The sequence below is a fragment of the Dendropsophus ebraccatus genome, chromosome 4 (assembly GCF_027789765.1).
Source record: "Dendropsophus ebraccatus isolate aDenEbr1 chromosome 4, aDenEbr1.pat, whole genome shotgun sequence".
Lineage (NCBI taxonomy): Eukaryota > Metazoa > Chordata > Amphibia > Anura > Hylidae > Dendropsophus > Dendropsophus ebraccatus.
The window spans coordinates 101,775,051-101,847,139 of NC_091457.1; the positions used below are offsets into that span (position 1 = coordinate 101,775,051).

Below are 72,089 nucleotides of genomic sequence, written 5' to 3' on the forward strand. Positions count from 1 at the left end.
AGCAAATCTGTGATCAACACCAAGATGTTACAGCTCTAGTCCTGCACCTGCTAATGAACTTGTTGTACTAGGATCTAGGAGAGTTTTGTTGGGCTAGGATACCTGTTACTGGTGTGTTTGGAGCAAGAACCAAAGAAAATTCTGTAGAAAAAGTTCCGAGCATATTTGCAGACATTGTTCTGATCTTTCTTTCTTGGAGATAGCGACATAAGCCCAGAAGCCAAGACCAAGGACCATATTTGTAACTGAAGTCTGTTTGCAATTGATCAGGTCTTGTGCTTCCCTGTGGGAAAGATTTTCTACTGTTATATATTCTCATCTAGATTTGTTGCAGATTGCTAAGTAAAAGCTTTGAGTTACTGTGTGTGTACTCATGTTCTCTGCTAACCCCACTTTTTGCCAGTGGGTCATCTGACCACCATAAAAGAACCTGTGACCCTGCCACCTGTTGGAAAAGGAAGCTTCCATACTAAGGGTCCATTTACACAGAAAGATTATCTGACAGATTATCTTCCAAAGATTTGAAGCCAAAGCCAGGAATGGATTATTATTATTTTTTTAAAGAGAGAAATTTCTGTTTTTCCTTTATGACCTGATCTCTGTTTATAGTCTGTTCCTGGCTTTGGCTTCAAATCTTTGGCAGATAATCTGTCATATAATCTTTCTGTGTAAATGGACCCTTACATAACCATGTGGACGCTAAAGATGTCAGCTGTTAAGTGGCGGGTGTGCGGTTTGGCAGGCAGTACAGCCGTCATGTAACATAAACCATATATATAAGTCTATGGTAGCAGCATATTATGGTCATGCTGAGCACAACAGCAGGTTGCAGGTTCTGAGTTCTCACATATGTCATTAGTTACAGATGACATTATTAGACTAATCCCTGCCAAGCCTGTCCTCACTGGGGTCACACGGGATGCTCCTTATCCTGCTCAGGATTGTATGAGGAGATGCCACCAAATGACAGAGCAGATCCTTTATAGATCCCTCAAGATTCCATGAGCCACAGCTACACACTGGTCCAGATTTACTAAACAGAAAGCCAACACTTTTTGTTGTTTATGTTGGTAGTTTTTTTTTTTATTTTGCACTGACAAAGCAGATCAGAAACTGAAAAAGAGGAGATGTCCTTTGTTTTTGTTTTCCAGATTTCCGGACATATCTACTAAGAGTTTCCCCACAGTCTGTTCACTGTGCACATAGGACACCATCACTCTCACTAATCCTAGGTCAGATGTGGGGCGAGGAGTCCCGATGACTTCATGATGCATACTAGTACTTTAACATTCTGCTGAACCGTGAACATTTCTGATTTTGATCTTGTTGTTTGTACTCAATGGTTTGTATGTTTCTGTAAGGGCAGGAGCAGACAAGTAGCATGATTCTGGAAATGATCCGATAACTGGTGCCCCCCTTCATATTTCTGCTGTCAGCCTCCTTACTGTCAGCTCAGAGAGGCAGCTGTGTTGCTGGGAGACCTGTGAGTGGCAGCCGCAGCCTAGGAGGCTGATCATATCAGGCTGATGATTCCTGCTGCATCCAGCTGCTGTTCTGTATGGTGCAACAAGCAGGGGATGCCGCCTGTATGTGCCAGTTGGGCAGATGTTCCTATATCCTCTGTCCTGGAGGGGTTGGCTGAGCGTTCCAGTATCCCCCCTCCTAGAGGTGTTGGACAGATGTTCCTGCACCCTCAGTTCTGGAAATGTTGGGCTGGTGTTCCTGTATCCTGTGTCCTAGAAGCATTGGTCCAGTGTTTGTATCCTCAGTCAAGGTGTTAAACGGGTTGTCCAAGCAGCATGTTTTTTTTTAATGAAAAAATTCACCTACCTTATCGCCGTGTCACCACCGCTATTGGTCCCTGCTTAGCTATCCTTCCAGTTTTGGGATCGTGACGTCACAGGCCCACTTGGCCACTCAGTGGTGACATTTTTAGAGTTTTTTATTATTATTTTTGCTTATCAGCCATATTGTTGGAAATTTATTTCACTGTTTGAGGCAGTACATGAAATCCCTTCCAGAACAGCTCCAGTGCCACCTCCCTTGCAGTATGATGTTGGTCTATGACTGTGAAGCCTCAGCCTGTGTCTCTTGAGTAGTCGGATGCCTCACTGCTGCCTCACTTTTTTCAGGATTGACCTTTCATCCTGGGATTTTTCTCCCCTTGTCTGGTCACAGGTAAAGAGTGACCACGAGAAAAGGGGGCAGCGGCCTCTGGTGCGTGTGGCCGTGGATAGCACAAGAGTTATTGGGATCTCCACCAAAAGAGGAGCATCACCCCTCTTAATTTAGATGTCAGAGTTCTAGTCTCGTTCTAGGCACTCTTGGCAGGACAAAGCCTGCACTTATTATTATGTCTGGACTATGATTGCATTACTGTGGATTACAGCATGTCTCTTCACAGGGGGATTACAAGTATAAGTGCAAATACCACCAGTCTGAGTCAAGAAACATCTAAGTGGTTAATCTGTCCTAGGGGGCAATGAATTGTATTCATCTTTTTGCAGTCAGCTTCTTACAAGCCTGGAATGGGTGATAACAGATATCAGTGGATTGCCGGTGTCACATTCTATAATTATCCGATCTCTGTGTGGAATTGGATAGTGACCCCATTGATCGGTGACAATAGGCGCACCTGTCACACATTGTGGGTAAAGCCTGGAGTCTGCAGTTTATACCTATGTATTAGGAGTGGTCATAGTACTAATGTGACAAGGGAAATGAATGACTTGCTCATTATGGGTCAGTAAATGGCTGCAGAGTATGTACTTATGCCTGGATTCTGGTGCCTAAAGGGCCTTTTACACTGGCCGATTATCGGCCAGGAGCGTTGCTAGAAACATTCCTGCGGCCGATAATCAGCCCATGTAAAAGTGACAGTGATCAGCTGGGTACCAAGAAAATGCCTGATCCTCTGCTGATTGTCTGTTTAGAGTAAGCTGTAAAATTTATAGTTGTCGGCCACACATCTTCCTGTGTGAACAAGGTTATGTTTGGCCCGATAACGATAGAGACTGAAAGTTTCCAGATGACAAGCAGTCTGTATTTACCACACTGCTTTTGATCCGGCATCTGGTTTCTCCAGTCCCTGGCCGTCAGCGGTGTCTTCAGGCCACTGCCTCCTCCGGAGTGATAGACAGCTGGCGGCCAGAGGACTGAAGAAGCTAGATGCTGGATCACAAGCAGTGTGGTAAGTATAGACTGATTGTGATCTGGAAACTGACAACACAATACAGTGATCAGTCGTACAGCCTGGGCGCTTGATTTCTAATACCATGTAGTGAGATCAGCGCTCGTTTGCGGCCACCTGTGGCAGAGAAATTGTCAGGCACTGTGAATGCCACATGATAAATGAGGTCCTGCTGCTGATTTTCTATTTGCCTCCAGGAACTTCATGTTATATGATGAAGAGAGCATCTTGGGGGTCGACACTGAGTTTCGGTAATTATTGTTTCAGAACTATCCTTGCAAACAATTTTCTGTGACAAGCTTACACCCGATTAATGGGTAATTTGGAACCCTTGTTGTATATGTAGTGTGAATCATTGCAACATCTTCTGGCTCTACTCTTGGCAATGTCTTATTTAGTAGTCCCCTAATCCAATGTATAGTAAGTGCACATGGCTAACTTGCTGGGGCTCACTTCTCCTTCCTTCCAGTAAAATAACCATGCACACAAATTGCTTTGGCAAAAATTATGGCTTCTGCCATTTCATTTATCACCACCAGAAGATAGGGCAGCAAGGAAGAGCAAGCCTATCTGCCCTTTCCTCTGAAACTCAAATTTTTACCCCAACCTGTTATTAAAAATATCCAAGCTCACATTTGATGCATGGACCCCATCTTGCCAGTATAAGGGACCTATTACATGGGATGATTATCAAGCGATTTATCATTTATCATTCAAATTTAAACAATAAACTTTTCGTATAAATGCAGGCAACGATCAAACAAACCAATGAGAAATCATTCATCGCCCGTTTGGTGCTGACAACAAAATGTTCGTTAATCGTTCACTAATCGTTTGCTGTAATTCTGCATTTGTTTGCTTTAATTCCATATTCATTCACTAATCATTCAATGTAATTCCATATTGTTTCTTCTTTTCCTGGGATCACTAACAATCGTATCTAACGACTATCGTTCTGTGGCACTATTACACGGCCCGATATAAGGAGCAAGCGAGCGCAGACCTGTCAGGTGCGCGCTTACTTCTGCCATGTTCCTCGCTTGTTGCCTGGGCTGCAAACACACACTGACTGCAAGTGGGTAACAGCGGGGAGGGGGGTTAATGGGGAGTTGCGGGATAGGCTAAAGATCATCTGCGTGGCCCAAAGAAGATAGCGGTGGTCTGCTGTCGCCGTTCCTATTACACGGAGCGACAGGCAGAAAACCATTGCTAGAAGGATCGTTTTCTTTCAATATGTTGAAATACAACGATCAGCCTACATGATGCATGTCAGCTGATCATTGCCTTTTAACATTAACTATTACACCAATAGATTATCTGGCGTAACCTCCATTAATCGACCAAATACAGCTGATAATCGATTGGTGTAATAGGGCCTTAATATGGTGAACAATTTCACGTTAATGATAAATCATCTCATTTGCAAACGTTTATCGTTAAAAATCGCTTTGTCTAAGAGGACCCTAACCCTTGGCATCCAATGTTTTTTTTGGATGAGGTCGGACCACAGCATTTTTACCCCCAGTCTCTTTGATCTGCTTCATAGGAAAGTCGAAAGTCTGATAGGAAACTGTAAATGTGGCTGCTCATAGCATTTCCTGGCTCAGCTCCACCTTGCCAATGTCATACCTCTAATACAGTTCAGTGGAGCAGCTGTACCTACAGGACATTGCTGAACCCACCATCTGTGTGCAAAGGATGGCCATGTGTCTCATGTTACCCCCACATAATGCTACAGGTGTACTTGGGTGTTACAGGACACCTGGATTAATTGTACCCTCGGTGAAGGATCCTCCTGATTATAGGAATGTGAGACCCAGTCAGGGGGAGGGTATGTGACTAGTCCCAGACTAAACCTCTGGAAGCTACAAGTCCCTGCAGGCAAAGAATGTCACATCTAAGGAAAGTGGTAATCCAGCCGAGTCCTGACGGTGCCACCTGATAAAGGGATTAAATCTGGTTCTGGTATGTCCCTTTGGTCCGCTCCTAGTCTGGTACCTTTGTTTCCTGTACAGGCCGCTTACTCTATATTATATATAGTATACACACCCACCGGTCCTTCTCCCACTACTGGAGTAACATACAACCCTCGCAGATATGTATAAAACTACTTTACTAACAACATAAAGATGACAAGGACATTATACATTATATACAAATACAATACATTACATAGAGATCACAACCACACACAGCTGCCTCCTTTCCTACCCCCCTGGATACCAAGCACCATGTGACCAATGCTGTGTATGTATATACAGTATAACATATATCCAGATCCCACACCGTATCCTGGATCTATACTTACTAACAAAGCCACATCCAGCAGCCGACCACTAGTACATGTACATATAGAAACTCATGCATAAACAGCATATATATCTATAGCAACACACACTTATACCTAGAATATCTATATGTACACGTATACAGTCTACTGTGATGCTATTATACTTATATTGCTATATACACACACAGAAGGCCCACATATATTATACCTGTTCCTAAGTGCTTGTTGGTCCAGGGCCGCAGGAAAGAGAGCGAGACCTAGAGGGTTACATGGTTTATATCCCTTAGGATTTGTCCCAACCCATCTATGGACTCCACCCTAAGACCACTCATATACCTTACAGTGGGGGAATGGAGAATGTTGACCAACTGGTTAAATTAGCTTCTTAAATGCTAATGTCCAAATGGTCTTTAGATACAGTGAGAGCTCAGTGACTGCCTGCTATCAGCATATACTATATACCTGTACCAGGTATATAGTATATGTGGTCACAGCTCCTGTAACATATCCCCCTGTTGTCGGTATACCGACACACTATGTAGGAGGCCTGATCTTCTGTGTGTGGCGGAGCTTACATTTAACATAAGCTAAATACAAAAACAAATAGAAAAATAATAAAAACATGAAAACGAGATTGTCCTTCAGAAGAGGCGTATTGGGCTCAGTCCATATGCAAACACAGAATAAACAAGTTCATTTATTCATCTCGGGTCAGTCTTTGGGCATGGATGGTTCTGGTTATCTCTTTGTCTTGGAAGGGATATCCTCTGGTGCCTTCACGATGTATCTGGGCAGATGATCGGTCAGTTTCTTTGGTTAGGGCTTTCTTTATTTGCTCTGTGCATCTGTTTGCCTGAAATATCAAAAGAACACTACGCTCCTAGGTGGAGTGCGAGGTTAACACATCTCCTCTCTGCATACAGTTCATTGTCCTCCCAGGTAATATGCCAGTTATGTTAGTCCATCAGGAGATTTGATGGTCTCCCCCTGTGGACAGTATCTGTACATTAGCAGTTTAGCATACCACTCTATCACCTGGCACCCCCAGTGTATACGGTATAAACCAAGGCTGGGGACCTCATGGACCGGCTGCGCCAAAGATCCGTGTCCGACCGGACGGTCGTTGTTCCTTCAAAGCGCCTCTGCGGTTCACTGTGGTATTACCCACTCCCTCGCAGAATCCTCAATAGGGAGAGCTATGCCCCACGGCCTATTGGCTGCGCCACGGACTTTATAGGTTTGCGCCATAAGTGCACCGTATGTGCCCATGGGTCACTGCTACCCATTGTGGGATCAGACATGTCATTTTGACCTGACCAGCTGCCTACATGTCAGTGCTCACACATAGAGAAGTCTAGTACACTCAGTAGGCAGCCAAACTCCATCTCATCCACCCCTCTACCGTATTAGATTACTAGGGTGCCATAAACTGGGAACAGTGGCATAACAGACAGTTGGGAGAGTATTAGAGCTTTGACAATTAACAGGCTACACAGATGCACAAAAAGAATATCTTCACTTGATGTGCAGGAACTAATACACAGGAATAAGTGTCCTACTGATCAGCAGTTCCAGGTCACTCTTGGCCGGCTATGCAGCCTGCAGTAAGTTAGCTGGCTTACAGACACTGACCCACCAATATTATTGCAAGCCCAAATCTTGAACTGTCCAATATTACAAGGCTACAATGATTTTAGAACCATCACATTACCTCAATGTATTGTTTACTACTAACAAGCCCAATAGCCATTGTCTTCACATATGCAGATTGCCAGTGATAAAACAAGAGTCACCATGTCTGTGTGACTGGCCTGGCCCCTGAGGGGCAACACTTGTGAATTGCACCACTACATCTAGCCAGGACATGGGCCATAAATACCTGAGCATTTGTTGGATAGACCGGCCTTATCTGAAGAACATAACAAATAGACTGTACACAACAAAGAGTCCTAAAACAGTAATCCCAATCCGATCCCTCCCCCATTGGTGACTATCTCCTCTCACCACACATGGAGGAATCATGTTTACCACACAATATCACACTTTCTGGCCATTATAAGAGGTATCCCTGACATTAAATCTTAGGACCAGATCTTTAGGGATCCCCACTCAAAAATCTGCTATAACAGATCCCCATTGGGGGTATCTGTTGTACCAGTGTCCATGTCTGGTGTTATTTCATGCATTGCCTGCGCATTCACAAGGGAAATATGTCTCATTGTCTGTCCTTGGAATTGCTTGTAAGGTTGTGAGACTGCCCGCCTTACAGACTTGTAAACCCTTTGTAGACAGACCCGTTTTATATGGCCATATTGCAGACAATGGAAGCAGCGAACATTCCCCCATTTCCGCAGCTGGGGTACATTGGGATGCCCAGGTATATGGCTATGAGCTCTACCCTTTGCCGCATGGCCATCTTGCAATTTGCGGGCGACTGCTACCTCTTTACTCATAGGAATGGACTCACCACTATTTAGCAAATCCTTTCTAAACTCCTCAATGACCATTGCTGCTTCAATGAGTGATGGCTCTTTCATTGCATTTACACGTATTGCAGCATGAAGATATGGAAACTTCTCTACAAACATGCGGATCATGCCTTGTGGGCTTCCTACATTATGATCCTTTGTCACCCTCCTATACATAGCTTCAAACCTCCCACACAGAGACAAGGGCTCATCATGGATGGTCGGCCTGAAGTTACTTAGGATATCTGGGGTGACATCTGAATGCCCTGTTGCCAGTCTTATGAGGATGGAAAGTCTGTCTTCCTCATCATAAAACTGCCCATTTCTAGGGTCACTTCTCCCTATGGCCTCATATCTTTGATGAAGATGTGTAGGTAACCATAGTCTGAACAGTTCCATGCGATGTTCAGGAGGGACAGAAAATTTTGCACAGTGTCCCTCAAAAATATCACAGGAAGTGAACGGATTTATCTTTGGATCATATTGAGGAATCCGTTTACATATCTTCATGAGGAATTGTATCCTCTCCATATTATGCAAAGAATACAATTCTGCTGCGTTACTCTGATGCATTTGGGAGTTGGAAGTGGTCTCTAAATTCTCCAAACCACTTCCTAATTCACCGACTGCATCACCAATCGTCCCTGCGGCACCATCACAGTCACCAGCTGTAGCTGTGACACTACCACAAGCAGTCCCGTTTGAGTCAGGCCTTGTGGAGGTACGACCTGAAGGGATCACAGGTATAGACTCATTCATCCCCCTGTTTGCACTCAAAACACAAATTTGTTTTGAGGGCAAGTCAGTCTGTAATGAATCTTCTTTGGTCTTTCGCATATTACTGATTGTCTCATTCCTTTTTTCTATCTCGCTTTTTAAGTTAGCAATTGTTGCATCAGTAGATGCCAATCTTTCTTTATAGCCAGTAATGTCCATATACAGCTGTATAAACACCTTATCCACATCTGTATAGTATCTTTCCTTATCAGCCATGTGAGCCTGTAGCACGCTGATCTGGCTATCTTTCTCTACAATTTGCTCATTTCTTTCTTTCAGCTGTGTCTCTAAATAACAAACCCGTTTATCCTGTTCCTTACAACACTTACAATGTACCGTCTCAGAGACATTAGTGTCTGCCATCTCCATCTTACACAGGGCATCCTCATAGATGCACACCAGCTTAGCCAGCATGTGTAACCGCTTAGAGGACTGGTTCATCACACTGCGCTTAGCAATATGAAGTTTATCATAGGAATGAGCCTGCTCTAACAGGGATTCCCATAAACTCTTAGCAGATCCACAAGTGCTCAACATTACAGGGTTAAATGTACTACATTTACTTAACTTATCAAAAGTTACACATCCTGCCTTGTCACTCATTGTTATCCCTGCGATCTGTGCTACTCCTATACAGTAAGTGGTGAAGCCTTTGATCCTTTCCCCAACCAGCAGGATATTACTGAAGGACAATACAAAGCACACAACAATACAGCCAGAAAACAAAGCAACCACCAGTATCCTAGGAGCCTCACTACATAGGTTCTCTGTTATTAATGACACTCACACTAGGCCTCAGATGGAACTGTGCTACCTGTCCGAACCTCACCAGTCTACAAACCTAGGCTCACAGTATAACAACAATTTCAGCACTATAACCTAATAGAGATTCATTAAAACAGTTGGGCCGGGCTCGCCATTGATAAAGGGATTAAATCTGGTTCTGGTATGTCCCTTTGGTCCGCTCCTAGTCTGGTACCTTTGTTTCCTGTACAGGCCGCTTACTCTATATTATATATAGTATACACACCCACCGGTCCTTCTCCCACTACTGGAGTAACATACAACCCTCGCAGATATGTATAAAACTACTTTACTAACAACATAAAGATGACAAGGACATTATACATTATATACAAATACAATACATTACATAGAGATCACAACCACACACAGCTGCCTCCTTTCCTACCCCCCTGGATACCAAGCACCATGTGACCAATGCTGTGTATGTATATACAGTATAACATATATCCAGATCCCACACCGTATCCTGGATCTATACTTACTAACAAAGCCACATCCAGCAGCCGACCACTAGTACATGTACATATAGAAACTCATGCATAAACAGCATATATATCTATAGCAACACACACTTATACCTAGAATATCTATATGTACACGTATACAGTCTACTGTGATGCTATTATACTTATATTGCTATATACACACACAGAAGGCCCACATATATTATACCTGTTCCTAAGTGCTTGTTGGTCCAGGGCCGCAGGAAAGAGAGCGAGACCTAGAGGGTTACATGGTTTATATCCCTTAGGATTTGTCCCAACCCATCTATGGACTCCACCCTAAGACCACTCATATACCTTACAGTGGGGGAATGGAGAATGTTGACCAACTGGTTAAATTAGCTTCTTAAATGCTAATGTCCAAATGGTCTTTAGATACAGTGAGAGCTCAGTGACTGCCTGCTATCAGCATATACTATATACCTGTACCAGGTATATAGTATATGTGGTCACAGCTCCTGTAACACCACCCATGTTATCATATTCATTCTACAGACATGTAGTGATGGTATCTGCATGACCTGCGCCTGACCGTATGCCTGTGATGTCACCATGTATATGATGACATCACACTGACTGATGACATCCAATGGCCACTACTACCTGTGCTCTATTAGTGCGCTTATCTTAATGACTTGTGGTAGTACCAGAAATGCCAGCATGCTATGCAGTACCACAGAAACCAACATGCTGTTTAGTACCACAAATCCCAGACTCAGTGCAGTACCACAAACACCAGCATATCTTGTGGTACCACTAATCCAAGTGTGCCATCCTGAGTCAGTTAATTGGAAGCTTGAATTAGGGTAGTATTATACGGGCCGATGGGGGCCCGATAATAACTGTAAACGAGCGCCGATCTGCTAGATCAGCGCTCATTTACTGGGCCTATTACACGGCCCGATAATCGTTTAACAAGGGCTGCAGAGACATTGTTACAGATGTTCTTGCAACCCTTGTTTAAACTGTATACATTACCTATCTATGCTGCAGGGCTCCTCTTGCACTCTGCTTCTCCCCAGGTCCTGCGCGCTCCAGCTTCGGAGCAGCCTGTCTCAGCTGACAGGCCGCTCAGCCAATCACTGGCCGCGGCGGTCCCGACCTGTGATTGGCTGAGTGGCCTGTCAGCTCAGACAGGCCGTTGTGAAGCTGGAGCGCTCGGAACCCGGGGAGAAGCAAAGCGCAAGAGGAGCCCTGCAGCATAGATAGGTAATGTTTGCACTGTGCATATCATCAGCCGCCGGCTGCGCACCACTATTACACATAGCGATGCACGGTCGGCGTCCGACAACTATAGGTCAAAATTTATATCAATGATCAGCCGATGACAACGATCATCAGCTGATCGTTGTGTTTATTACACGGAACAATAATCGTCCGGATAGGGCCGATTCAGCCAATTATTATTCCGTGTAATAGTACCCTAAGAGTGAGAGCAAGAATATAATCACATAATGCAGTCAAACCGCAGTTTATTGCCATAATTGCCATGAATTTCATAAAACACAATGGCCCAGATTTACTAAAACTATTTCTAAAGCCCTATTAAACGGGGCGATTCAGAGGAGCAAACGAGCACCGAACTGTTCCCCGCTCACTATGGGGGGGGGGGTGCTTTGAGCTGCGGGAGGGCTGCCCGAGTGATCGCTAGATAGCAGCGGTCTGCTGCCACCACTCCTATTACACGGAGCGATGGTAGCATATCATTTCAATCCTCACCGTTGAACATGTTAAAGGACAACGATTAGCTGACATTGTGGATGTCGGCTGATCGTTGTCTTCTATTACACTAGACGATTATCGCCGGTAACGGCCGATATCGACCGAATGCGGCCGATAATTGCTTCCTGTAATAGGGCCTTAAAGGGCCATTTACACATGCACTTACCAAGCGAATGAGCAACCAGTCGTGCCAGAATCTTGAAACAGAATTCCAGCGTATGCTGGGGAAGGATGTCTAATAAGTGTCTAAAACTCATAATAAATGTGGAACCAGTCATATTTTGCCACATATGCAATATTAAATTTGCCCTAATGTGTTTTGCTTTAAATATACCCTTCTCTTATACATTATTATGTTACTGGATCTCTGTGTTATTACCTTTGGTTATTACTTTCAATATCTAAATCAACAGGGGATGTGAGATCCAGGTCTACTCTCCTGAATGTACTGGTTGAAAAAAAAGAGACTAAACACTTCAAGTCCTGGCCAGTATAGAGGGTCTGTCACATGACAGTCTTCTCTGGGAGCCTGCAGATGACCGCACTGTGTTTAGTCTCTTTTTTTAAACCAGCACAAGACTAAAGGCCCTATTACATGGAGCGATAATCTGCCGAATCAGGCTGATTCAGCAAAACTTCGCTCCTTGTAATAAAGACAACGATCAGTGGATGACAATGATCATGGAGTGATTGTGCCTTTAGGTCCTGATCTAAAATCATTGACCACCAAGCAGATGTAATACCAATGCGCAGACGATAACCAGGGCCGTTTCCAGGTAATTTTGACTACAGGGCGAGTCCTGCTAAAAGTGCCCCCCCCCCCCCCCAAAAAAAAAAAAGCAGTTCAGTGACTCACAGGCGATGTCTTCTTTAATCTGAGGCATCACTTTCCCTTTTCCTCTCCATCTGGCCCAGTCCACCATGATGATTTCTTGCAGCAACAATTCATCTCTTGTGAACCTGCCAGACAAACATCTTAGGTTCCGCACTTTTACAGCTTCCACTTCTTTTGTGTCTTGTGCAGTAAAGTCAGTAGGTACGTGAGTTGCCCCCTGTATGTAGGATCCCCTGCTGTGCCTCGATATAGTAATAATCCCCCTGTGCCCCCCCCCCTCATAGTATTAATCCTCCCTGTGCTCCCCCCATAGTAATAATCCCCCCATGGTTTGTTCACATATAGTAATAAACCCACCTGTGCAGTCCCCATAGTAATCCCCCCCCCGTGCTCTTCCCCCATAGTAATAATCCCCCCCTGTGCTCTTCCCCCATAATAATAAGCCGCCCTGTGCTCCCCCCCATAGTAATAACCCCCTGTGCTCCCCCCCATAGTAATAAGCCCCCCTGTGCTCCCCCACCCATAGTAATAAGCCCCCCTGTGCTCCCCCACCAATAGTAATAAGCCCCCCTGTACTACCCACCCACAATAATAGGCCCCCGTGCTCCCCCACCCATAGTAATAAGCCTCCCTGTGCTCCCCCACCCATAGTAATAAGCCTCCCCTGTACTCCCCCACCCATAGTAATAAGCCCCCCGTGCTCCCCCACCCATAGTAATAAGCCCCCCGTGCTCCCCCACCCATAGTAATAAGCCCCCCGTGCTCCCCCACTCATAGTAATAAGCCCCCCTGTGCTCCCCCACCCATAGTAATAAGCTCCCCTGTGCTCCCCCATAGTAATAAGCCCCCCTGTGCTCCCCCACCCATAGTAATAAGCCCCCCTGTGCTCCACCACCCATAGTAGTAAGCCCCCCTGTGCTCCCCCACCCATAATAGTAAGCCCCCCTGTGCTCCCCCACCCATAGTAATAAGCCCCCCTCTGCTCCCCCACCCATAGTAATAAGCCCACCTGTGCTCACCCATAGTAATAAGCCCCCCCTGTGCTCCCCCACCCATAGTAATAAGCCCCCCTGTGCTCCCCCACCCATAGTAATAAGCCCCCCCTGTGCTCCCCCACCCATAGTAATAAGCCCCCCTGTACTCCACCACCCATAGTAATAAGCCCCCCCTGTGCTCCCCCACCCATAGTAATAAGCCCCCCTGTACTCCACCACCCATAGTAATAAGCCCCCCTCTGCTCCCCCACCCATAGTAATAAGCCCCCCTGTGCTCCCCCACCCATAGTAATAAGCCCCCCCTGTGCTCCCCCACCCATAGTAATAAGCCCCCCTGTACTCCACCACCCATAGTAATAAGCCCCCCCTGTGCTCCCCCACCCATAGTAATAAGCCCCCCTGTGCTCCCCCACCCATAGTAATAAGCCCCCCTCTGCTCCCCCACCCATAGTAATAAGCCCACCTGTGCTCACCCATAGTAATAAGCCCCCCCTGTGCTCCCCCACCCATAGTAATAAGCCCCCCTGTGCTCCCCCACCCATAGTAATAAGCCCCCCCTGTGCTCCCCCACCCATAGTAATAAGCCCCCCTGTACTCCACCACCCATAGTAATAAGCCCCCCTGTACTCCCCCACCCATAGTAATAAGCCCCCCGTGCTCCCCCACCCATAGTAATAAGCCCCCTGTGCTCCCCCACCCATAGTAATAAGCCCCCCTGTGCTCCCCCACCCATAGTAATAAGCCTCCCTGTGCTCCCCCATAGTAATAAGCCCCCCCTGTGCTCCCCCACCCATAGTTATAAGCCCCCCTGTGCTCCCCCACCCATAGTAATAAGCCCCCCTGTGCTCCCCCACCCATAGTAATAAGTCCCCCCTGTGCTCCCCCACCCATAAGCCTCCTCTTCTTCAGCCTGCGAGGAGCAGGCCGCCGTCACTCCTGCACACATCTTCTCTCTTCAGCAGGCGCAGTGATATGACGTAATTGCGCCTGCTCGTTCAGCTGTCAGCCAGTGTCTCTGATTGCAGATCAGTCCTCTGTCTTCTTTTTTCTCATTATTGTATCATTTTAAGGCTATGTTCACACACAGTATTTGTGCTCAGAATTTTGAGTGGATTGAAAACACAGAAAGGCTATGTTCACAAATTGTTGAAATTTAGTGGATGGCCATCATTTAATGGCAAATAATTGGCGTTATTTTAAAACATCTGCCGCTGTTAGGCAATAGCGGACATTATTTGTCATAACAAATAAAAACCTCATTACCATCAGGGGATTTGAACCAAAGAATGAACTGCTGGCAGGTCTCTAGACAGGTGATTTACCCCTAAACAATATAAAATGTGGCTATTTGCACCATAAAATTGCCATTTTTCAGTTCAAATAAAAAAAAAGTGTAAGAATCAGTATCAGAACATATCAGTGTAGAATCCAGACTATTTACCTTACAAAGGACTGTTTTGGGTTAATAAAGTTGCAGTTTTTTGACCCACAGTCAGTTGTAGATTCTCCTGGAAGAAGTGACAGTCTCTCATTGTTTCTATTCACTGACAACAACATCTTGTTAAGGGTTATAAAGTAGAAAAGTGGAACGCAGAGGCTAACATGTTTTCCAGGACTTTTTAGCTGATGGTCTGTCCTCAGTATCTGATTGGTGGGATGGTCACACCTCCACTAATCAGCTGTTTGGCAAAGCCACTGCGCCCAGATGTACAATGTGAATGGAGCCAGAGGCCTTGGCTCTATTCATTGTGCAGGGACCGTGCCAGGTTACTGCAGCACAGCTTCATCAGCTAAGGTGTTTCAGACACCTTTAAATCTGTGTCAAAAACAGTGATTATTATTAGTCGGTGGGCAGAGTTATGGCTGCCATGACTGCTCAGCAATTGATGACAGGATAGGTCAGATGCTAAAATCTTCATGCTGGTGATTGTAGTTCTGCTGCAGCACAGAGGTGACATTTGTGAGGTACACATTAAGTAACATGTCTGTCTTCGAGTGACACTGTAGAGGGGAAAGTGACTGGAGGGGGGTCTCATGTAAATGGCCTTGGTGCGGCAGACAACACTCTACAGATTCCAGCATCATGAAAAATGCTTTTGTGAAGTTTCCATGGGAACAGGAATCTTGTGAGACAATGTAAGACTCAGTTCACATCTCTTTTTTTTCGCACATGTTTGCCATGTGTGCCGGGAAAGCTCCCAGTGCACATGGTAAATGTATCTATAGGCACCCAGCATATGCCAAAAGGGTTTCTTTTTGGCAAAGGCTGAACCATTATGATTCCACGTGCCTGTTTCTTCACTGTATAATAAAACATAGTGTACTACACTTGCAAATGTACTATGCAAATGTACAAAGCAAAAAAACTATGCAGTAACAGTGATATAGGTGAACATGATATCAAAGGTATATGCTGGGCTATACCAAGTGGTACACAAGGACTTGCTAACACACACAGGGCCCTGGTCTGAACCTTGACCATGCATGGGGCCTCAATACTACTGACACACAGGATCCCGGACTGACTGACACACTTACACAGGGTCCTATACTGAGTCAAACACACAGTCTCCTGTTTTGATGTGCACACAGGGACATCGACTGACTCACACACAAATGACCCCAGAATGACTGGTATAGAGGGCCCCCAACTAACGTCACACACAGGGCCCCGGACTAAAAGGCCCATATAGAGGGCCCATAGCACACACAGGCCCTTGGACTGAAGACACCCTGGGGCAGGGATGGGGGGACTGAGGGGCCTGTCCAGTCATAGCCACTACTTTGTCTCTTCTATTCTTAGATATCTGCCTGGTGAGGAGCTAAATAGAATAAGGCAAAGATTTCTGAAATGGCACTTATAGTCTGGGCTGTCCTCTGGCTGCAGCCAGTGCTGCTAGTTCTCTTCTCTCTTCCTAGAGGAGATGCAGACTCCATACAAGTGTCACTGATACCAAGTCAGACTGTGGGTGGAGCAGTATAAAAGAAAACTATATATACGGAGGGGGGCGGGGGGGGGGAAGGATACTGTAACTCAGCTGATATGATCACTGTCACCCTTCTACTAGACTGGCACCCCTCACCTAGCTCCAATCATCAAGAGGGGAGGGTTATAGACACTGAGCCACAGCACTGACTAAATAAAGACACAGCGACTCCTGATATCTGCAGCTTAAAATAACACCCGAGGGGGGACCAACCCTGTTAATCTGGGCCTACTGTAGCCAATACTGCACAGGGCCACAAAAGCACATAGGAGATTGACAGCCCAACCCAAATACAGGAGCATGGAATCTGGGCCTGTGGGGCGTGAAGTGTGCATCCTATGACCTATCAACATAAGGCCCCTTACACACATCAGTATTGATTTTTCTGTCTGTATTCAGCAAAAGATCATCCACAATGCATCCATATCGTATCCACAAAAAGGGAAAAGGTACCTAAAAAGGAGGGGAAGGGCAGAAAATGGATTCGTAAATTGTGGATGCTTACAGACATCAATCCATGAGCGGATCTGTATTTGCGGACAGGATTACGCTATGCTCAGTCTATCCTGTAGTATTTGGGAGAGCTGCCGCTCTGAGGGCCGTGGGGGAGGGCTCACATACACTACCCCCTACACACTAGGATTCATGAAGCCCAAATGGTTTTTGCTATTAAGCCCCATGAATCATAGCTACGCCCCATACCAAAACATGGCGGATGATTGATATGCTCTTTATTTAGAGACACAGTCTATGTTACCCTTATAGAGAAACTTGATAGACTGTGTCTCTGAATAAAGAGCATATCAATGTTCACCTTGTACAAGAAACAAAAAATCCCGCACTGCACGGATCTCATGTTTCCCTCTTTTCCTGGAGTCTAGATTCACATTTTGTTCAGAAATTACTTTTCTTTGTGCATATTAAACCTCCAATGCTTCTAATGAAATAAATGGGAGCACTAAAACATTTTCCTAATACACATCAAATAACACACATAAATACACAAGAAAATAGGCTTATAACAAACCAAAAAGAATGAAAAGAAATCATAAAGAAAAGTCTTCCAAAATATATGCTTATAAAGCAGTGTGTATTTCAAAAGCATTCCTACCTTAAAATTCATGTGTAATTTCCTGCTTCTATTTTATGACATGCGAACCGAGCCTCAATGACATTAATATCACCTCTCCTTATCTAATCAGGAAGAGAAGAAAAGCAGCAGCCCTTTAAGCTTGAGGCAGGTTGAAAGATTGTGAAGCAGAAAACCTGGAACTTCCTTCCTCTTTGTGCGGCTTCCAAATTCCCACTAATCAAATGCTCCTTAATTCATTGTTTGTCTTGTGCTGAGGCTGCACCAGCAGAAAATCCCTCAAAGTAACCAGCGCCAGACTCACTGTTACAAAAACCCATGTAACGGTTTAAATGAAGCCGCCTCACTGTAGAGTTTGTGTGTTTATTTCCTCGCTATTGTTAAGATCTCTGCTTGATGTCTGTGAATGAGAATGTCTATTAATTAGACAGAAAGGTTTAAAATGACACAAAATAAACCCCCTGAATTCTCGTCCTGGGAAGTTCCAATACAATGGATACAATCTATCAGTCTGGTATTATCTATTTAAGGCTGACTTTAGTGGCATCTTTACACAACACATTTAAAGCCATATCACATGTATCAATATGTCTCTGCATCAACTATAATGGCCTTATTACCCGGTTCCCATGCGCAGTGCAGGTCTATTACCGGGCACCGTCTGGGGCTGAAGCACTGGAGGCGGGCCAGCCCGCCCCCAGTGGCAGGAAACCCCCACCCCGCTATGATGGAGCCATGTCAAAGAGGGATGAGGGTTTCCTCCCACTGGGGGTGGGAGGAAAAAGACGGCCGTTATTAACCCTATCAAGACAGAGCCCTTTGATGCACAAAAGTCCAGGTCAAATTAATGCAATATTCCTCCTCGCCTTCTAAGAGCCATAGCACTTTTATTTTTCCCACCTACAGGGCTGGTTGGGGTGTCATTTTTGTGCCATGATCTCTAGCTTTTATTAATATCATATTGGTGTAACAGAAAAATTTTGATTGCTCTTTAATTTTTTGGTGATATATAATTTAAAAAAAATCAGCAATCCTGGTGGGTTTTTTTTTTTCCCGCTTACGCCGTTTACCGTGCGGGAACACTAATGTTATATTTTAATAGATCGGACAATTCCGCACGCTAGGATATGCAATATGTTTATTTATGTTTTTATTTTTATAATGGGCAAGGGGGTCTTTTAAACTTTTATTGGGAGGGGGTTTATAAGGGTTTTTTTAATACTTTTCAAAACTTTTTCATTACACTTTTTTTTTTAAACACTTTTATTTACTGTAAAATATGCATTCATTAGATTGCATATACTGGTCTATGTGATGCCATAGCATAGCATAGATCAGTGTTATCGGCGATCTATGCATAGAGCCTGCCTGAGAGAAGACTCTTCACATAGATCAACGATCCGACAGGACGGAGGTAAGGAGCTTTCCCCCACCTGTCGGCACACGGCTGCAGGGGTCCCGATCACTCAGTGACAGATGCTAGATCTGTCACTGAGCAACTTAAACGCCGCGATCGCATTTAAGGGGTTAATGAGAGTCGGCTGCGGGATCGCAGCTGACTCTCATTACCTCCGGCGCTGGACACAAATGAGAGCAGGATCGCACTCCCTGCAGCGATCTCACTCTCATCACAAAGCCCCGTCAGTGTAGGAACGTATATATACATTCCTACTGCACGGGGTATGTTGTGCAGTAGGAACGTATATGTACTGATTACTGATGCGAAAGGGTTAATCAACTTGAACATTAATACAATTTGTTTTGCAACAGTGGCTGTTATTTGCTCCTATTTTTACATTGTATGAACATAGCCTTAATAAGCATGTTGTATATACTAGTGTATATAGGTTATCATTATGTTATGGTTAGCATAAGTTTATATAAAGAAAATGTAAGTATCATAAGTTGTTGTTTGTGTTAAAGAGTCATTACAAGGATGGGAGGGTGTTTTAACCTTATGTTATTGTGTTTTATTAAGCTTTACTAATTTTTCTTCTTCTATTCTGGTAAAATATGGTATGTTTATTTCTGATAAGTACTTCTCCACCAGCAACAAACACCACATTGCACCAGTCCTGCAGCAGCAGCTCTTGCAGTGGCAGCATTTAGGGCCCTATTACAGGGCCCCATATTGAGGAGGAAGTGAGCGCCTGTCTGATCAGCACTTGCTTCTTCCTCGTTCTCCGCTTGCTGTCTATGCTATTACACGCAGATGCATTCAGCAGGGAGGAGCAGGGGGGCCACGGGGTGTGGCCCATAGAAGAGAGCGGCACATCACTACGTGTAATAGCGATACAAGGCCGGTGGCTGTTGTTAGGGTAAAAAAAAAATAACAAATAAAGATAATACTTACCTGTCCCAGGCACCAATGGTGACCTGCTGCCTTGTTCCTGTGTTCCCCACTCACTGTAGCCACTTCCGGCACTTCCGAACCCTTCTCTGACGTGACAGGCCACTCAGCCAATCACTGGCCACAGCGTTGTTCTGTCACGTCAGTGATGGGATCGGAAGTCTCTGAGGCAGCTTCGATGAGCGGGGAACACAGGAACAAGGCTGGAGGCCTTTTTATTATCTCTTTATTATTTTTACATCAAAGCAAGGGCTGCACAGTCATCGCTAACAATGTCCATGCAGCCCTTGCTGCACCATAAACATGTAATGTATGGGCTCCGTAAGCGAGCACCAATCTTGCAGATTGGCGCTCGCTTACAGCACGGGCTCAGGTAAGCACAGCGCAGCACTGGAGTCTAATACAGGATGTAACTCAGGATCAATAGAATTAGGCAGACAATATTATACATGACAGGCTTAGATACAGTTTATATTATAACAGCTCAGCAGAGAGTATCACATATAATAGACTTAAATACAGCAGCTTAGCATGCAATATCACACATGATAGGCTTTGTGTATGTTTATACAGCAGGGATGCAGGCATTCAAATCCAGCATTAATTGAATTACACTGTGAATCCACGTAAGAAGTTTTGATGCACATATTTGCCATGTGGACTTTGATGGGAGTTTGAACACGGTTTTGGATGCAAAATTTCATAGTACAACCCGGTGCTTAAAGTACCACACAAGACTACGAAAAATTCACCCATTCACATCCAGGCACCATTTTATATATGTGTTGCAAAAAAAAGGAATAATAAAAAGTGACTTTGCTGCGCAGATACAGGCTACAGTGCAGGAAAGAACTGTTCTGAAGCTTTTTCATCCATAATAGGTATGTATGGCTAAACAATTTTTTTAATATTTTTTGCTTATTAGTTTCAGTTGTGTAATATAATATATTTCCCCTCACAGGAGCTTGAGAGGCACCATCATTACTGGGGGAACCCTATAGACCAGGAGAGGCAAGACTATGGCCATACAGGACAACGGTACCAGAAGTGGTAATGGTCACAGTATAATTTGTTTGATAAACTCAATGTAATATGTGGGTATGTCCTCTGTTTTTTCAGTCTTTTAAAGAAACTCCTAGGCTATCTGATATCGGGGGTGGCACACCAGCGCAGATAGGATACTAATATGCAGAGGGCCATCATTCCAACTTAGTGGCTGCTCATCAGCTGTTTATCTGTAAGCAATATGTGTGTTTTTTTATTTCAGGGTTTGGCCCTCTTGAACATCTTTACAAATGTATGCATTATTTAGTGGGAATGGTCAGTTAAGGCTGTCAGTGGTCAGTAGAGGATGTCATATGTTACATTATGGATGTGCTAATTCTGTACTTATTTATTTCCCCTCCCTTTTCGATTGCTTGTGAGGAAAGCAATTCAGGCTACCATCTCTGGAATTGTGAGGGGCACCTACCTTCTGGCTGTTGTACAGCCCATTGCAATGCCCAGTCTTGCCCCACAGATTTGGCTGCGGCAGCAGGCTTTTAAGCTGTGGCAAATCTCTCCAATTATATGGATTTTGCCAATATACATGTGTAACTGCAACCGCATTCAGAATTCCTCCGATTCCGCTACAAGAAGTACTTTTCTCTGGTCATAATGCCACTTACACAAGTTGTCTTTAGTTGGTTCCTATGGAACCAGAGAGAATGCGCTTGTATCGGATTCTGCTTAAATGTTTTTCCTTTTGTGCACCTATGGTAGTATTGGGGACTCCTGGTAATACTGACATTGGAACCTGGGTCCTGAGTACTGCAAAAGTAGGTCACTCCCTCCCACATCCACTTCCTTTTGTCATAATATCGGAGGAAGCTTTTCCACTGGTACCCATACTGCTGTATCCACACCCAGAGAGGGGACTAAAATTCTGGAAGCGCGACTTAACAACATAAGGCAAGACTGGGCAAGACACTTCATGGAGTGTACCTCTGGAATCATGACTAGTGAAGCGTCTCCACCAGCACATAACATTGGATAAAGGCCCTATTCCACCAACAGATCTGACGACAGATTATCTGCCAAAGATTTGAAGCCAAACCCAGGAGTGGATTTGAAAAGAGGAGAAATCCAGTCTTTCCTTTATGACCTGTTGTCTGGTTATAGTCTGTTCCTGGGTTTGGCTTCAAATCTTTGGCAGATAATCTGTCGTCAGATCTGTTGGTGGAATAGGGCCTTAAGGCTACAGTTGATGTGGCCATTAAAGCTACCATTGTTTTCCACAACTATGTACATAACTATGACAGCTTTGACAATGAAGCGGTGTAACAGGTAACCTACCACTCATCTGTTCTCCAACAATACTGTACTGGTGAGACAACTTTCCCAAGCTACTTCACAATTCCCAAAGGTGCATTTTTTGGCAATATGGCCAACTGATGGGCTACCAGAATGGGACTGAAGCAGCTTTCATGTTTCAATGCAAAGCTGTCTTAGAAAGATCATTGAAATAAAGATCATTTTTTAGAAAGACGTGGGGTCACGTCTTAGTGGGTAACTGGAAACTGTAACAGTGTGATCCACCATGTTATTGGCTTGACTATGGACCTTTTTCCAGCACACTTCCTTCTCCATATTCAAAATTTCTGTTAAATCTTATGCAGACTCCATTCTTTGATTTCTGGTTATGGCTACACAAGCTTATATACCTTGTGCACTGAAAACAATCCATGACCCATCTGATTTCCCTCTGGGTTACTAAGGTAAATGACATTATGCATATGGAGGACTTCTCCTCTATGTTCTATAGAATGCTGAGACTCACCAACTCTTCCCTTGTTTTCTCAAGATCCAGACAGGCATCCTTGGGACAGGATGATGTCTTTCATCTGTTTATTTGTAATGACAATTATTTGCTTGACCTGTTTATATCGCTGATATTTCTTTATGATTTATTGTTTGTACTTTTAGAGCTTCAAGTCCCCCCTCACCTATTGGAAGGTTCCTTCTGTCTGCTCCGGTCCCATTGCCTGTATGGTCTCCTAGCTTATGTGAACTTGTGTATTTCAGACTTTTTCTCTATATGTCCTGAATGTAGTTTTGGGCTGTACAGTCATATAGCCTATTTGAACTCCAACACTGCTGGTCTGTGGTAACATACCACTGATTAATAAATGTGTTATTTGCACTGAAATTTGCGTATGGTTTTATTTATGCACCATATTCACCAAATAAACTTTATTGTTGAATAGATGGGAGTGTGTGCCTTAGAAACGTATGCCAGCTTAGAACTGGCGTATATTTAAGCTACAACTTATGCTTGTTTGCAGGCGTAAAGTGCAGTAAATTTGGCATGCACAAGAGCCCCCACTTTATGCTAAGCAACGCTACCTTTTGAAAGTTGCCACGGGTCACCTAAAATCCCCAAGTCACAATGTTTTGCACCAACCAGGTTAAAAAACATGATACATTCCTTCCTTTGTATTGTGGATTAAGTAAAGCATATTACTATGTTTCATTTTTGAACTGCCATTAACCTACATATGAAAGGCACCTTCATAAAACACAACATTACCACATAAATTACTTCACTATTACATAAATAACATTTTGTTCAAAATGGTGAAACAAAAACTAATTACAAAACTGTTATAAAAATAAATATTATCTAACGCCCCCTTTCCCATTATTTAACTCCCCAACTAGAAGTCCCACCCACCATATATAAATAAAAAAACTGTATTCATTATTCAAGATGTCTACCGCCACACAGACCTAAAAATGAAATCTAAATTCAGGGCCAGCTCCAGGTTTTTGCAGGCCTTCGGGCGACACCACCGGGCCCCTCATCCAAACATGGAGTGATTGTTTTCTGTAGGCTGTCAGTGCTCATTTGCTCCTCGTTCCCCACTCATTACACACGGCGGTAGCAAGCGAGTGAAAGCTGGGGGGCCACGGAGAGCTGCGGGGGGGCTGCCCGGGTGATGACTTGATCATCTGGGCAGCCCATAGCATATAGCAGCGATCTGTTGCCGCCGCAATGTTGAAAGACAAACGATTACAACGATCAGCCCACATCGTTCATGTCGGCTGATCGTTGCCTTCTATTACACAGAACGATTATTGGCCATAACGGCCGATAATTGTTCCATCTAATAGGGCCTTAATATCATAAAACGATATTTCACTGATAACCCCCTGCTCTTTTAGCCTGCACCAGTCCAGGTACAGTTCCTTTCCAGTGTTTGGCAGTATTGCTCACTGTAAGGGTCCTATCCCACAAAGCAATTTTTCGATGACTAACGATAAATGATCTCAAACGACCTGAAATCGTTCACCCAATTACACAGAACAATGATCGTTACTTATGATCGTTTTTGCGGTCGTCCTGTCATCACTACTGCGTTCGCTGCTACTGTGAATGACGTCTTATTACACCGAATGATGCACGAACAATTTGCAAACGATCAACGATACAAATAGGTCCAAATTCTATTAACGAACCAATGATTTCTTGTTGGTTATTTTATCGTTGTCTGCTATTACACAAAAAAATGATTGTTCAATTATGAACGATCTAACAATTTTTCGAATGATAATCGCAACGTGGAATAGGGCCCTAAGTCCAAAAGCCATTTACATACAACACAAAACTGCAGCAGGAAGATTATTCTCAATTATTTTGTATTTAATAAATTTCAACATGTCCGATATTCTCTTTGAAGAAACAAGGCAATGCCTGGCAAGGAATTTCTGCTCTCTTTCCATTTAGAATACAGGCCAACCCAGGCATGTCTGTGTATGTGGAGATCAGAGAGATAACTATTGGCTAAATGGACATTGGAACGAAAGCTACCTCAATTGTACGGCAGCTTGGCCTCCAGGCTGGGAGATTCCAGCTGTAAGGAATGTGGTGGTTCCATACAGGACAATCCTTGCTTCTCCTTCATAGATCTCAGCGCTCGTTTGCTCCTTGTTCCCCGCTCGCTGCCGCCACTATTACACAGAGTGGTGGCGAGTGGGTGAGTACGGGGGGGGGGATGGAGGGGCCGTGGGGAGCTGTCAGGGTGATTGCTAGATCATCCAGACAGCCCATAGAGGATAGCGGCGGTCTGCTGACACCGCTCCAGACAGCCCATAGAGGATAGCGGCGGTCTGCTGACACCGCTCCTATTCCACGGAGCGACGGCAGCAGATCACGACTGCAACGATCAGCCGACATCGTTAAAGGGGTTGTCCGGCGAAAAAAATTATTCACAGAATAACACACATTACAAAGTTATACAACTTTGTAATGTATGTTATGTCTGTGAATGGCCCCCTTCCCCGTGTCCCACCACCCCCACCCGTGTACCCGGAAGTGTGGTGCGCTATACATTACCTGTCACGTGCCGACCACGGTCTCCGATCTTCAGTAGTGACGTCTTCTTCGGGAGGCCAGCGGATCTTCCCGAGTGCTGGCCGCCCTCTGCAGCGTCATCCGAAGCTCAGCCGCGATTGGCTGAGCATAACTGTGCTCAGCCAATCGCGGCTGAGCAGCTGATGACGTGGCCGCGTCATCAGCCGCTCAGCCGCGATTGGCTGAGCATAACTGTGCTCAGCCAATCGCGGCTGAGCGGCTGATGACGCGGCCACGTCATCAGCTGCTCAGCCGCGATTGGCTGAGCACAGTTATGCTCAGCCAATCGCGGCTGAGCTTCGGATGACGCTGCAGAGGGCGGCCGGCACTCGGGAAGATCCGCCGAACTTACGAAGAAGACGTCACTGCTGACGATCGGAGACCGTGGACGACACGACATGCGGTGAGTATAATGCACCACACTTCCGGGTCTAGCGTGGGTGGGGGGAAACACGGGGAAGGGGGCCATTCACAGACATAACATACATTACAAAGTTGTATAACTTTTTAATGTGTGTTATTCTGTGAATAATTTTTTTCGCCGGACAACCCCTTTAATGCCGGCTGATTGTTGCCTTCTATACGGAACGAATATGGCCGATAATCGTTCTGTGTAATAGGGCCTTAAGGTTACTGCAACTTGGGATTTTGCACTGATTTCCGTACTACATCTCCCAGCATGCCTTGTGTCCAGGGAGTGACTGGCGCACCGTGGTCTTCTGTAGGGATATTAGTCTTAGGGTGCAAAAACTCAAAAATTGCATGTTTCATAATGTGGATAAAGCAGATGTGCAAAGTGCATATGTTATAGTGATATAGTTGATTTATTTTATTCCTTAAAGTGTCACTGTCGTGAAATTTTTTTTTGCAGAAATCAATAGTCCAGGCGATTTTAAGAAACTTTGTAATTGGGTTTATTATCCGAAAAATGCATTTTTATCATGAAAAAGCAGTTTGAAGCTCTCCCCCCTGTCTTCATTGTTCTCCTATGGAGAGAGCTAAAGAAAAGACCAAAACAGGACAACAAAGAGTTAATCTACAAATCCCTCACTCGTTATCTGTTCTGACCATCACCAGTGACCTGTCTGAGCTCAGATTACAGCTGTCACCCAGCTCCGTGCCTGTAATCCTCTGTTATCTGCTTTCTGCTGCCGGCTAACTCCCTCCTTCCTCCTCCCCCCTCCCCTCTCCCTAGAGCAGACAGGGGACGTCTCCTGCAACAAGTCACAATTTTCAGATTTTTCAGAGTGGATGAAAAAGAGGAAGGAGGGGGGGACCTGGGAAAAGGCTTTTTACATGCAGATAATGGCAGATTTGGCTAATAGACCCAATTACAAAGTTTCTTAAAATCGCCTGGACTATTGATTTCTGCAAAAAAAAAAAATACGACAGTGACTCTTTAAGACTTAAGGCTATGTTCACACCACGTAAAAGTACAGCCGTTGTTGCCATCGGCAACAATGGCCGTACTTTGTGCGGGGTGGAACAATGCCTCTACTTCAATGGGATGCCGGTCGCAGCGTATACACATTGTATACGCTCCGACCGGGATCCTGTGCGGCGCCACAAATAACTGACATGTCAGCTTTCTGCGGCCGCAATTCAATGAATAGCGGCCGTAGGAAACCCTGTCAGTTCACACAATGAAGTCAGCGGCTCCGGCTGCTTGCTTCATTGTGTGCTGTGGGAGGTTCTGATGCGAGCGCGCACTGATGCACCCGCATCAGAACCCTGCAGCCAGAAAGATCATCCGGCCGGTACTTAAGTACCGGCTGGGATGATCCGGGCAGAGATCGGCCGTTCCGTGACCCGACCAGGGTCATGGAACGGCCGGTCGTTCACAGCGTATGAACATGGCCTTAGGGTGCGTTTACATGTAGCGGATCCGCAGCAGATTTGATGCTGTGTTCAGTTATTTAGATCCAATCTGCTGCGGACCCGCACCATCAAATCCACTGCGATACGGTATGTGTGAAGCTACCTTATACAGCACTAACATTTTCTGCATCGCAGTACAGTAATAGTCAGTCCCTGTCCCTACTGGAGCTCACAATCTAAGTGACACTAATCAGTTTGTTGGGTTTTTTTTTGTGGGAAGAAACCAGAGTTCTTGGAGGGAAACACAGTGACAACATATAAACGCCATACAGATATTGTCACATGCAGGGATAATATACTGCTACATGGCGGTATACATTCTGAGGGCTAGGATAGTGTAGTCAATACAAATCAAACACATGCCATCATGAAGCAGACCAAACCTAGTCACAAATAGACTAATTGCATCCAGTCTGACCCTATGGGAACAACACAGTATATGACTGAACACTGGATTGAAAACTGGCTTAATAATCATACACAGAGAGTGGTGGTCAATGATTCCTACTCCGAATGGTCCCCGGTAATAAGTGGTGTACCCCAAGGGTCAGTACTGGGCCCTCTTCTGTTTAACTTGTTTATTAATGATATTGAGAATGGAATTAACAGCAATGTTTCTATCTTTGCAGATGACACCAAGCTTTGTAGTACAGTACAGTCTATGGAAGATGTGCAGAGGTTACAGGATGACTTAGACACACTGAGTGTTTGGGCGTCCACTTGGCAAATGAGGTTCAATGTGGATAAATGTAAAGTTATGCACCTGGGTACTAATAACCCGCATGCATCATATGTCCTAGGGGGAGTTACTCTGGGAGAGTCGCTGATGGAGAAGGATCTGGGTGTACTTGTAGATAATAGACTACAGAACAGCACACAATATCAGTCAGCTGCTTCTAAGGCCAGCAGGATATTGTCATGCATTAAAACAGGCCTGGACTCTCGGGACAGGGATATATTATTACCGCTCTATAAAGCCTTGGTGCGGCCTCATCTGGAGTATGCCGTCCAGTTTTGGAACCCGATTCATAAAAAGGATGTTCTAGAGCTGGAGAGGGTACAAAGACGGGCAACTAAACTAATAAGGGGAATGGAACATCTTAGTTATGAGGAGAGATTAAAAGAATTACATTTGTTTAGTCTGGAGAAGAGACGTTTAAGGGGAGATATGATTAACTTATTTAAATATATAAATGCCCCCTACAAGAAATATGGGGAAAAGATGTTCCAGGTAAAACCCCCTCAAAGGACAAGAGGGCACTGCCTCCGCCTGGAGAAAAAAAGGTTCAATCTCCGGAGGCGACAAGCCTTCTTTACCATCACAACAAAAACAGTAGAGGGCTTCAAATCAGGGCTAGACAAGTTCTTAGAGCAAAATAATATAAATGCATATGTATAGAACCTATCACCCCTCCCCCTTCCCTGTATCCATCCCCTCCTTGGTTGAACTTGATGGACATGTGTCTTTTTTCAACCGTATTAACTATGTAACTATGTAACATATTTTACAGTATCTTGATGTTTCCGGCAGCATAGGCATGAGACCATAGTGGTATTATATACAGAGTACCTGCAGTATTGTGGTATGCCATATATAAGACAATGGGTGTTATACACAATGTAGTATGTTATGGTATATACAGAGCATTGAGTGTTTTATGCAGTATAGTGAATAACAGTTTTGCATACAGTCTAATGATGTTATACACTGTATGATCAATGCTGTATACACTAAAATAAGTGTTGTATACAGTGTAATGTTATATACTGCATGATGTCTATCATATACAGTACAATATAATGGATGTTATATACAGGGGTGATGCATGTTATATTTATATACAGTATATTAATGTTACATACAGGATGATAGCAATATATGAAAGATAATGTGTTTAATGCAGTATAATGATACAGTTTGTGTTCTATACAGTACGGTGGCATTGCATAGTGTTATATACACAGGATAAGGATGTTATATGTAGTATGATAGTGTTATATACTAAAAAATGTGTTATACCCAGTTGTGATGGTACATAGAGGATCACAGGTGTTATACACAGCACAAGACTGGTATGTACAGGATAGTGGTGCTATATACTTTATGGTGGGTGTTATATACAGGGGAATGAGTGCTATACACGGGCTAATGGCCTTACATCGAGGATTATAGGAGTTATATACAGTCCAATGTGAGTGTTATATACAGGATGATACTGTGTGAAGGTTGTACATGATAATGTTACATACAGCATGAAGTATTCTGCTATGTACAATATGAAGGACGTTATATACCGGGTTCTATAGAACTTATAATACCACGGAGTTGTATGTAGTCTAACAATGTAAATATCTCTATAGATAATATGCATAGGATAGTGATACTGCCGGTTGTTACACGCTACAATGAGCGCTGGGACTGGAACCGTTGGTTGTAGTCAGCCCGGTGTGACCGCCAGCCCCCCAGCTTCCAGTCTCCAATCACGTCGGCGTAAATCGTTCGGCTGTCTCTGGGACCCTGTAAATAGGAAGCATCAGACCACGCCCTCTCAACTGCGCACTCGGATACGCTAATTGGTGGATTAGGTAGCTGGGCGGAGCAAACCAAGGAGACAGGGGAGGACTGGACGAGCGGATTCAGACTAGGGGGAGTAAGTGGCGAGTTTGTCTGTGGTGGAGGCCTGTGTGACAGCTGCGGCCTGAGAGGCCTCTCCGGGGACACAAACCGCAGACTGACGGGTGAGTGAGCTCCGGGGACACGGCGGCGGCTCTCATTGATGGAGGTGTGTGGGCTCCCTGCTCCCGGCCTGTGACATTGTTACCCGCGGCCAGTGTGTGCAGGCGACGGGCGGCCGCTGCTCTGTCAGCTTTCTCTCCGGTCATCTGCCGTGATGAAGAGAACGGTGGTGATACTGAGTATATAGAGGAGGACGGCGGTGTCCTGTGTGTATACCTTATGTATGGAGGAGGACGATGGTGTGTGTATCATGTATGGAGGAGGACGATGGTGTGTGTATCATGTATGGAGGAGGACGATGGTGTGTGTATCATGTATGGAGGAGGACGATGGTGTGTGTATCATGTATGGAGGAGGACGATGGTGTGTGTATCATGTATGGAGGAGGACGAAGGTGACGATACTGTGTGTGTGTGTATATATATCTCTCATGTATGGAGCAGGACGGCGTTTATGTGTATAGAGGCGGTGATGTGTGTGTGTACCTTATGTATGGGGGAGAACGGCGGGTGTGTGTATGGAGGAGGACAGCTGTGATGTGTGTGTATACATGGAGGACAGCAGTTAGAGGCCATGTTCACACACAGTATTTCAATCAATATTTTGATCCGTATTTTTTCAACCAAAACCAGGAGTTGAAAACACAGAAACTGCAAATCTTTTGGTTGCAAAAAAAACCTGATGGAAATACTGTGTGTGTGAACATAGCCATACTGTGTAGGTATATGGAGAAGGATGGCAGTGATCCTGTGTACAATAACCCTCTGTATATGGAGGGGGATGGGACTGATCCTGTGTATAAATCCATAGAGTAGCAAGGTGGTGATCCTGTGTGTGCATAAATGTTATACTGTGTATATAGTGGAAGATGACTGATATACTGTGTATAATACTCTGTATATGCAGTATGGGGGCCCTGATATTGTGTGTAGTACCTTGTATATGAAGGGTGTGAGGAGTAGTAGGGCAGTGATACTGTGTATAATACTCTGTGTATGGTGGCACTGATATTGTGTGTAGTACCTTGTATATGAAGGGTGTGTGGAGTAGTAGGGCAGTGATACTGTGTATAATACTCTGTATATGCTGTATGGTAGCACTGATACTGTGTGTAGTATCTTGTATGCGGAGTAGTAGGGCAGTGAGAATATGAGTGTGTATATGGAGAACAGACATGGTATTGTGTACAGTACGCTGTATATGGAGAAGAGAGACATGATATTGTGTACAGTACTCTGTATATGGAGAACAGAGACATGATATTGTGTACAGTACGCTGTATATGGAGAACAGAGACATGGTATTGTGTACAGTACGCTGTATATGGAGAAGAGAGACATGATATTGTGTACAGTACGCTGTATATGGAGAAGAGAGACATGATATTGTGTACAGTACTCTGTATATGGAGAACAGAGACATGGTATTGTGTACAGTACGCTGTATATGGAGGAGAGACATGGTATTGTGTACAGTACTCTGTATATGGAGAACAGAGACATGATACTGTGTACAGTACTCTGTATATGGAGAACAGAGACATGGTATTGTGTACAGTACTCTGATATTGTGTACAGTACGCTGTATATGGAGAACAGAGACATGATACTGTGTACAGTACTCTGTATATGGAGAACAGAGACATGGTATTGTGTACAGTACTCTGATATTGTGTACAGTACTCTGTATATGGAGAACAGAGACATGATACTGTGTACAGTACTCTGTATATGGAGAAGAGAGACATGATATTGTGTACAGTACTCTGTATATGGAGAAGAGAGACATGATATTGTGTACAGTACTCTGTATATGGAGAACAGAGACATGGTATTGTGTACAGTACTCTGATATTGTGTACAGTACTCTGTATATGGAGAACAGAGACATGATACTGTGTACAGTACTCTGTATATGGAGGAGAGACATGATATTGTGTACAGTACTCTGTATATGGAGAAGAGAGACATGATATTGTGTACAGTACTCTGTATATGGAGAACAGAGACATGGTATTGTGTACAGTACGCTGTATATGGAGAAGAGAGACATGGTATTGTACAGTACGCTGTATATGGAGAACAGAGACATGATATTGTGTACAGTACGCTGTATATGGAGAAGAGAGACATGATATTGTGTACAGTACGCTGTATATGGAGAAGAGAGACATGGTATTGTGGCTGGTTCTCTGTATATGATATATATTAAACACTTAGACAATATCGCTCTGTAATAGTGGGAGATGTGAGGGAAGAAATGAACAGACTTGTTACATCTTATCTTATTATATGTCTGTGCTAAAACTCCTCCAGTCCTCTGTCTATTCCCTTCCCCCCCCAGTACTGCCCCAGCATATACCATACCTCTAGGGAGTAAGCACAAGCTCACATGCACCACTTCTCCCATGTAAACAGATTCCAGGAGGAGGTGAAGTTGTACTGTACAATAATCGTGTGCTGCAGATCCTCTTGAGTCGTTGTTGCCCCCCCCTAACTTGCCCCTTGTGCATGCTCCCCACTCACTGTGGGCTCTGATGGACACACCGGCTTGGCCAGTTACTACGTCCATCCTGGGCTCAGCGGCTTGGCCCCCACTATAGCGCAGGCTGTAGGACAAGGCTTATGATTGGACATTTTCTGGATCCAGCCTCTCCCTTTGGATTTGTCCGGATCAGTGGAGCGGCTGATTCTCAATCTGATCCTGTTCACACGTACAACCGTGTTTCTGGGCGTTAGATGGAGTCGTCCCTGACCCTGTATAATGGATATAGACTGTACGTTATTATTACCACATTGGGGCAGGCTTTATTTTCCCGGTTTGTTACTCATTTCCTTTATTACTCTGAGCTCTGGCTGCCCTGCACCTGATTCAGAGAGGATCATGTGACTGCCGCTTGTAGTGTCCTGTCTATGTGGTTTGTTTGGGGGGGGGGGGGGTCACAGTGGTGGTCAGCAGTACAGAGCTGTGTGTGTGGTTATACATTGTCCAGAGGAATGTGACGCCGCATCTCATTACCCTTCCTGCTTACTGAACTTTCCCCTCTTCCTTGGATGCATTCTTTTGTATCATTTAGGAGCCTCCATAACCCTGTGCCTACTCCCCCTGCTCATTCTGTCCTGCTGGTGCCATGTCCTTGACTGGTGCCATTATTCCGCATGCCCACAGCACCACTGCCTCCACTCTATTTACATGTCCGGTCCATTGGAAAATCCCACAATATACACACACTATATGGACAGTATCAGGACACCTGTACATTACTCCTACTGGAGCTTTCAACACACCCAGTACTAAATCCATAGGCAGCAATATGGAGTTGGTCCCCCCTTAAAGGAGAAGTCCAGCGAAAATTTTTATTAAAGAGGATGTACCACCAGGTACATCCTCTTTAATCTGAACCCACAGAACCCTTTGACTGAATGGAGCCGCATCATCCCCCCCACTGGGAGCGTACCGGTCGGCCTCCAGTGCTTGATCACCGTCCGGTTCCGGTGCATAGCATGGCGCCGTGCACGGGAACCGGGCCGTGGTCCGAAAATTGGACCGCGGCACTGGCTTCCCCGTGACGGCGCCGTTCGATTTGAGGGTTCAGATTAAAGAGGGTGTACCTGGTGGTACATCCTTTTTAATGTATTGTATTGCCCACCAAATACGGGAAATGCTTATAAAGTGCTCTTTTCCCTGCACTTACTACTGCATCAAGGCTTCACTTCCTGGATGAAATGGTGATGTCACGACCCGACTCCCAGAGCTGTGCGGGCTGTGGCTGCTGCAGAGGATGATGGCAGGGGGACACTGAGGGACACGGGGCACTGGAGGGACACTGAGCCAGACTTCTCCTTTAAAGTTGTTACAGCACTTTCTACACCATTTTGCAGGTGTCTGTGGGAACATATGCCCATACATCCAGAAGAGGATCCGTGAGGTCACACTGATGTTGGATGAGAAGACTGGGCTCACAGTCCTGTCTAGCTCATCCCAGAGGTTTTTAATGGGGTTGAGGTCAGGGCTCTGTTCTTCCACACCAGACTCTCCCTCCATGCCTTAATGGACCCTATTTTGTACATGGGGGCACAGCCACAATGGAACAGAAGAGGGCTGAACCTAAACCGTCCCCACAAAGATGGAAGAATACAACTGTCTAAGGCTATGTTTTTCCTATCCGTTTTTTTTTTTTTTTTTTTTTTTTTTTTTTTTCATCCGTTTTTGCAAAAAAACTGATGGGAAAATGTATGTATTTGTGTGCATCCGTTTTGATCCATTTTTCTATTGATTTTCAAAACAAAAAAAAAAAAGATCAAAACTGTTCCCTTTTTTTTGTACACTAAAATGTAGTTGGCCTAATTTTTGTGTCCGTCAAAAAAAAAAAAACGGATCCATTTGATGCTCTTCTTACTTAACCACGCTCCACTGGTGCCCCCCCTGCTGAACACTTTCAGGATGGACTTGTCACAGCCCGCTCAGCCGATCACTAACGGAAGTGAGGCAGCACCGTGGCTAGGTAAGAATAGCATGTTGTGTTTTCCGCAAGGGCAGCAACTAGAGGTGAGCAAAAACACAGTACTAACAACAAGAAGCACTCGGCATTCAGTTTATCAGCCAGCTGCCTTTGAACTTTCTGCTGCTGCTCCGCTCCAGGTGCCTTGAAAAGTTGAATCCAGTCCTGGGATACTCTGAAAAGTTTCCCAGGACTGGCTCCAGCTTTTCCAGGTGCCTGGAGCGAAGCATCATGGAGTTCAAAGGCAGCTGGCTGATAAACTGACTGCCGAGCGAACAAAGCGCTTCTTGTTGTTAATACTGTACATTTGCTCATCTCTAGCAGCAACGTATAAAAATATTTACTTGGCCAGAGTACCCCTTTAAAGGGTTATTCCTAGAGATGAGCGAACCTCGAGCATGCTCAAGTCGATCCGAACCCGAACTTTCGGCATTTGATTAGCGGGGGCTGCTGAAGTTGGATAAAGCCCTAAGGCTATGTGGAAAACATGGATATAGTCATTGGCTGTATCCATGTTTTCCAGACAACCTTAGAGCTTTATCCAAGTTCAGCAGCCCCAGCTAATCAAATACCGAACGTTCGGATCGACTCGAACCCAAACCCGGTTCGCTCATCTCTAGTTATTCCCATCACCTTAACTTCTATTTATGAGAATGCAAAAGGAAGCAATTTTACAAATGCTTTGCATAAGCAATATTGCTTTCTTCTGAAGTTTGGCCCCTTTGTCTCCCTGTATAGCTGTGAGCTCTTTTGTCCCTATTTCACGGGTCGTTTAGAGGATCAAACGAGCACTCTCAGCGCTCGTTTGCTCCTCATTCCCTGCTCACTGCCGCCGCCATTCAGCGCGGCAGCAGCGGGCAGGTGAGTGCGGGAGGAGCGGCGGCGAGCTGTGGGGGGGGCTGCACGGGTGATCGCTGATCGTCCGGGCAGCCCATAGGATACAGCAGCGTCTGCTACCGATGCTCCTATTCAACGGAGCGCCGGGAGCAGATCGTTGCTGTATCAGTCGCTTGTTCTTCAACATGTTGAAAAACAAGCGACTGCAACGATCAGCCGACATGAAAGATGTTGGCTGATCGTTGCACTCTATTCCACGGGAAGATTATCGTCCGATATCGGTCGAATACGGACGATAATCGTTCTGTGGAATAGGGCCTTTTGCCTGGGTTCTGCTGAGAGCATGGCCAGAATCCCCTGGAGTGTAGACACATCTCTAGGGCACATCCCTGGAGACGTGTGTAACCTCAGTGGTAGATACAGCAATGTCCAGCTCACTCAGCTCAGCACCACTGTGTCCCATCCTTGTCCCCTTCCCCCCAGTCAAGGAAGTGAGCAGGGACACAGTGGTGCTGAGATTAATTCTCAGCGGATGGGAATAACACTTTAAGATTTTCGTTCCCTGGAACTAAAGGGCCTAGGCCCAACTCATGAAAAACAGCCCCATAGCCTTATCCCTCCTCCACAAAGCGGTATAGTTGTCACAATGCAGTCAGGGAGGTAATGCTCTCCTTGCTATCAGACTGCCAGATCGAGAAGCATGATCAAGTCACTTCATAGAATGTGCTTCTACTGCTCCAGAGGCCAGTGACAGCCAGAGGCCAGCTTGGTGATATAAGGCTTGCATGCAGCTACTCAGCCATGGCGTAAAGCTCCTGAAGCAATTAGTTTTCTGGTTTTATTGTCATGTGAGGTTTGGACTTTTGCAGATATGGACTTGTTTCCACTAAGCACCGCAGAGGCCAATGATGGACCCCTCCCCCTCATCTAAGATAGAGGATTTGGCATTGGCATGTTGTTACTGCACCATGCTGGAATCCTCTCCAGTCCTCTGTCTGTACCCCCTGTGATTCCCAAGTATATACCATACACTCTTGTGTCCATGTACCATGCCCCCTTTGCTGTCCACAGCATATTAGTCCCATCCTAACATGCATATGAAGCCTGCTTTCCCACCTGTGATCATGCCCTCTACCAGTACTGGGCATGGCAGGTCGATGGCCTCCTGTACAATCTTGGAGCTGGAATAACCTTTTATTATCAGTAATTTTCAGTCATGCTGACTATAATGCAGTGTGGGGGAGGAGGAAGCGGCAGATTTTAATCTTATTTATTGCTTCCCCCCCCCCCCCCCCCCCCTCAGTCTTATTATTACATTGGGGGAGGCGCAGCTGGAATCACTACTTAGTAGTAGGGTTTGTTGAGTGGTGTGATGTCACTTTGGGAGCAGTGTGATGTCATGGTGTGTCTTACTTCTCTGTGTCCTGAGCCTTATCACTTTGTTAAAAACGCAGTGGGAATATAGAATAATGGCCTAGAGTAGGTGGACATGAAAGGTTTATTGCTGAAGATGTAAGGAGCAGCAGGGGTTAAGAGCGCAGCGCTCACAAGTGTCCTGTGCTGGGATTCAACAATCTCTGGGACTAAAGTGCAATAACCTTCCTCATTGTCTGTGATTTGTAGTTCTTCACATCCGTACAGAAGGTCATTGCCTGTTGGTGAATGCTTTGTGATGCTTGGCGCCCATGTGGGGGTCGTGTGATGGGATTTTAATACTCCTATAAATAGGTGGGATTCTGGGAGCGGTCACATACCCAGCAGTGTATTAATAGCCTTCCATAAACCAGCGGCGTTCCCTGTGCCTGGATGGGAGGCTCCTGCTCCTGTAAGAAGATCCCTTCTCTGGGTTTTAATATATTCTTACAGAGGCCAGTCCTGTGTACATAACCAAAAGTGCTGGGGTTTCCTAATAGATGTTTTGTTTCCATCCTGTGGTAGTTTCAAGATATGTGCTTGCAGTCAATGAAGGAGGAACATTCCTGTCTACATCCAGAAGCTGGAAATCCATCCTGGCATTCTCCTGCTTGTACAGCTGAGTGTTTGTTACAGTGGATATCTAGTCTCTCATTCTTGGTCTCCAGGCTGGTAGCTCTTTATTACACTAATACTTTGTAACAGACCAGGTCAGTACAGCTTTCTAAACTCCAGATGTAAATCAGAACGCTCCCATTCACTGACAGGAAGCAGAGATCTTGACACAGCTGAGTGATAGGACCAAAGTCTGTGAGATAATTGCACAACTCCTTACCCACTGGCTGCTGCAGCTTGTGGCTTGACACGGCCCATATGAGATGATTGGACGTTTTACTGAAGGACAAGCTGCTTGTCCCTCTCCCATTATGTTTGATACTCCATTCACTGTCAGAGCTTAGGTTAGAGTTGAATTGGTAGATCACATTGTGGCAGCTTTGGATGTGAATGGAGTATGGGACCTGTTCTTGGGTGTCACATGAACACCAGTGGATGTGTAATTTAATTCTGTGGATTTTGTAGCTGTTCTGGTCTGTAAGTCATCTCTGTGGAGGCAGCCATGGTGTATAAATATTTGCTGCAGTCGGCTATTTCAGGAGCCCTGCTGTTTCTCCTCCTTGTTTTTCACCCTGAAGTCACCCTTTAGCACTGTGCGTCCTCAGTGACTGCATAGCTATGGCTGACTGGACTGACTATGCTTCATGATTCTGCCACTCCCCTCCAGTTTCTCTGGAGTTTCTAACCAAATCCCCAGTCATGTTCAGTTCTGTGGCTGCCCTGCAGTCTACACAGGACACGTGGTGTCCCTGGTCTTTACGTCTTACAACCCAGTGCAGCAGTTATGATGGCGGCTTATGATGTAGCAGTTCTCAGTATTCACCACTGAAGGCAGGAGATATGGCTTACTGGTGGTGAAGGGTCTGGATGTAGGGGTCACTGGTGGTGTGGGGGGTCTGGATGTAGGGGTCACTGGTGGAGAGGGGCCTAGATGTAGCAGTCGCTGGTGGTGATGGGGGTCTGGATGTAGGGGGTCGCTGGTGGTAGTTAAAATGTAGGGGTCACTGGTGGTGGGTGCTTTGGATGTAGCAGTCACTGGTTATGGTAAATTTGGATGTAGCGGTTACTGGGGATGTTAGGTTTGGATGTAGCGGTCACTAGGGATGGTAGGTTTGGATGGAGAGGGTCACTGGTGATGGTAGGTTTGGATGGAGGGGGTCACTGGGGATGGTAGGTTTGGATGGAGGGGGTCACTTGGGATGGTAGGTTTGGATGGAGGGGGTCACTGGGGATGGTAGGTTTGGATGTATGCGTGCTAAGGAACTGTGTGCTGTAGATGCCATCATGTCTTTTACTTCAGCCATCACGCTGCACTTGCTTTATGTTGTGTGTAAGTGGGATAGAACAGTGAGTAGATGGGTAGTGGGTAGATAGAGATATATATGCACACACTCACATAATGATCGGGGGCCCATCTGCATCTCCATCTGCTTTCCTTCCTTCTACATTGGGTCCCACCCCCACCTGCATTGACCAGTCTAGATTGTGTTGGGGAGGGGCCCCAATCAAACTGCACAATGTCCCCTCATGGATGGCTCCTATGATGACTTGATGATGTGTTATACCGCATACAGTTCTAATGCATCTGCATGGTGGTACTGACAGCCCCTACATGTGTTTAGCCTGGCCCTTCCAGTACTGTCTCTGGGGTATTACTTGAATCACTAAGGATGTGTTTTCTAAACTTTGGAAGCCCCTCTGTCATATGTTCCTATTGGTTTATCAGTTGGCAGTAAACTATTGATTTAAACCATTGTCTATAAGTATCCAGTACAACAAAGAAGAATGGAGTTGCACTCACCAGTTAAAAGTTCTTTATCTTTATTTTCATCTTGTTAAAAACATATTGATGCAGGACATGGTGCAGGTAAGATGAATGCAGACGCTGCAGGAGTGTTGGTGACAGGCTGTTTCACGCCCTCTACAGCTCTTCTACGGATTGTGGTGGTCCGTAGAAGCGCCGTATAGAGGGCGTGAAACAGCCTGTCACCAATACTCCTGCAGCGTCTACATTCACCTTACCTGCACCATGTCCTGCATCGATATGTTTTTATCAAGATGAAAATAAAGATAAAGAACTTTTAACTGGTGAGTGCAACTCCATTCTTCTTTGTTGTACTGGATTGATATTGCCTATATACATTTTTTGAGTTTGCACCTCCATTTTTCTATTGCGGAGCCCGTTTGCTGGAAATAGCCTGAGTGCTGGATGCGACTTGTAGTGCCGCCACGATTCCTATGTCTTTGCATGCATTGTCTATAAGTATGTTCACTCCTAACAGATGGAATGAAGATGTCAAAATACAAACTATTTCTGCTCATTAGTCCTCAGCTTGCAGTGTAAAGCTTGGTGGTTTCTTTCTGCTGAATATTAGTTGTGTGATAGGGAGGGTCGCCTTGACTTTATTGATGGCACTAATCAATGCTTGCTTCTGATTTTCCTTCTCAGGTGTCAGTAATGAGGGAACATAGTGTCCAGTGAGACCCCCGTGTACTGTGTAGCGCTACCATGTGGAAGACATCAGAAATGAATGTTCAAGGCGCTGCCTCTATCTCCCGGACTGTTATGGTGCTTCTCTTGGCCTCCTCAGCCTGGGCTGTGTGGCCAGCTAACCCTGTGGAACTGAGCCAAGACTGGGACAATCAGCTCGAGGCTTCCATGCATTCCCTCTTTCTTGATGCAAAAGAGACAGTGGCACCAATGAGTGGAATCCCTGACAGCTCCACTATGGTGGGCCGAGTGTTCAGGATAACCATCCCTCCACATCTGCTGCCCTATGAGGGAGAGTCCATCAAGGTGAGGTGTCTGTGGGCCCACAATGAGAAGAATCACTAATGTATCCCCCCTCTATTATTGTGGTGTTCTTTCTCTACAGTCTCTGCTCTGATTATCCTCTATGTCTTAATATATGAGTAGAATGCTGGAACTGCAGTAAAACCTGGTTGGGGAGGGTACATGTAAGAGATTTATTGTCCAGTCTGGGCTACTATGGGTACTTTAACAGCAGAAGTATAATAGTGGCTGCAGCATCCAGATGATTATCCGCCCAAAGAACTAACTGCAGATGTGGGGCACATCTGGGAGTACCCCTTTATTACATATGATGGAGCAAAAACTGCTGCCAGGCTACTGGAGAGCTGAGCTGTCACCAAGCCAGGAATCCTGAGCAATCCTCTAGTAATCTAGCCGCCTCTTCCTGGCACACACCTAATGTAAACTGTAGGGTGGCTGCAGGTACAGACATGAGGGAGATGCCAGAGAAAGACACAGGTATAGTGTCATTCATCAATTTGTGCTTTTTAAGAGCTCCACGGATCAGTATGCTACACTTAGTGCACAAACAAGTATATTGTAGTGAGGAGGGGGCTGCACAGACAAGTGTAAGGGGGGGGTCTGGCTGCTCAGACCAGTATACAGTAGCATGGGGGGGGGGGGGGGGGGGCGCAGGTTTGCATAGACCAGTATACAGTAGCATAGGGGGAGGCAGTGGCTACACAAACCAGTGCACCAAGTTGCATGTTCCAGTTGACTGCAGTGTGTGCGGGGCCTGCTCGGACCAGTTGAGGTGGGGGCGTTGTTTAGACCAGTTTAATGCAGTGAGGGGTGATGCTCGGACCACCATACTCCAGTGAGAGGGAAGGCTGCATAGATGTAGATATACTGAAAGGGGGGGGAGCTACATATAACACTGTACTCTGGTGAGGGGCGGCTGTACAGGCCACTATAAGGATCAGTGTTTGATAGCAAGGAGGGAATCTGCACAAACCAGTGTACTTGTCTGTGCAGCCTCCTTTTCCTAAGTGCAGCACATTGGCATGAACATCTCTGTTCACTGCAGTACACTAGTGGATGCAGCCCCCTTCTCCCTAGAGTAGCTGCATGGACCAGTGTATTGGTGGGAGAATAGGTTCCTGCGCAGATGACTTCATTACGGTGAGGAGGGGCCTGTACAGACTAGTGTGCTACAGCAGGGGGCTGCACAGACCAGTGTCGGTGGCAGATTGTGCAGCTGTTACCAGGCCCTAAACCTCTAATTACCAGTATAGTAAATGTTCTGGAATGTGGGGGATTTCACGGAGAAGCTGTTACCACGACTCACACAGAGCAGATTATAGCTGCGGCACCTCCCCCACTCCTGGTAAAGGTCACATACGCCATTGTGTGGAGGGAGCTGCATACTCGTGGTTGTGTTCTGGCTGCTGCTTTTTCCAGTCAGAGACAGTGGAATTCCGCCATATTGTCTGCTTTCCTGTCTATTGCTGTGTACTGAGAAGCCTAACCAGCCATTCACTGACAAGACACTACCCTCCTGGGCTAAATAACATTCAATGATTCCTGTATGTCCACATGGGAGCACCATGTTCAGGTGGAGTATTTGCAGATTTAAACATACCCCCCCCCCCTTTACCATCCTCCTTTCTTCTTCCCTGGGCCAGCATTTCACAGGTTAAAAGTGAGAGGCTTCAGGGCTGGGGGCAGTTCAGTGACTCCTTTTATCTGGAGGTCACCTTGTTCTGGATGAATGGCTGCTGGGTAGCCTTTCATGTAGCAGAAACCTTTGTTTCTATGTGTAGACTGACTCCAGTGAGCACTGCAGGCCTGGCCCTGTCTGTAAAGAACCCCATACACTTTAGACTATTAACAGCTGTACCCGCCACTTGCGGCATGTTTGGCTGTCAATATACAGTCAATGGATCTCTCCTGAGAGTCCACTTACAGATGTTTTAAGTTGAAAAGCCGCCTACAAACAAAAAATGGGTATCAAAGGGGGCAATAAAGGGAACAATCATATGAAAAATATAGTCCATTGTCTAGACAGGAGTAGGTGTGCAGATTGATACCATTGCTTTATTTATTATCAACATGACTGACAAAGATATCAGAGTACAGTGCTGTGCTATAGCTGTCTGTCCCATAGACAGGTAACAGAGCTGTAATCTGTTGCATCCCACTGAGTCGTTTTAGATATATGCCCAATCCATTTACCTCCTGAGCTACCGCTGGCATTTTGTTGTTCAGGTCCCCGCTGTGCACTTGCTTCTAGGTTCAGGGTTATAACGCCACAAGCCAACCCAGCATGAGCCACTGATTGGCTGAGCCGGCCTGTGACGAAAGGACACCAAACTTCGAAGCAGGTGCACAGTGATAACTAAAGCAGCGGTGGCGCAGGAGCCAGGAGGATGAGTATGTGTCTTTTGGGTTTTGTTTTGTTTTTACCCTAGAAAGTGTCCTGCCCCTTTTTACATAACCAAAACTAATTTGGGATGTCCCTTTTTTAGGTGTTGCCAGTGTGAGGTCAAGGGGCCCAAATAAATTTATCCCACTAAATCCGTTTTGTTTGTCCTGTTGATCTACTAGATCGGCACTCGTTTACTGAGCTAATACACAGGCCGATTATCAGGCAGCAAGGGCTGCATGGACATCGTTAGCGATGTCCGTGCAGCCCTTGCATTTAGTGTAAAATAATAAATATTAACTTACCTTACCACGTTCCCAGATGTCCTCTTGCCTTCCACATGGTGTTAAGCTCTGCCTCTGCTCCAGTCTTGCAATGACAGGGCGCCGGCTGCTCAGCCAATCCCTGGCTGAGACAGGGCATGGCCAGAGATTGGCTGAGTGGCTGGGCCCGGATGGGGATTGGCCGAGCGACTGCGGCCTGTCACTGCAAAGGCCGGAGCAGAGCTTAACACAGCGTGGAAGGCCTCCGAGGACTCTTGGGAACATGAAGTGAGTTTATATTTATTATTTTACACTATAATCATCGGCCGTGCATCGCTATTACACATGGGTCTCCAAACTGCGGCCCTTCAGCTGTTGCAAAACCACAATTTCAATAATGCCCAGACAGCTAAAGCTTTGGATTTGGCTGTCCAGGCATGACTTGGATAGGAAAGTGTTGCAACAGCTGGAGGGCTGCAGTTTGGAGACCCATGCTATTACACACAGCGATGCATGCCTGATTTTTAGGTCTGAACCTAAAGAAGCGATCAGTCGACCGTTTATCAGCTGATTGTTTTCTTTATTACACGGCCGATTACTGCTCCATGTAATAGGGCCCTAAGTTTCATGTTCCGTGCAGAGTCCTTATATATGGATGGTGTGCAACAGAACAGAATATTGGCATTCCTGGCATTGTGTATCATTATAAGGCCAGGTTCTCCGAAACAGTTTAAATATTTGCGGTACTTTACTGACCTGCAGTTTCATCTGTAGTCCTGAGTAGAGTACGGTAGAGGGGGAGTGGCTGGTGTGCACTGTAAGTGTAGATGGAAGAGAATTCAACTGAAAAGGTCAGTGTTGTATGTACTATGCACACACGCTCTGCTCTCATGTTACCGAGCTAAATGTAGCAAGGTCCTGGTTGTACATTGTACAAAGGGATATGGCGGCATCATTTTTACCTGTACTAGGGACTAAGCCAAACTCCGAATGTACATTAGTCGGAGGGGGCGGCTGCTTATTACACTTAGTCTCCAAGTCGACATGTCCAGTGTGAACAGCTGCTTAAAGGGGAAGCGGCTGATAGCCCCCTTCAGCTCCATATCTCATGTTTGTGGGGCTGTGCTTCTTTTTTGGTCCTCATTGGTAAAGCCTGGGCTGCGTGTCAGATTATAGATAGCGGTCAGTTTTGTGCACAGAACTTTCTGTATCAACGGTGGCGCCGACCTGCTTTTGTTTGCCATCAATAATCACAATCAATATATTTAATAATGGTCAGGCTGCCTTACATTAGAGGGCCGACATGGGCAGTGGCTTTGCTATAAGGGTTGGAACATTCCCTCCCGTCTGCCCAGCCGCTTATTATAGCGCACGAGTCAGAGTTTCCAGAATTCCCTTCGTTCCATCTCATTCAGTAACTGGAAGAGGCTCAAGGTGTCAATTTAAAGGGAGGGAGTCATGATTTGGCACGCAACACCCTTACATATAACTAAAAGTGCAACTACACGGTACAAGTGCACATCTGTGTAACTAAAGCCCCTTCTAATATATTTTTGTTTCAGTTCATATCCTAGATCCTGGTTTGCTGTCAGTGAATGGGAACAGTGTTTGTAATGAAAGAGATTTGTAATGCTGTGTATGTGCAGTACAGGTGGAGGGCACCACAGTATAGTACCTGGCATACAGGGATTTCACATTCTGTGACTTTACGCTATGCAGCATAGTCACCAGGTTTCTGGGCCTTGTTGTGCAACTAGCATTGTATCATGTCCCTACATTTGCTACTTTCCAGCCTTCTTGATTATTGAATTTAGGACCTATAATAATCTCCCGTGATATGGGACATGGAATACTTCAGGGCCTTGTGTTTTTAGAATCTGTACATTTCTGCTCTATATATTCTGATTTGTGTGATGACCCCGGCCTTTCCCTAAATTTTCTTTTTTTCTGTTTTAGGTTGTGGAGGTTGGGAAGGAGACATTACCATCATGGCTGCACTGGGAGGGTAATGTGCTGGAAGGGCTTCCACTGGACAGTAATAAAGGAGTATACGACATTTCAGTCACCACCTTCCTGATGGCTCCTAATGGCTCCTCAGTCCCACAAGCCTCAGATGTTTTTTCTATTGAAGTTCATCCAGAGGACCACAGTGAACCACAGTCTATCCGGCTGGCAGGGCCCGAATCCAATGACATCTCGCCATTTCTGTGTGGCACGGATGAGCCCATAACAATTCTTACGGTTATCCTGGATGCAGATTTGACAAAAATGAGCCCAAAGCAGAGAGTGGATCTTTTGAGGAGGATGAAAGACTTTTCAGAGGTGGAAATGTATCAAATGAAATTGGTTCCTGTAGTTAATAACAGACTCTTTGATATGTCTGCTTTCATGGCTGGGCCTGGAAATGCTAAGAAAGTTGTTGAGAATGGGGCGTTGCTGTCATGGAAAGTTGGTTGCTCCATGGATCAGAATAGTGTTCCAAACATCAGTTCTGTTGAGATTCCTGCAAAGGAAGGAACAATGTCTGCCCTACTTGGTTATCCTGTTGTAGGGTGGCACATTGCTAACAAGAAGCCTCATATGCCTAAAAGAATTCGAAGGCAGATTTACACCACTCCAACCCCAGTGACAGCCGTTGGGCCTCCCACGTCTGCTGCCTATGAGCCACCAGTAAGGATTGTTCCAACTCCAACTTCACCAGCTATTGCAGGTCCAACTGATACAAGTGCCCCTCCAGTCCGTGAACCTATCCCTCTTCCAGGGAAACCGACCATTACCATGAGGACCAGAGGACAGATCATGCACACACCAACTCTTAGTGTTGTCCATCCTACAAAGGTGGAACCCACAAGTGTGTTTCCTGGTATTCCTCCAACAATGACAAGACCTTCTTATGTAGTTCCAACAGCGACTGTAACTCCTCCTTCTGCTACAACAAAACGACCAAAGTCCACCCTGAAACCAGCAACAACTCCTAGTACAGATTCATCCACAACCTCTACCAGAAAGCCGACTAGAAGAACCAAACCTCCTAAAACAAGACCTCCAGATACAAAGACACCCCCAACCAAGTTGGAAACTACTACTCCAAGCCGCACACGTACCTCTACCAGTGGCATTCCACGTCCATATAACACGGAACCAGAGCTTAAGAACCATGTGGATAAAGTTGTGGCTTGGGTGGGTACTTATTTTGAAGTTAAAATTCCACCTGATACATTCTATGACAAAGAAGATGGCACTACGGATAATCTTAGACTTTCACTAGAGCCCAGGAAAAGTTTAAGTCCTCATGACAAGACATGGGTAATCCTCAACAGCACAAGCCAAGTCATGTATGGCATGCCTGATGCTAGACATGTGGGGGATCATGAATACTACTTGAAAGCCACTGATAAGGGGGGACTCACAGCTGTAGATGCCCTTGAAATACAAGTCCGTAACTTGTTTCTCAAGGAGCCATCACCTGTTAAATTTATTGCCAAGTTCCAGGGTGACCACAACTCTGTCATTAATGACATCAACAAGAAAATACTGCTAGTTAAGAAACTTGGCTTTGCTTTTGGTGATCGAAATAGCAGCTCTATCACTTTGCAAAACATCACCAAGGGCTCCATTGTTGTAGAATGGACCAATAACACTTTGCCTGTAGATCAGTGTCCGAAAGAGCAAATCGAGTTGATTGGAAAAAAGATCTATGATGAGCAAGGGAAGACTAGAAACCACTTCATCACTGCTGTAGAGCCCGAATTTCAACTTGAGGATGTGTCTATATCCCTTACTGGAAGCTGCCGTTATATGCACAGGGCTTTTGCAATCCCTCTGACCCCAGAAGAACGGGTTGTCACTGCGGTTGCCCCAACAGTAGCTGCTGACAGAAATCCTGAAAAGAGCAGTGAGGATGACGTCTACCTTCACACAGTAATACCTGCTGTAGTAGTGGCTGCCATCTTGTTAATTGCCGGTATAATAGCAATGATTTGTTATCGTAAGAAGAGGAAAGGCAAGTTGACCATAGAGGATCAGGCAACTTTCATCAAGAAAGGAGTTCCTATCATATTTGCAGATGAGCTGGATGACTCCAAGCCGCCTCCTTCCTCTAGTATGCCATTAATCCTCAAGGAGGAGAAAGCCCCCCTTCCCCCTCCTGAGTATCCTAACCAGAATGTGCCAGAGACCATCCCCCTAAACCATGACACCTTAGGGGAATACACACCTCTTAGGGATGAGGACCCTAATGCTCCCCCATACCAACCTCCCCCACCTTTCACTGCACCTATGGAGGGGAAGGGATCTCGCCCCAAAAACATGACCCCTTACCGATCACCACCCCCTTATGTACCACCTTAATGAATAATGTCCTCCGTGAGGGGCGGATCAGGGCTGTCGGTTCCATACAGAGCTTGGTAGCCTGCAATCTACTGTCGCCACGACAGAAAACTCTGCTGTTTTAAGCAAAGAAACAAAGACCTGGAACGTTTTCTAAAAACTTGGGGTGACTGAGCCCCGCTCCCTCACAACCGCTGACATAGGACATCCACCATTCTCATATTTGTGTTGATACAAATGTGCACCCACGTCTAGATTGCAGGCAAAGACGCTATCGAGCGCAGGAAGCGGCTGGACGTCCCTGAGCCCGCTCCTGGGGTGGCCTTCGGTTCTCTGCTGTTTTTGCCTTTAACACTAACTGTATTTTATTTTATTTTATTTTTTTCTTCTATCCACGTGTGTCTAGCGACATAACAGAAGCAGATATAACAGAGACGCAGTCTGGAGAACTCGCTGAGTTTTTTTTATGTTTTTACATTTTAATCCACTGTTTTATTTGTAGTAGGGACAATTTAACTTCAGAATAACCTCCTGTCGGGTGTCAAAAAGCGGAGACTGCGCCATTTATGTGTCCTCTGCTCTGCCCAAAACCCTCAGCTGTGGTGGGACTGCACATTCGGAGAGCTGCAGTTCTACCACAGATTTTGCGAGAGGGGCTTCGGTAAACCTCTCCCTGGATGTTTTTGTTGTGTGGCAGCGGACAGTCCTGTCCAGGACGCCAGCTCCTCTCATTGAATCCTGCGGGGGTTGTTTTATGCAATATTTTTTGTAGTTGATTTCTGACTGGTTACAGCTTAATAATCAGCTTCTCTGCCCATCAGTAAAGTCTATGATGATCCCAGCGCCGCTGATCCCATATGGGCCTGTCCTGGGAACTCACTTATTGCTCATTTTTTTAACAAAAAAAGTTTTGATACAGCCTCAAAGTGTTTTATTATGAAATCTGTTGATACTGTAACGCTGGCGGTTTGTAGGATTCTTGCTCGCTTGTGGGGGCGTTACATGCGACCGCTCATTCTGCTGCGCCTTCTTACCATCTCTTACAGTTTTTAATGTCCCCTCCCCCACGTTTTCTGTTGCATTAACCTTATTTATCACAATTCTGTTGGGTTTTCTGTGGTTTTGTTTTTCAGACTTAATGGTTCCGCTTGGGTTTTCTGATCCTTTTTAATTCCATGGTGTGAAGGAAAGAAAGTGATTTGCAATAACGTCTCGAGCCTTTGGGGTTGCGGCGGGGGTGGAGGCTGAGTACAATACAAGACACACTAAAGCCATATTAAATGTCCTGCTGTGTGTAGCAATGACACTGGATCTCATAAAGGGGGTGGATAATCCAGACGCGTCAGTATTAGGCCGATCGCTTCTGCCCTCCCCATTGGTCAACGGTTTTATATAAACAGCCAAAAGTGTTAATGGCGGGGTCTAATGACGATAGCATTACACCTTGGATGTGAGTTCTGTGGTAGCAGAACATCATATACCTATTATTGTTGAGAATTGTCCCAATGCCTGGCCTCCAGGTTCACTGCTTTCCCTTCCCTATGACTCAACATTGAGGCCGGGTCCCCTTAAAATGTACCCATCAACAACACAATGAAAGCAGCCATTTTGGCTTTAAAAATCGTCTGTTGGCCCATATTGTGATCTGAAGAAATGAAGTCACTAACTATAGGCTGCACCCCACACTAGCTGCCACCGCTTTGAAAGCGATGGATACACTTTAAAGCACATAAGAAGTTGAGATGAGCAGGTGAGGGGCGGCAGAGGGGACGGCCTGGGCTCTGCTGCTCCTCCTCACCACTTGTGCTGCGCTTTCATCATTAAACGATTTGCCTTATTACTTGTCGTCCATGATTTTACCCGCCATCCTTTTCTGTGCACCATTGATGATGATGATCTGATGTTTGCTGCGGCCGCTCGGTCAGTGTGGAGCATATAGTGTGTATGTTATCTTACAGATCCTTGTTATTGTATAGAGACAATAAACCACCGTGACTTTACAGTTGTGTTCTGTTTATGACAGACCCTGTGGTTGCTGACACCACAAGTATTATACATGGTTTTCTTCCAGAATCAGCTTTGCTCTTGTCCTCAGTTTGGGTGTGGTTTTGCAGCTGAATTTAATTGAAGTGAATGGAGCTGTATTATAATACCATACATAACCTGGGAAAAAGTGATGATTGTTTTGCAAGAAAGTAGCTGTCTAATCCATTCATGGGTTTGCCAATGGCATATTCTGTATCACATGTAGTGCATGATATAGCTGTGTGCATGAGGCTGTGGGGTTTGTGGCTTTGGGATATCTGTGTGTTCTGATACCATACAACTTCTACTGTCTACCATGCTTAGTGTAGATGCATTTTACTTGTTAACATGGAGGCTATAGTTGATGGGACAGTGAATGGAATACTGGAATACTAATTACACCAGTAGCACCTTCATTTACGCACTATGGACTTTGCCATAGTGGAGCCGTAAAGGGGAATTATCAGCAGGTTCGTGTGTAGGAACTTGCTGGTAGTTCCTGGTAGCTGCCAAAGACATCTTCCTGGCACCAGTCTTATTGTCAACTGCTGCCACTTTTTCAGGATAATTAATGCAATGCAAATATGCTAATTCGCTTGTTAGGCACACTAAGGGCGTTTCTTGACACCCCGGCCCCCCAGAGCACAGTTCGGCCCACTTGTTGCCTACTTATGCATATGCATGAGCAGGCAGGCTGGAATATGCATCAGGAGGCCTGAGTGGTAAAGGCTGAAGTTGGGCATAACAGTGCTCTGGGGGCCGGGAAACACCCCCAGTGCTTCTTATGAGCCATTTGGCAGTTTTGTTTTGCAGTAATTATCCTAAAAACGGCAGCACTTAAGACAGCGATGAGACTGGTAAGAAGACTTTGGCGGCTACCAGGAACTATCAGCAAGTTCCTACAAACAAACCTGCTGATTCCCCTGTTCCCCTTTAACTGGTTAAAAGAATCTAACCTGCTTTTATGTTCCCTTATAGCCTGGGATGCTAAAAATGAAGGTAATTTTCTTACCTTCAACCCCAGTGCAGTTTTCATTAAACCTTTTTTATTAATATGCAAAAGAAGAGCCCGTGGAGCCTCATTGAAGAGTCTCAAAACACAGGACTAGCCAGACATCCCTCCGGGATATGTTAAGTAGGCAGTTCAGTGCATTGGGGTGGTACTGGGGGGTTGTTGCCTGGGCCACCCCTCCTAATGAATATTGAGGCAGCCACTCCAAAGCTTCAGATCCATGTTTTAGAGGAGGGATGGGCAGGCAGTGCGGATTGGTGGACTAAGGGCTGTACTTTCACCCCCAGTGCACCAAACTGATTGACATATTAATAAGATTAAAGATTTAACAAAAACAGTGCGGAGTATAAAAGTAAGAAAATAACCTTTCTTCCCAGTGACCCCAGTGCTATGGGAACCTAACAGCAGCTTAGAGTCTTCTATAACACCTTCATTCCTGTGTGCTGTGAATCATAGCTTCATGGTGACAGTTCACTAGCCATTGTAAAGTATCGGGTAGAGTTCACTTTTGGGGTCCTTTTTCCATAGGCCGATTAACAGCAGGTAGGAATGCTTATTGCTGATGATTGGCACGTGTAGAAGGGCCAGCAATCGGCTTATGAACAAGAAGTCTCTTGTTCGCCAAATGATTGCATCTTTTGTGCAGCCATTTAAATCATTGTTAGTCGGCGGCACATCTGCCTGACTGTGGTGAAGTTAGTAGGCCGGACAATTGATTAACCCTTGTAGATGCTAAGCACTGCATCGGCCTGTGTAAAAAGGCCCTTAATCACGGGTCACTAACTTCATATGAAGTCTCCATTCCCTGTGAATGTGACACACACCACTGATGACCTTTACATCCATGCATGGTACAATGGCTAAGTGAAGCATTTATGCTTCCTAGATGTATTTTTGACTATTTCAAAATTCGACTCTCTTCTGTGCAACTCTCCTCCCTCCTTCCCCCATTTAAAGCAAATGTACCACTGGTACATCACTTTTGTGGTGCAGGATTATTACTGAGCTCTGCCCGCCCTCCTGTGTGACAAAACCCCCTCCCCTTTGTGCTGTGGCTCCATTAGAATCAGTGGAGCCACGTCACAGAAGGGAGGGCCAATGGTCACACTGGGGGGCTGGTTGGCCCGCCTCCAGTGCTTCACCCCCGGTTGTACGCTGTTCAAATAAAAAGGACCACTAGACCAGCATGGCCACGCTGATGCCAGTCTATCCATGTAAAAATAAAAATATCAGCTAATAAACTTCTTTTAAGTATGCCTGTGCTGGATTTGTTACAGGAATATAAACAATTCTCTAGGAGCCAAACAGAGCAGAACGCTTCTCTCCAAGATTTCAGCTACCTGCAATGATTTACTGTTAGAAACCCTCTGTGGTTAGCGGTGCCAGGCCAGGATGGCATTTCAGCATTTGGATAAAAGCTGATTTTTTTTGTGTGTGTTTTTGTTTTAATTTTTTTATAGCGATTGCAGCCACTTGTGGGTTACAGTGCAACCTCACTCATCTGTAATCGTGATCACACAGGGCAACCTGGTGGTTTCTGGTCGTGCAAATAGAAGTCGCTGTGTGTATGGAACCACAGAACTTATCATCTCACATGGACTATTTTATTTTTTTTTTATTCTTATTTCTCTCTAAAACCATCTTTCTCAACACATAGGTGAAATTTACCAATTATTACTTAAGTAATGTAAATGTAGTCTAGTTTTTGCTAGTTAAAAAAAAAACAACTAAAAAGTAAAGTTTTTCTTTAAATCTCCTTTCTTCTTCAACCCTAGAACACATGGGTGCTCAGCTGTTCAGATCATCCTCAGGGTCAGCAGGAGCTGGTGACAAGATTCAGGGATAGCACCGTTTTCTCTGGAAACCAAGGTCCAACCCGCATGTGGATTTCATGCTGTGTATTTGGGCCTCTCCCTGTTTTTGTAGCACTGGATAACCCCTTTAATTTAAAGGAGTTATCCAGTGCTACAAAAACATGGCCCCTTTTCCCCTACTCTTGTCTCCAGTTCAGGTGTGGTTTGCAGTTAGGCTCCATTTACTTTAATGGAACTGAGTTTCAAGCCCCACCTAATCTGGCAACAAGAGTGGGGGAAAAAATGGCCATGTTTTTGTAGCCCTGGGTAACCCCTTTAAGGACTAGAAACGTCCACTAATCGCTGATGCTGCTCTCATTACTCCAACCCACACCTGCCCCCTCTTATCTAATTCTTGGAGCTGTTAGATACAGTGCTCAGTATGAGGCAGAGCCCTAAGGTTACACCCTGGTAGGAACTGAGCAATGGTGGCCTGTTGGTGCAGTCTATGGCCTGTAAAGCAGAAGGTCTTTTCATCATTCAAAACAGGATGTGAGAGTGAAAATGAGAAATGAGCAGTCTGCCCAGTTATCAGTCTCAGGTTTTAGTAGGCTATAAGGCACTGGAACTAAAGGCACCGATTGCTAGTGAACCGGGAAGAAGGGGCCTAGGGGAAAAGTATAATCGGTGCAGCGGCAGCATCAAGGGCTGCTGCCAGCTGGATTTTTCCGAGGACGTCACAGGTCCTCTTTAACATTCAGCCAGTGTGCTTGTGCTGAGGCATGAATGCTATGTGTGCCTTGTGAAGGAGCACAGTGTATGCTGCCCCTCCACTGCCGCCTTCCCCCATTACCTCTCTGCGAGGGGAGCCCTGGAATTCCAGTTTCCATAGGGACACACAACAGCCTCAGTGTATCTCGGTGTCCTTGTCATCATCTGATAAGAAATCTGAAGGGCTTCAGCTTCAGGGCAGGATGAACTGCAAGCCTAGAGCCATCTGCACAGAGGTAAAACCCATCCTTCCTACCATCATCTCTGATTACCTCCATATTTCAGTACACTATATTAGAGTTGGTTACTATAAGGCTCGTTGTACACAAAGGCAAAGTGGAGGTGTCACCCACAGCACCCAGATTTCAGCTTTCTTCTGGTTGCTTTAGCCAATGCCTGCGGTCTTCATTTGCTCCAGTTTTGCTACATCTCCTCCTCCGTGCTTTATTTCCTTAACATTTAGAGGAGTTACTGTTGCTGTCTGGGAATAGAATGATTTTTATTTAAAACTTTTTTTTTTTTTTTTTTTTTTTTTGCTACATTGCTGCAAAGTGTTCGTACAGGAGACTTGTGCTGATACTGTGCCCAGCTCATTGAGGATTGCCCACATTGTAACGAACACTCATCCATAATCATAATAGATCAGGAGTGGGGTTTTGTTTTTTTTTGGTTTGGTTTTTTTTACTCCATCTAAACAATAATGTCCCTACCCAGACAGTAAATGGGTAATTTATTATTTCCTGCATCAGCGCCAAGTGGCCAAATTGTGCTTTTATTATTTTTTTGCAAGCATGGTTTTGCACCCTCACACTTTGCTAATTTTTTTTTTTTTTTTTTTTACACAAATTGTAGTGCAGTTCTGCTATTCTGCGCAGGCACGAGAAATAATGCGTTTCATTGCAGATTTTACTGAACAGATTTATTTAAACTTACAAACCTGTCATTAAAAACTTTTGACATGTCATCAGGCATGTCAAAAGTTACTGATCACAGCGGGTCTCACTGCTGAAATCAGCAGTTATAGCCAAGGAGAGAGCACAGAGGCTGTGTGATACACTACCAGGCTGTCTATAGTCTGAGACTAAACTCAGAGTTAGCGAGCAGCTGGGTAGTGGATTGCACTTTCCCTGGCTATATCTCCTGATTGCAGTGAGACCCACTGTAATCAATAACTTTTGTGTTGTCAATCTTGCCGCTAGCCGTAAAACTAAGATGAGAATTCATAAACCCTTGAATATCACTCATAAAAGGTCACTAAGGTCCTATCCATTGTGCCTACCGTTAATGGGGCTTGCTGTAAAGCATGTCACTAAATGCTGTTAAAGGGAATCTGTCAGCTCCTGGAACAGAACTGAGTGTGGTGTAGTGTAGGGGTGTGTGTGTCATTTTGTGTATGATACCTTTCTTGAAGCGACCTGTACAATAAATTTACCACATACTACTGCATATTTACTAGTGTCCAGCCTCCCACTCCACCCTGGCATCACCTCCTTCTGCTCATACGCCATTGCTGGCAAGTGCAACGCTGACTTGCTAGTTTGCGTGTGCGCCACCGAGCTCTGGCACATGCACATTTGTGGTTATCAGGAGCGTGTGACCGAGGAGCGGTGCACGCATGATGAGGGCCTGAAGCCAATGAAGTTCCTCCGGGGGAATGCGAATGAGAGGTCAGTGTGCGACCGGCCCTTGCCAGCAACGGTGCATGCGCAGAAGAAGGTGACGCCAGGGTGGAGCGGGAGGCCGGACATGAGAAAATATGCAGCAGAATTAGGGAGGAGGAAGTAGTGGTGAGGTGTGCCGAAGTGTAGGACAAGAATGTGGCAAATCTAATGAATGGATCACTTCAAGAAAGGTATTTCCACAAAATGACACACACACACGTACACTACACTCTTAGCACCTTGGTTCCGGACCGGATGCTGACAGATTCCCTTATAACTTCCAGGTAAGATGGCTGCCTTTGTAATAATGTACTAAAAATTACACTAAAAAAATAGAAAATCATTAGCTGAAAAATAAACCCAAGCTGGATCTGATTAGTAAAACTAAAATCTAGGTGATATAGTCACTGGAAACTAATTAAGTCTGAAGATGCTGCATGATTTCTTTTGTGAGTCTTTAGTCACTGTATTTAAACTTTACACCACCTAGGTAAGAGTTTACCAAGGCATTTCAAATCCTGCGTTCCCCCGGTGTCCCGATGTGGCCTTTTTGGTGTCCCCCGCTGACGGCAGCTCCGCTACACCCGAGATTAGCTCATCTCTGGAGTGACGGCTCACTCAGCCAATGACTGGCTTTGGCGCTGTGCCATCTCAGACAGTGGTTGGCTAAGCGGGGATACCTAGGAGACTGTATTTGGACACTGGAGGAATGCAGAGAGGTAAGCATAATTTAGATGCTTGATAACCCTTTAGGTTTCAAAGGAAAAATGCTATTTTATAACTTTGCTAATGGCCATCAGCAAAGATCGGCATCAATTGTTTCATCTCCCTGTCACCTACTGTGGCTGACAGCTGAAAAAATAACGTTGTAGAGATATTGCAAGTTTTCATTAGACTCCACTGAAATGCTAGAATGTGCTGGGAGAGAAGCGCATGTTGGAGCACTTCTCTCTTCACTGTGTGCACAACTGAGACATGCCCATAGACTTACTATGAGAATTCTCTGAGACACATCTAAAATAGTGTTTTTTTTTTAAAGGAAATGTGTCATCGGAAAATAACATCTTGTTTAAAGAATTTTTGATGACATATTTTTGTAATTTTCAGTTTTTGTATCTATGTTATAAAATAATCCTGAAATTCTTCCTTTTTTTTCCTCACCCCTGGGGCTAAAACTTAGCTGAGACTTCCTGTCCTGTCTGTGGTGATAAGAAGAGTCTGCTGTAAGGTGATCTGTACAGCATTACAGCGGCAGGGCAACAATACAAGACAATAGCCGCTACCTGTGGAATGACCTCCTCAAAGGTTGTTTCACAATTATCTCAAGGAAACAGAGTCTGTATATTGTCGTCTATGTCCATGAGGCTCGCTGTAAAGCATATCACTAAATGCTATTAAAGGGTAACTCCACATAAGGAAAACATTTTTCTATCCTATGATAAAGACCTGTGCGGTCGGAACGCGTGCAGCTTTCACGCAATAAAGATTTACACTTATGAAATTGCAGCTGCGAGTGCCGGGATTTCTTCATTAATGCAATATTATTGCTACGTGCATCGCACCACAGATGAGACCGGAGTGCCGGTGCTTCTGGTATTTGCTATAAATATTTATACGAGCACCCGGTGAAGATCTACATGTCTACCTCCACCAGCACAACAAAAGATAAAGACCTGTGCGGTCGGAACGCGTGCAGCTTTCACGCAATAAAGATTTACACTTATGAAATTGCAGCTGCGAGTGCCAGGATTTCTTCATTGATACGAACACAACCATATGCAGGTTACACAGATTCTCTAATGTTATATATATTTTTTTTTTATGAAATCCTATTTTTTGGCAATTAATTATTAATAAAATGGGCCTATTGTGACGCTTATAACTGTTTTATTTTTTCACCTACGGGGCTGTATGGGGTGTCATTTTTTCCGCCATGATCTCTAGTTTTTATTAATACCATATTTGTGAAGAGCGGACGTTTTTTTTAATATATAATGTAACATAAAATCGGTAATCCGCGCACTTTTTTTCCCTCTTTTCGTGTACGCCGTTCGCAATGACGCTTGTTATATTTTAATAGATCGGAGAATTACGCACGCTACGGTATATTATATGTTTATCTATTTATTTATTTTTATATGTTTTATTTATATAATGGGATAGGGGGGTGATTTCAACTTTTATTGGGGGAGGGGTTTTGGGGTAGTGTGTTTAGTGTTTTGAACTTTTTTTTTTTTTTTTTTTTTTTACACATTTGAAGTCCCTTTGGGGGACTTTTACATACACTAGTTTGATTGCTCACGCTGTACAATGCTATGCCATAGGCATAGCATTGATCAGTGTTATCGGCAATCTGCTCATTGAGCCTGCCTGTGCAGGCTCAGTGTAGCAGATCGCCGATCGGACCGCACGGAGGCAGGTGAGAGACCTCCGGCGGTCCGTTTCAACGATGTGCCTGCGGGAGGCAGTGTGCCTGCGGGGGTCCCGATCAGTAAGTGACAGGGGACTCCCCCTGTCACTTACACTTAAAGGCCGCGATTGCGGCGTTTAAGGAGTTAATGACACGCGGCAGCGCGATCGCTGCAGCGTGTCATTACCGGTGAGGTCTCGGCTGCTCACTGCAGCCGGCCCCCACCTCCTATGAAGCGCGCTCCGCTCCGGAGCGCGCTTCATAGCGGGAGAACCACCCAGGACGTACAGTTACGTCCAGGGTCGTCTGGTGACAGACTTCCATGATGTAACTCTACGTCCTGGGTCGTCTAGGGGTTAAAAGTACATTTAAAGTTATATAGATGTGTCTATACAATGTATTACCATATCTGTCCGGTTCTGCCACACTGGTAGCTAATTGAAATCCAGGAAGTGAAGAAAAATGGCCTCTCTGGTAATGCACATTGTCTCCTGCTCCCTCTGCTTTCTGCTCCCCTTTCTGCTTTCTGGCCGCCAGAATTTATCCGTGCGGATTCCGTACTGTGAACCTACCCTTAGGAGACAAAAGATAAAATGCTTCTGTCTTACATTGTGTGTGTTTGCTGACCAGCCAGAAGCAGCTGCTGCTACTTCACTGATTGTGCAAAACCCTGCAGAGAAATTATGGCTTGGAGTGTCATTGCAGTACCGCAGCGTGTTCACAAAAAAGATGCTAAACAGTGAGAGGATCAGAGCTGGCACTGCTAATCCCACCTGGAAAAAAAAACGAGGCATAAACCGTATATCCCTTGTAAGATAATATCGGATAAAGTCCTTATTGTGAGGCTCAACCTCAAAGATTAAAGATGCTTGATAATATTATGAGCGTGGAGATAAAAAAAAATTCAAGATGTTCTTTATTCCAAAATTGACTTTATAGTTAATAACAGCGTGCTGTGTGAATGGGACCACAATGAAATGATAAAGTACTGCAAATAATTAACACAATGAAACTGCAATGTGTGAACACAACCTAGATATTCTGCAACAGATGTGGGCGGGGAATGGGCAGGGTGGGAGACTGTGGTAAAAAGCTGAGGGAAAGCATTGCATTCTGGAACCTGTAGTACTGTGCAACTGCTCAACTAGGAAGTACAACCACACAATATAGAACAGGGATGTCAAACTCCAGCTGTTGCAAAACTACAAGTTTCATCATGCCTGGCTTTGGCTGTCCCGGCATGATGGGAATTGTAGTTTTAAAACAGCTGGAGGGCCAAAAAAAAGCAAATGGATTTTTGGTAGTTTCAAAACTGGGATAGGCAGGTAAGCAATGATATATGCTTTTGCAGCAGGCTTTTTATTAACCTCTACCTGGAGTTCCCCTTTAATAACAGCCTAGGCAATATGGCTGCCCCATAACAATGTATAACAAAGTGAAATAAAAAAAAAATTAGTCAGAAAATAAAAACATTAGAATAAGAGAACATTTCTTTCGTGTCTGACTCAAATCAGTAAAAGAAAATTTAGGTGACACTTAAAGACTGTGCCAATTTAGTTAAAGCGACTCTGTACCCACAATCTGACCCAGGCTTGGACTGGGCCAACGGGGGGCCGGGGGATCCCCCGGTGGGCCCCCCCCCCCCCCCCCCCCCTTAAAGGGCCCAGAGCTAGAGGTGGGCCTAATGTTCAGGATCTCCCTATGATCGGGGAATTTAGAGGCCCTCTGCTGCCTTCCACGCTGCTCTAATGATGAAAGAACGGCAGTAGCGCATGTTCTTTCCCACAACTACTGTAAACTCATGGGCTCCCCCTGCACTGTTAATGGAACGGTCCGGTCCTGATCAGCTCCCGGAGTGTCTCTCTTCCTGCCTGTCAGGAGCCCACACGTGTGGCAGCAGGAACATGGAGAAAGCTGCACAGAGAAGCAGCAGCAGGGCCCCCTCCATCCTCCTGCAGTCATGTCTCCCCCCTCCTGCTGCTGTGTGTGGAGTCGGTGCTGGGGAGAAGGGGGAGGGCTGCAGCCTGCACGGAAGAGGAGACAGTGAAGATGGAGACTAGTGGACCCCTGGAGCTTCCTGCATAAAAAGTCAGTGTGTGTGTGAGTGTGTGTGTGTGTGTGTGTGTGTGTGTGTGTGTATTTGTACATAAGTCATTGAGTGTGAGTGTTTGTACATCTATATCATGTTTCTGTTCATGTGAGTGTTATCTGTGTGTGTGTGTGTAATCTGCTTGTGTCTGTATGTTGGTGTGTTTGCGTGTTTGTGTCTGTGTTATGTGTGTGTGCACATATATTATGTATACAGTGTATATTATGTAGTTTGTAGTTCTGAAGATGTTTATAGACCTATACAGAGAGAGAGACAGAAATAGTAGGCTTTCTACAAGTTTTCTATAGATTTTATTTAAAATGTATGCAGTATGAATGTAGACCGTACATATAAGCTTAAAGGGGTACTCCGGGCCAGCTGTATAATCCGTGTATGGCCGGGGAGGGGGTGGAAATAGAAGGCTTCCGGTCACTTGCCTCCCTGGTTCAAGCGTTGGCTCCCTGATCGCGACGCCCTGTACTCCCGTCCCGCGGCCGCTTCCTGGTCTGAGCTGCGGCTTGAGACGTGACATCTCAAGGCAGCTCAGCCATTCAGTGGTCGTAGCGAAGTGCCGCCTCAGCGCGATTGTGAAACAACGATTAAACTGGCAGCCCCGTGCCCTACGGGAGTGGCCTACATTGTGTATGCTTTAGGCTGGCACAACCTCTCTGTCCCTCCTCCCCGCCCTTTTCATCATTAGGAATGTTCCAGGCAGATTGCCTCCTACTCATCAGCTGTGTCAGCACGGCACATGGGCTGGACTGTTAAGCACATGTTCAGCATGGAGAAAATGTTCCAGTGGCCTTTCTAATGATAAAGAGGGTGGGGAGGAGGGACGGAGGGGTGGTGCAAAGTTAGCGCACAGATATTCTAAGCCACGCCCGTAGGGCACGGGGCTGTAAGTTTAAAAGTTGTTTTTAGGACAATAACTGCATCACCTGCCAAATGGACCGCAGGACAGATCTTGGATTAAAAGCAGCTATCCGAAGGTACAAGTGGTTTGGGGGATCAGATTGTGGGTACAGAGTCGCTTTAAAGTGACTGTACCACCAGGCCCAGGCAGAAGCACTGGAGGCGGGCCGACCCACCCTTAGTGGGAAGAAACCCTAGCCCCTCTATGATAGGGTTCCATTGATTCTAATGGAGGGGCTAGGGTCTCTTCCCACAGCGGGTAGGTCGGCCCGCCTCCAGTGCTGCAGCCTGGGCCTGGTGGTACAGTCACTTTAAAGGAGATACACACATCTTAAGAAATCAGGCACTGTTCTTTTGAAATCTATACTAGCTTCTATACTCGCTACAATAACACCTGCTGGTAGTGGGAAGCGATTCCCTGTTTTTGCCTCTTTTTTTTTTTTTGCATATGAAGGCGGATCTACTTGCTTTACCTATCGTTTAATTCCCTTTAGTGCGTATTGGTTGACACCAGTATTTTATTTTTGTTCTTTAAGCCTTTTTCCTGCTAAGTCAAATTTCGAGCAATCTGCAAAAAGTGTTGAACACATAAATATGGTATAAAGCATTTACACCAGGATTTTAGTGCAAATTGAGCTTGAGTTCAGGTGTACATGCCTCTAGTCTATTACATAAAAGTCTCTTCTCTGTAAGGACAGCTCTGCCATAAACACCACTGTAGATGGCAGAGCTCCTGGAAGGAGCTGATCTCCTCTGTTGGAGGCTGAGTCTGTACATTCCTGAGGGAAGGCGGGAGGGGGGAGGGGGGAGGCATAACACCATCTCCTCCTCACACATTCCTGTACCCATTTATCCTGGAGTCTATGGGAATCTGAAGCTGGAATAATGTGATGGCTGCTGCTACCTGGATAAACCTGAGCAGCTAAGAAACTGAAATCCTGGTGGAAATATACAAATCAGAAAAAAAGCATAAATTAAAACTCAATCAATGATTTAATATCTGTGCAGTGGATGGTGACAGAAGTCAGGATTGTTCCTTACGTTGCATCATTGTGTGAGAAGTCAGCCCTTAAGATAAGCATCTGAAGAGCTGGAACCATTGAAGTGATGAGATGAGGGCCTAATGTTTGCCGTGTGATAAATGCAGAACTTGCTGTGTGTGATGGGGGAGGGATCCGATACATTTGACACCAGCTGATGGGGCCTTTACACCTCAGATATCAGCACCATTCTACAGACAAGCTGGGGCTGCTCACATTGTAGTGGATTGTGGACACACAATGTACAACGACAGAACACCTCTGTGACCCCCTAACCAGCAAGATATTATATAGGGACAACCATCACCTTCACCAACATTAGACACTGATCTAATTGATAACACCAGAGCAGTGAAAATCTGAAAACTTGAGAATTTCTGAATGATGTCATTGGTGACCAAGCAATGGGAGTCTGGCAGACACAGGGGCGAATTTAAGTCAGACTTTCATAATCAAAGCCAGAGTGACATCTGCAATGCATCTTTGCATAGAATTTGGTAATGCATGACCGTAACTGATATAAATGATAGTAAATATTTCAGGTAGCGATAGATCCTGACCCTCCCACTAAACCTCTATCCATCTTTAGGAAAAGGCTCGTGCAAAAACTTTTGTCAAAGGTGAACTCCCCCTCACAGTGTATTGTACTTAATATTAGTGAATACTGGACTGGGCACCTCTACGGGCTGAAATAGCTGTTCGTATGGCAGATGGCATTCGCCATAAATTCTACCCTGAAAGTGTTGAAAAACAGAAAATCAGAAAAATGGCCCCTGTATTATAGAGATATCTATCTTATAAACAGTGCATCAACGAAAGGGGTTTGAAAGATGTTATCAAGAATCGTTGTGATGAAGACAGAGCACAGTCATATTGCAGCCAAATACAACACTGGTGCTCCAGCAAACATGTCCGAACCCGTTGTTCCTTAACACGGATGGGCTGATACATAAGACTCTCAGTTCATGTATCATTGCTATCTGATTCTGAAAGCACACACAGTATTTTTACCAAAACCAGGAGTAAAACTGACAAGAACAGAAAACTATAGTGGTATAATCTGCCTCCTTTTCTGTGTCTGTTTCAGTCCTGGTTTTGTTAAAACTAACAACTAAAATAAGGCCCAAAAATACACTGTATTTTTAGATCATGCGACTGGCTTATTTAATTGTTGTACAGACTTATAAGTTAGATGCATTGTACAGATGCGCAAAAACAGAAGTTTAACCTGCTTTCCGAAAGCAGACAGCAGACGTGATGTAGACTATAGTCTACCTGTGCAAAATGATGCAGCTACGTCAAATTGTCACAATTCATAGACTTGACTTCAGCTGCTGCGTCTAATGAAAGATGGATTATCATTCAGCTGTGTTTCAAAAGTAGCATCATTTGCGAATATTTGGGGAACAACAAATTTGACCTAAAATTTGCACTAGAATGACGTAAAAAAAGTGCAGGACCTTCATGATTTTCCTATATGTGCACCCAGCCTAAAGCCATTTTAACATAGGCATTATACAACCACCTATTTTGCATCTGTATTAGGTTGCTCTCTCACAGCAGGTTTTTGAAAAACTGCCGCTACAGTTTTTGAGCCAAAACCAGAAGTGGATCCAACAGGAAGAGATATAGTTCACATTTCTTTTGAATTCATTCTTGGTTTTGGCTTTAAAACTGCAGTGGTAGTTCTAAAAAAAAAAAGCTTTCTGTGTGTGACGGCAGCCTAACAGCTACAAGTCCTGACAGCTGACAGCTGACTTTATTTTCTTAGTCCAGCACAGACCGCCATGACAACTTCTCCTGTCCATGACTCGTATCCACAAAATCTGTCGTATCAACAAAATCTGTTAGTTTCTGCACTTATTCCAACATCATCATTACCTTAACTCTACCCAAAGTGTCCAACTGGTAGATAGAGTAGATAGTGCCCCCCAGTAGATAGAGTGCCCCCAGTAGGTAGACAAAAAAATTAATGAACACTACATACTTACCTCTTCTCTGCTCCCTCATCAACAGTACCCCCTCTTATGCAAAGCCAGGGCAGAGAAGTGCTATGCTGCTTAAAGCGACTCACAATCGTACCCACAATCTTTCCCCCCCAAACCACTTGTACCTTCAGAAAGCTGCTTTTAATCCAAGATCAGTCCTGGAGTCCGTTCGGCAGGTGATGCAGTTATTGTCCTAAAAAACAACTTTTAAACTTGTAGCCCTGTGTCAAATGGCTGTGGCCTAGAATATCTGCGTCCTAACTTTGCACCACCCCTCCATACCTCCCCCCCCCCCTCTTCATCATTATGAATGCCCCTAGAACATTTTCTCCTGTCTGAACATTGCACAGGTGCCTTAACGATCCAGCCCATGTGCCATGCTGACACAGGTGATGAATAGTAGAAAATCTGCCTGAAGCATTCCTAACGATGAAGAGGGCAGGGAGAAGGGACAGAGAGGTTGTGCCAGCCTAATGCACAAACTATCTAGGCCACGGCAGTTTGACACAGGGCTGCAAGTTTAAAAGTTGTTTTATAGGACAATAACTGCATCACCTGCCAAACGGACCCGGGCCAGATCTTGGATTAAAAGCAGCTATCTGAAGGTACAAATGGTTTCGGGGGGGACAGATTGTGGGTACAGAGTCGCTTTAAGGCTTCATGTAGACAAGAGCAAGCACTGGGAATCTGCAATCACTAGCAATTGCCCCTCCTTGAGCCAGCTAGGTGGGGGGTACTTACCCTGCCTACAACTTTACCCAGCTATGTGTATAGTCTGCTCTTCCGCTGGGGACAGACCCTTGTAAGCAGTGCATCTGTCAGCGAGGGCAGCATAACATAGATGAAAGGTTCCCTTTAAAATCTTCACTGCAGGTCAATGTCTATGTGAATAATTTCAACAGTATCTCAATGTGATTTGTAGCATCTAGAGATGAGCAAACCGGGTTCGGTATTTGATTAGCGGGGGCTGCAGAACTTGAATAAAGCTCTAAGGTTGTCTGGAAAACATGGATACAGCCAATGACTATATCCATGTTTTCCAGATAGCCTTAGGGCTTTATCCAACTTCAGCAGCCACCGCTAATCAAATGCCGAAAGTTCGGGTTCGGATTGACTCGAGCATGCTTGAGGTTCGCTCATCTCTAGTAGCATCCTATCAATTTGCCTGCTATTGCATTCTGTTGTGGTTTTTAGTCTAGATTTGCATCACATTGTAATTAGAGATGAGCGAACTGGGTTCGGGTTCAAGACGATCCGAACCCGAAGATTCGGCATTTGATTAGCGGTGGCTGCTGAACTTGGATAAAGCTCTAAGTTTGTCTGGAAAACATGGATACAGCCAATGACTATATCCATGATTTCCACATAGCCTTAGGGCTTTATCCAACTTCAGCAGCCACCGCTAATCAAATGCCGAAAGTTCAGGTTCGGATGGACTCAAGCATGCTCGAGGTTCGCTCATCTCTAATTGTAATAGTATATAGCTGGAAACCTGTCAAAAAAGCATGCCAACATATACCACAACATACTTCACTATGTTCAGTCTCTTAAACTCAAGGGGCCTGCCCACAGTATGCCACGGAATCTGCATCCAACTTCATGTCTTAGGGCGGGTTCACACTACGGAATTCTCGCGGACAATGTCCACGGAATTCCGTCAGCTGTCCGCCCACACAAAAGGGCGCATTTCCGCCGGCCCCATAGACACCATTCTTTGGGCCGGCGTATTCCGCTATACGCTGAAAGAAGTGTCATGTCACTTCTTTTGGCGGATCGCGGAATACGCCGGCCCATAGAATGGTGTCTATGGAGCCGGCGGAAAAGCGCCTGCCCGTGCGGACGGACAGCTGACGGAATTCCGCGGACATTGTCCGCGAGAATTCCGTAGTGTGAACCCGCCCTTACAGTCTTTCTAGTCTTTAATTACTGATACCTGGGGGGAGTAGATTGCATGTACATGCACAGTCTGCACAGTCTTCAGGATACTGTCCTGCACTTTTAGACTGGTTTTCGGCAGGGGTTGGGGTGATCCCTGACTTGTCATCTCTAGGTGTGCGATCAGCACTGCATAGTGTACAGAAGTGCTGCTTTCAAGAAAAGAGTGCTAAGGTGTCTCCTGTGCTTCTGTCCTCTATGGAGACAAAAGCAAGACTCACTAAGGTGTGGCTACACTTCCTCTCCCCATGTGACTTCCTCCTACAGTATCTGTAACGTGTGCTGTGAGTATAAATAGGTATAAAAGAGAGAGAGCTCCCATTGGTGCACAGATCCTAGAAACAATAACCCTTTAGTTACCTACAGCTGTGCAATACATAGGTACACAATATACATACTAGCGACATCTAGTGGCAAAACTTAGGTACTACTTTATTACCACTTTTACTTTGAAGTACAGACTTTTGCAAGGGTGTAAAGACAAGAAACATCCATGGTGGGACACCACACTTTGATGTAAACCATGCCATTGTAGCTCTGGCTGTATGTTTAGGGTTGTTATCCTGCCAGAAGGTAAACCTCTGCCCCAGTCTCAAGTCTTTTGCAGCTTTTAACAGGTTTTCCTCCAGGTTTGCCCCGGATTTAGCTCCGTCTATTTTTCCATCAACTCTGACTCGTTTCCCTGTACCTGCTGAAGAAGCACATTCTCACAGCATGATGCTGCCACCAAGCCACAATGAGGAAGGTGTGTGTAGGAAAGGCTAATGGTGCGTTTACACAGGCAGATTTATCTGACAGATTTTTGAAGCCAAAGCCAGGAAAAGACCATAAACAGGGAACGGGTCATAAAGGAAAGACTGAGATTTCTCCTTTTTTTCAAATCCATTCCTGGTTTTGGCTTCCAAAATCAGTCAGATAAATCTGCCTGTGTAAAGACACCATTACCTACCCACTGAGGGAGGGGGCATTATTACAAGAAACATAATAAACCGCTCACCAGATCTGGGACTTCAAACACCTGTACCTGGAAACACCATGTGGTAAACACAGTCCTGGTCTTGCAATCAGTATTAAATCCCTGGATCTGGCACCAGGATATTTAATAAAAACTTAATATATTATTTAGGCATATTTAAATGCCTGGCACACAGGAAAAGTACCCCAAGCGTCTTACACATTTCAGGTTATGCATCCTTAGTCATAGCTATGGACAGTGTTATTGTCATATATATATATATATATATATATATATATATATATATATATATACACACACACACACACACATTTGACATATCACTCAGACAAGTGAAAAGTTAAGATCGCATCATAAGTTAACATCAGGTCTCAAGGCCCTAGTACAACAAGCAATTATCGGCTGTATTTGGCTGATTATCGGCCGTTCCAGCCGATAATCGCTTGGTGTAATAGCTACTGTGAAAAGGCAACGATCACCCAACATGCACAATGTTGGCTGATCCTTCTCTTTCAACATGTTGAAAAAACTTCAATGATAACAATGGTCTGCTAGCTGTCGCTCCGTGCAAAAGGAGTGGAGGTAGCAGACCACCACTATCTCCTATAGGATCTAAAGATCATCCGGGTAGCCCCTCCCGCAGCTCCCTGCAGCCCCCTGCCCACTCTTACCTGCTCGCTGTCAGCACGTGTAATAGCATCAGCAGCGAGCGGGGAACAAGGATCCAGCGAGCACTGATCTGACAAGTGGGTACTTACTTGCTCCTCCTGATCTGCCTGTGTAATAGGGCCTTTAGACCCGCTGCCAACATGTTTCATATTTAGCAGACAAATATTGATGAATGTACTTAGAAATTGTTTGGGTACTGGATGTGTGGATCTAAAGTTAGTGGTAGACTAGAGATTTTGTAAAAAAAAAAAAAAAAAAAACACAGAATCTTTTCATTTCCAACAGATGGCCAATATCTGTCAAAAAGTTGATCTGCCATGTTGGATTGTTTCGGCAAACAGGTTGTGTGGAAAAGTTGCTCAGGCCAAGTGGTCTTTGTGCTGCCCGTAAATGAAAACAAATCATGGTACAAGTCGATTAGTTGTTTTGTTTGAATTGTTATAATGTATGGCTTTTTTGTCAGACCAACCACGAACTACACGTCACTTAGAAAATGTCCATCTGAAGTCTCTAATATATAACCAGCTTTACTCCCTGGTATCTCTCTTCATCAGTATCCGGATTCTGCAGCTGCCAAATTTCCTTCCCTTTGTTCTCATATTTTCCATTCCACATAGGAAAATCCTGTAAATCTAACCTGCTTCTGACCTGATTCTGGTCCAGTTGTGATAAATCTCTGCCAATACACTTTAGTTTCTTCCGCTTTACAGAGGATAGAGGAGATTTAGACAGAGTAGGGCACAATAGAAGGCTAGATGCGTGGTGGGGACTGCTGGGTAGTCCATATGGGACACATTCACAATTCCACAATAAGGGGTCACTCATCCTGGCCTAATTGTTCTTCATGTTGTTTTGTGTTCTGTAATTGGAGGGGGAGGTGGGGGCTCTACATGTGACACGAACTCCATGAACTACAGTTAGAACACATTAGAGAAACGTTACAGTACGATTAGACTACGCTCAGAACACCCCCTGTACACTTCTATAGATGTCCCCAATCTGATTTATCACGTAGCCCATCTGAGCCCCTCTATAAAGGCCATACTCCACGGCCCGACTCTGAGAAGCAAACGAGCACTGTGAGTCCAGGGAGGGCCTGAGAAAGCTGCGCAGGGGCTGCCCGGGTGATCATTGATCGTCCGGGCAGCCTATAGAATATAGCGGCGGTCTGCTGCCGCTGCTCCTATTCCACGATGCGACGACAGCAGATCGCTGCTATATAAGTCGTTTGTCTTTCAATATGTTGAAAGACATACGATTTCAATGATCAGCCGACATGAACAATGTTGACTGATCGTTGCCTCCGTATACGGCAGATAATCGTTCTGTGGAATAGGGACTTAAGCCAGAGCAAGGAGCCACAAACAGAGATGGACCTCAGTAAACAGGATTGACCCCAGTAATAGACTAAAGATCCCCATACTCTTTATACTTTTGTCAGCTGTAGTTGCCACTGGCTGCAGGTTGGCTACCTGTATAAGGTGTATGGGATTCCCCCAACTGTCCACTAGATGATGTCAGTGGAGATAGGGGTCGGCATGATGAAAAAACCCTTCCCGACACCTTTGTTTTTGGAGAGATAAGCCTCAGCCAGAGCAGTCAGGATAAAAATCCAAGATGTTTATGGCAGGAGTCTGTAAAACCTTTGTACTAGTGACATTAGACCACCGTTCCCATCCTCAGGACTAAAGATGAGCGAATTTACAGTATTAATGAAGCAGAGCACTTTAACTCTGCTATGGGTGCCTGAAAAAGCTGGACGCAGTCCTGAGAGAAGTTTCCCAGGACTGCATCCAGCTTTTCCAAGCACCCGGCGTGAAGTTCAAGAGTAGTAGCTTGACAAGCCGACACTTCTTTAATGCCATAAATTCGCTCATCTCTACTCAGGAACTTTTTTATTGACACTGCTCTGATTCTCTGCTTTCCTTCCTAATGTTAACAGAGAGCTGCAATCCCAGGACTACTGTGGTGTCCCACCATGGGTGTTTCTACTCTTTACACCCCTCGCAAAAGTCTGTTCTTCAAAGTAAAAGTGGTAATGAAGTAGTACCTAAGTTCTGCCACTAGTATGTATATTGTGTACCTAAGTATTGCACAGCTGGATGTAACTAAAGGGTCATTTTTTTAGGATATTTGCACAGCACACCTTACAAACGCTGTAGAAGGAAGTCACATGGGGAGAGGAAGTGTAGCCACACCTTAGTGAGTCTTACTCTGGCTGTTGTAGAGGAAGGATGCAAGCCAGAAAGGTCCCTGTCATAGCCAAGGAGGGCCCTGGCTTCTGACAGTGCGGGTGTCATCAGAGAACTCTGACCAGTCTGCTCATCCCAGGTAACAAGGTCTGGGGCTTGTGTAAACCTCTAGGACGGGTCACCCAACACTGGTGGGCAATAGGTGGTGCCAAGACCTAAGAGTCAAAACACGAGCACAAGTATTCTCCCTACTCTCAAGTACTCTACTTATTCTCCTAAAGTTCAGGCAGAGCACATTTCTACCCTGGACTGGGACTCTCTCGACATCCTCCTTTCTACTTCTCTAACCCTCTTCTACCTCTCAGCACGACTATACCTCTCTCTAAACTCCCAGCACAGATCGGGTTGCTAAAGATTCAAGGATATTATCAAGTCAAGATCCTACTGTATATCACTGTATTAGGCCTTCCTGTGGTAAAGAAGTTTATTTATTCTAATTGGACTTAGTGGTTATTCATTAAGCACCTACACAGTCATTGCATCCTCCTTGGGTCATCTCCCCCTTCTGTGGGTGGCAGTACCAATAGTCCATGTGGGTCATAACTTCACTCCTTACCACCGTGATAAGTACCCAAGGGACCCCCAAACAGCCCAGCAGGTTACTGACCACAGGGGAAAGGGTATAGCCAGTCTACCAAAAATAAAAGCAAGTGTGCCACCATACCTGTGTGCCCAACCAGCACTGGCGTCACGACAATCTAACATCTGGCTCAGCTATATTCTGACCAACCACCATAGAAGTGGTGTCACATGTTACCAGCTAGCAAGTGACCGGTCGAGTGTACACCACACTGCTGCAATGCAAAGCATGGGGAAGGGAGAGTACAGCAATCTGATATTCCAAAAAGACAGTAGATACAATTTCGACTCCAATGGATAATGCATAGACAAGCAAATGAAGAGGTATGGCAAAGGCTTGAGAAATCGTTATTCACATAGCTAAATTGCTGTTAGCCAAACAGCTTCACTGGAGTCCTAGCCCAACCTGCTAAGCTTTTTAACCCATTATGAAATACAGTTTTCACTCCTAATTGGTGAATGCCATACTTTATATTCCTTATTGATCCAATGGGTAAGGCAGCTGAGTTAGGGTCACTGCTCAAAGCTGTATCTTGATGAAGCAAAGTAATGAACAGTCATCACTGTGTATTCTGTGTATTCTTAGACTGGAAATGCATTAAAGGGGTTATCCAGCGCTACAAAAACATGGCCACTTTCCCCCTACCGTTGTCTCCAGATTGGGTGGGGTTTTGAAACTCAGTTCCATTAAAGTAAATGGAGCTTAATTGCAAACCGCACCTGAACTGGAGACAACAGTAGGGGAAAAGTGGCCATGTTTTTGTAGCCATTTCTGTGTTCTCTTTTTCCAACTTGGGCAACATCACAAATGGCTGTTATCTCTCTTTCCACTGGAGATGTCACTCAGCTGTCATCCGCACCTGTGTCAGTCACTGTGATTCTATGTGTTTAGTTCACAGTCACTATTTTCTTCCTAAAAGTAGTAATTTCCTGTGTCCAGATGTGTTGACAATGTTAGTGTAGAACATAGGACAATACCAAGCCGCCGCATCAAACAATGGATATGACTGGCTGCCAAGAACCAAACAATACTGACATTTCCGAGGACTGAATAGGTAAACAAAAGCAACAAAGATTGGGGGGTTGTACACAGTATAGTACACTGCTCAACTCCTTGTTTCCCAGCCAGGGCCTCTGAGCATGTCACTACACACACACACACACACACACACAGCAGGGGATAACCTCCTATAGGGGTTTCCTTCTTACATTCAGACCTGTACCAACCCCTTAGCAGGGGGTCTCCTCCTTATATTCAGACCTGTACCCACCCCAGCAGGGAAGCCACTAGATATGGGAGGTTGCCACAACAGACAGAAAGTTCACAGTAAATGTCATGATTTTTAATTAAATTTTCATTTAATTCTCCAAGAAAGAGAAGTCATCTTCTTATGAGGAGCAGGTTCTGAGAAAGCTGGGCAACTCCTATTGTAGCAGGGAAAGTGTCCGTAATGGTTGATCACCCAGCTTTTCTAATTTCCTTAGTGCCAGATCTCAGTAGCATTGCCTGTATGATAAGAGTTGTAGTAACTTGCATAATCATCCCAACATCAAAAAAAATCACAGACATTTTATGCATTACAAACTAAACTCCCTGATTTATTTTTGCCCATCGGCAGCCCTGTTGACCCATACCCCTCCTTCATCTTATTTCATCTGAGAACACTGCAGATTTGGCATACGCGGGTGTGACCTTATCAGGCGGCTGTGGAAATTATGAAGAATCTGTTCTTGGGACAATATGGCCTCTGTTCTCAACTCACATGGCCGCACCCTCTTAAACAGCTGAGAGCAAACGTTTGAGGGAGGGCAAGGGAAAAATACCAGCCACCATCTGTCCACTCATGGTCACCGTGACATTCACGATTACTGATTGCGCCACGGTGGCGCCCACGCCAAACATGGTTGGCATTACCATAAATATTGGGAAAATATTATAAATAAATATTATAATATAATATAATATAATATTATAAATAAATATTGGGAAATTTGTTGCTGTAAAATATAAGTGCCAAGAACTATTTGCTGATTATTAATAAATTCACCCAAAAATCTGTGGCATTGGAAAGAGTACTGCAATGCAAACCTGTGAGGTGGCTTCTTTCATTTGCTCACCTCTTGTTTCATTAGGCTCTTTATCTATAATCAGGAACACAGATGCATAGATTACGACAGGGAGGCGTATAGGGGGCCACAGGACTTGATTCCTGGGGAGAAAAAAGGGGTGTGGGGTTATTGTACTGCCATCAACCATAAGGAAAGGAGTGGGGGCTGCAGAACATCACACCCCCAGGGGAGGGAGGAAGAGGGGTCAGTAAGTTTTGTGCCTCCTGTCATGTGACCTCTGCACTTTACTGTAAACCTGCAACATTGTGAAAACATTTTTCTGCTTATCTTCATCTGAAAGGGACACTACCTCTGAAATAGATGAGAGGGGGTGATGTGAGGGACCAGACTAAATGTTATAGAAAATATATTTGTCTAGAATTATTTATTAATCACCTTTTGGAAGCAAAGAAGAGAAGTAGCAACAAACCTATTGTTCCCTGTTATCAGCCATTTGAAGGTAGGCGACACCAACTGTTGCTCCAGCGTTGCCTGAAACAATATGTAGCTTTAGGAGCTGTGTATGATAGACACTGCACTGCTCCACACACTGCCCCCGCCCTCCAGTGTCCACACTCCCAAGGACACCTAGCATGAAGAAAGGCACAAAGACCTTGGGAAATAAACTCTGGAATCTCAAGTGTTATGAAAACCAACACTTATCAAACCACCCTTACAAAATAAATGCCCAGTAATAGATATAGTAGCTCAG

General features: G+C 45.1%; 1 protein-coding gene and 1 long non-coding RNA gene across 3 annotated transcripts; one reads left to right on the plus strand and one right to left on the minus strand.

Annotated features, from left to right (window-relative positions):
- The first annotated feature begins 29,856 nt into the window (after positions 1-29,856).
- Positions 29,857-49,156, plus strand: DAG1 (dystroglycan 1). Of its 2 annotated transcripts, none has more exons than XM_069966490.1 (3): positions 29,857-30,023; positions 39,837-40,184; positions 44,784-49,156. In XM_069966490.1, the coding sequence occupies exons 2-3, from the start codon at positions 39,897-39,899 to the stop codon at positions 47,175-47,177; spliced, it is 2,682 nt and encodes an 893-aa protein (XP_069822591.1). In that variant the 5' UTR covers positions 29,857-30,023; positions 39,837-39,896; the 3' UTR covers positions 47,178-49,156. The 2 variants fall into 2 exon arrangements, with proteins under 2 accessions (XP_069822591.1, XP_069822592.1); XM_069966491.1 differs by lacking the exon at positions 29,857-30,023 and adding an exon at positions 30,047-30,067.
- Positions 49,157-70,613: 21,457 nt separating this feature from the next.
- On the minus strand, positions 70,614-71,870 carry LOC138789819 (uncharacterized). The gene is made up of 3 exons (XR_011362799.1): positions 71,808-71,870; positions 71,387-71,478; positions 70,614-70,775 (listed from the first exon to the last, which is right to left on the minus strand). It is a non-coding gene; the product is annotated as an uncharacterized lncRNA (long non-coding RNA).
- Between the last annotated feature and the right edge of the window lie 219 nt (positions 71,871-72,089).

Excerpts from the sequence above, each read along its gene's own strand:
- DAG1 (XM_069966490.1), top strand. The coding sequence starts at position 39,897 with ATGTGGAAGACATCAGAAATGAATGTTCAAGGCGCTGCCTCTATCTCC. Across the intron at positions 40,185-44,783 it reads ATGAGGGAGAGTCCATCAAG|GTTGTGGAGGTTGGGAAGGA; the intron begins GTGAGGTGTCTG and ends TTTCTGTTTTAG.